The sequence below is a fragment of the Pelobates fuscus genome, chromosome 8, assembly GCF_036172605.1.
Source record: "Pelobates fuscus isolate aPelFus1 chromosome 8, aPelFus1.pri, whole genome shotgun sequence".
NCBI classification, from domain to species: domain Eukaryota; kingdom Metazoa; phylum Chordata; class Amphibia; order Anura; family Pelobatidae; genus Pelobates; species Pelobates fuscus.
In genome coordinates this window covers 35,876,871-35,948,959 of record NC_086324.1, presented here as the reverse complement: position 1 = coordinate 35,948,959, position 72,089 = coordinate 35,876,871, and the positions used below count along the sequence as shown (strand labels likewise).

The 72,089-nt window shown below is 41.3% G+C and overlaps 1 protein-coding gene across 1 annotated transcript; it reads left to right on the top strand.

Annotated features, from left to right (window-relative positions):
- Positions 1 to 12,402: 12,402 nt before the first annotated feature.
- SLC38A11 (solute carrier family 38 member 11) lies at positions 12,403 to 59,962 on the top strand. The gene is made up of 12 exons (XM_063428625.1): positions 12,403 to 12,499; positions 15,643 to 15,763; positions 16,006 to 16,080; positions 20,781 to 20,915; positions 26,501 to 26,566; positions 29,301 to 29,407; positions 31,543 to 31,622; positions 48,675 to 48,745; positions 49,135 to 49,296; positions 56,315 to 56,427; positions 57,716 to 57,847; positions 59,404 to 59,962. The coding sequence occupies exons 1-12, from the start codon at positions 12,461 to 12,463 to the stop codon at positions 59,683 to 59,685; spliced, it is 1,383 nt and encodes a 460-aa protein (XP_063284695.1). The 5' UTR covers positions 12,403 to 12,460; the 3' UTR covers positions 59,686 to 59,962.
- The last annotated feature ends 12,127 nt before the right edge of the window (positions 59,963 to 72,089 follow it).

Below are 72,089 nucleotides of genomic sequence, written 5' to 3'. Positions count from 1 at the left end.
CTCAGCACCCCCCACCACCCTCAGCACCCCCACCACCCTCAGCCTCCCCACCCTCCCCAATACCCTCCCCACCACCCTCAGCACCCCCCACCACCCTAAGCCTCAGCACCCTCACCCTCACCACCCCCCACCACCCTCAGCATCACCCTCCCTCACCACCCTCAGCATCACCCCCTCACCATCCTCACCACCCTCAGCATAACCCCCCCACCCCAACCACCCGCAGCATCACCCCCTCACCATCCTCAGCATCACCCCCACAGCCTCACCATCAACCCCCTCCTTCTCACATCACCCTCCCTCACTCTCACATCAACCCCCCTCACTCTCACATCAACCCCCCTCCTTCTCACATCACCCCCCTCTCCTTCTCACATCACCCCCTCTCACCATCACCCCCCTCTCCCTCTCACCATCACCCCCCTCTCCCTCTCACCATCACCCCCCTCTCCCTCTCACCATCACCCCCTTTCCCTCTCACCATCACCCCCCTTTCCCTCTCACCATCACCCCCTCACACAATCACCCGCCATACACACAACACACAACACACTTCAGTCTCAGACAAAAACGCAAACATGCTCACAGAGACATACATTCTCACACACAAGGATACTCTCTGTCAGACACACTCTCAGGCACATACACAGGTAAACTGTGCATTAATGTGTATATGTGACACTTTTTTGTTAGTGGGGCCTCATGTTTGAGTTTCGCCTAAGGCCTCATAAAGTCTAGAGCCGCCTCTGTTGCACGTTATCAACTGTGTATTTATATCAGCAGCTCCACCACTAGTTATAAATCAAGTGTGAGTCGCCCCATGAGATGAGACTAGTGAATAACATAATACATGAACGGTTAAGGTAAAGGCATGTAAGGAACTACGACAATAAACAAGAGTCGCAGATGAGTATGTCAGCCTGGGCCACTGTGCTCTGTGCGTCCATTAGCTCCAGACAGCCTCTCAGGGGTGGACCGGGATAACTCCCACCGGTTCGAGGGGGGGGGGGTAACGGAGCTCCTGCTGGGAAGTAGCTGCTCTTGGGCATCCCAGGATCGGAGATCGGCCGCCTCTCCCGCCCGGTGAGCACCAGGCCACACTTGCCACGCGGAGGTAAGTAAGACTCTGTCGAGTTGCTGACCGCTATTAAGCATGTCGGGTCGGTCAGGTAGGAGCAACATTGCTGGGTCATCCCCTTCTGGGGTGAAATTTGCTTGTTGATAGCTGCTTAAAGTGAGATATTGAGGGAGCTCACACGAAGTGCGTCTTTCCTCCATGACAGCTAGGACCCGCCCCACCGGAAGCTGCATTCTTAGTGAGAGGAGGGTGTCAGGGACCAGGAACCAGACAGAGACAGAAATAGATGCAAACACACCTTTATTAATAAATAACAAATAATAAACAAAAGCAAAGTCCAGGAATCAAGCAGGGGTCAGTCACCAGAGCGGGTAGTCAGACAAGCCAGGATCAGGAGCACGGAGAGCAGCGGAGTCAGGAACAAGGCCGGAGTCAGGAACCAGGATCAAACAGGAAACACAGGAACAAGGAGACTTCTGGGAAACAGGAAACCACGCAAGGGCAAGGAGGTTCTGGGCTTAGCTGCTTAAATAGGCAGAACTGATTAGCAGCAGGGTTGATTACTACTCACAGGTGAGTAACCGTGGCAACAAGCAGAAGCAGCTCATAGTAATAGCAGCTGCAAACTCAATCACTGAAACAGAAAGGTTTGCTCTTTAAAACAGCAAAGAAACCCTGACAGTACCTCCCCCTCAACGATTCCCCCCATCTCTGTTGGTGGGTACGGGCTTCATGGGGAAGCGGGCGTGATAGGAACGAAGGAGGGATGGTGCATGGACATCAGAGGCTGGAACCCAGGAGCGTTCCTCTGGACCGTATCCTTTCCAGTGCACCAAGTATTGGATCTGTCCTCTGAAGACCCGTGAGTCAATGATGCTGCGTATTTCATATTCCTCATGATTGTCAATCAGAACAGGACGTGGACGTGGCACTGAGTTGGTGTAGCGATTACAAACCAACGGTTTCAAGAGGGAAACATGGAAAACATTTGAGATGCGCATGTTAGCAGGAAGGTCAAGTGCGTAAGCTACAGGGTTAACCCTTCGAAGTATACGAAATGGCCCAACGTATCGGGGTGCCAGTTTTTGTGAGGGAACACGGAGGCGTAGGTTGCGGGAAGACAGCCAGACCCTCTCTCCGACCTGATAGGTAGGTGCAGGAAGGCGTCTGCGGTCGGCCTGGAGTTTGTAGTTCTGCATTGCGCGTTGCAAAGAACTCTGAACCTGCACCCAAGTGGAACGGAGTTCCCTGAGATGTCCCTCCAATGCCGGTATCTCCTGTGGCAAGAACGTATCAGGCAACATGGACGGTTGAAACCCATAGTTTGCCAGGAATGGGGATAGCCGGGAGGAGGCATTAATCGCACTATTGTGGGCAAACTCCGCCCAGGGTAGCAGATCAGACCAGTTGTTCTGGTGGTCAGAAATGTAGCAACGCAGAAACTGTTCCAGTGTTTGGTTAGCTCGTTCCGCTGCACCATTGGATTGCGGGTGGTAGGCCGAGGAGAAGGAAAGCTGAATTCCCATTTGCGTACAAAAAGCTCTCCAAAATCTGGACACGAACTGGCTACCCCTATCTGAGACTATCACTTTGGGTAACCCATGCAAACGAAAGATCTCCCGACCAAAAATTGTTGCAAGTTCCTGGGAAGTTGGTAGTTTTTTCAAGGGAATGCAATGCGACATCTTCGAGAATCGGTCAACAACCATGAGAACGACTGTATTGCCACGAGAGACCGGAAGATCTACGATAAAATCCATGGACAAGTGGGTCCAGGGTCGTTCACCATTAGGTATGGTTTGCAGGAGACCCACTGGAGGGCGTCGTGGGGTTTTGTTTTGAGCGCACCCAGGACAGGCAGCTACAAAAGCGGTGACATCCGAACGGAGACTAGGCCACCAAAATTGCCGGGATACGGACCAGATTAACTGGTTTTTGCCTGGATGTCCAGCTGCTTTGGAGTCGTGGTATGTACTCAATAGTTTCGTACGGAGGTTAATAGGTACAAAACAACGGCCATTAGGTTTCTCTGGAGGAGCATTACTTTGTGCAGCCAGAATCTCCTCGCCTAGGGGTGAGGTGAGGTTAGTACGGATGGTTGCCAGTATATGGTCCGGAGGAATCACAGGAGTAGGGGTTATCTCCTCTCTAGATGGAGGGGAGAACTGTCGAGACAAGGCATCAGCCTGGATGTTTTTTGTACCGGGCAAGTAAGAAACCACATAATTGAATCTTGATAGGAAGAGAGCCCATCTAGCTTGCCGGGGGGAAAGTCGCTTAGCTTCAGAAAGATATGTTAGATTCTTGTGGTCTGTGAGTATGAGGATTGGCACTGAAGTACCCTCAAGAAGGTGCCTCCATTCTTTGAGAGCTAAAATTATGGCTAGAAGTTCTCTATCACCAATCTGGTAGTTGCATTCCGCCGGGTTCAATTTCCTCGAGAAATACCCGCACGGATGCCTGGAACTCTCTGGGTTAGGACGTTGAGACAGGAGGGCGCCCACTCCTGTCTCAGACGCATCGACCTCAAGAATGAATGGTAAGGCAGGGTTAGGGTGTGCCAGTATAGGGGCAGCAGCAAAGGCGACTTTGAGAGACTCAAAGGCAGTAATGGCTTCCTGTGACCAATGCTGTGGATCAGCATCTCTCCTGGTCATGTCCGTGAGAGGTTTAACCAAGGAAGAAAAGTTGCGTATGAACTTCCGATAATAATTGGCGAAGCCCAGAAACCGTTGTATAGAGCGAAGACCCGTAGGTCGAGGCCATTTAAGTACAGCCGAAAGTTTCTCCGGATCCATAGAGAATCCAGTATCTGAGATAACATATCCCAAGAATGTAACCTGTTTGCAGTGAAACTCACATTTCTCCAATTTGCAGAACAGACTATTTTCTCTAAGTCTCTGTAGAACACGAGAAACGTCTGCGTGATGGTTCTCGAGAGATGTGGAATGGATCAGAATATCATCAAGATAAACCACCACACATTGCTGCAGCATATCTCGCAGGACGTCATTTATAAATTCTTGGAAAACCGCCGGAGCATTGCAAAGACCAAAGGGCATTACTAGGTATTCGTAATGGCCGCTCCTGGTGTTAAATGCGGTTTTCCATTCGTGGTCCTCTTTTATCCGGACGAGATTATATGCCCCTCTCAGATCAAGTTTGGTGAAGACCGTTGCTCCCTTGAGGCGGTCAAATAATTCTGTGATTAATGGAATGGGGTAGGCATTCTTAATAGTAATGCGATTGAGACCCCTATAGTCGATACAGGGTCTCAACTCGCCATCTTTTTTCTTTACAAAGAAAAAGCCGGCCCCGGCAGGAGAAGATGACTTCCGAATAAAACCCTTAGACAGTGCATCGGTAACATACTCCTCCATGGCTCGATTTTCTGCTACAGACAGTGGGTAAATCCGGCCCCGGGGAGGATTGGTACCCGGTTGGAGTTCGATACCACAGTCATACGGACGGTGTGGTGGCAGAACGCTGGCTTGACCCTTGTCAAATACATCTTGGAATTCTTGGTACTCAGCGGGTAAGGAAGAGGCAGAACATGCGCCCAAAACTTTGACCGGTTTCTGGAGACAGGACAATGTGCATTGCTGGGACCAAGATAATATCTCAGCTTTGCGCCAATCAATTGTGGGGTTATGCTTCTGTAACCAAGGGTATCCCAAAACAACCTGGTAATATGGAGAGGAAATGACCTGGAATTGGGTCGTCTCATGATGTAGAGCCCCTACAGCCAGAGATATGGGCACGGTTTCTTGGGTCACGTGGGTTGGCTGTATTGGTCTGCCATCGATGGCTTCGAAGGCTAGTGGGGAGTTGCGAGACTGTAAGGGTATAGAGTGCTTTGCTGCAAATGCACAATCTATAAACAAGCCTGCGGCCCCAGAATCAAGTAACGCCCGGGTTTCAATGGATGAATCAGACCAGGAGAGGATAACAGGCACCAAGGGTTTGTGCACACATATCTCTGGGTCTGCAGAAAGACCACCCAAGATCTGCCCCTGACAGTATCTTGGGTACGGACCCTTTGCCGGACGGATCGGGCAAAACTTTAACATGTGACCGTGGTGTCCGCAGTATAGGCACAGGCCCTCCCTCCTCCTAAAGGCTCTCTCCTCGGCCGAGAGGCGTGAGAAGCCTAACCGCCTTGGCTCCACACAGACAGAGGACTCAGGACCAGGAGGCAAGGGAGGTGAGGGAGGTTCGGGTGGGCAAGAAAAGCTCGGTGTCAAATTTACAAGAGGCCTCCGCAGGCGCTCCTTGGATGAGGATCTCTCTCGGAGTCTGATGTCAATGAGGGTGACAAATGATATCAGTTCCTCGAGATCTTTAGGTAATTCTCTGGCTGCAATCTCATTTTTAAACACATCGGAGAGACCTTGTGCAAAGGCAGCCACAAGAGTCTCGTTCCAGCCACCCTCTGCTGCCATGGTACGGAATTCACTGGCATACTCGACAATAGTTTTTGTGCCCTGAGAATTAGACATGAGTAGTTCGGCAGTAGGGGTGGAGCGAGCTGGAATATCAAAAACCCTATTGAAGGATGCAACAAATTCAGGGTAATTGTAAATAATAGGCTTCTCCGCCTCCCAGAGAGGTTTTGCCCAAGCTAGGGCCTTTTCAGACAGCAAAGAAATCATGAAGTGAACTTTGTCACTGTCTGTAGGAAATGCCTGGGGCAGGGTTTCAAGGTATCCTTTAACCTGATTTATAAATTCTCTGCACTGTGCTGGGTCGCCCCCAAAATGCTGAGGGAGCGGGACAGACCCAGTCATTTCTCTAGCTGCTACAGGTTTGGAGGTTACAACCGGTGCTAGAACAGGAAGTGAGGCAGAGGCGGCCGCAATCGCAGGCTGGCCGGGTACTGGATCCAGATGGGCATACTGGTCCAAATGGTGGTTCTGCTGGTCCCACTGGGTAAGCAGGTTAGGTATAGGTGTCTTGCCTGTACCATCTGTATTCATGGCCCTTGCGTAATGTCAGGGACCAGGAACCAGACAGAGACAGAAATAGATGCAAACACACCTTTATTAATAAATAACAAATAATAAACAAAAGCAAAGTCCAGGAATCAAGCAGGGGTCAGTCACCAGAGCGGGTAGTCAGACAAGCCAGGATCAGGAGCACGGAGAGCAGCGGAGTCAGGAACAAGGCCGGAGTCAGGAACCAGGATCAAACAGGAAACACAGGAACAAGGAGACTTCTGGGAAACAGGAAACCACGCAAGGGCAAGGAGGTTCTGGGCTTAGCTGCTTAAATAGGCAGAACTGATTAGCAGCAGGGTTGATTACTACTCACAGGTGAGTAACCGTGGCAACAAGCAGAAGCAGCTCATAGTAATAGCAGCTGCAAACTCAATCACTGAAACAGAAAGGTTTGCTGTTTAAAACAGCAAAGAAACCCTGACAGAGGGACAGTGTAGCTGCTGCTGAATTAATAGGGAAATCAATAGCTAGGCTAGTGTATTCAGTGTCCACTACAGTCCTGAAGGACTCATCTGATCTCTACTGTAAGGACAGCACCTCAAAAAGCCCTTTTTAGAGCTAGAACATCAGTCTGCTTTTTTTTTCCTGTGTAATCTAATTGCAGTTGCCTGCCTGCCTGCCAGCGTGTGTGTCAGGCTCACAGCGTATACTGTGCCTACTTGCCCAGTGCCACCACTCATACCTGGTGTCACAATAGCGTGCATTTAAAAAAAAACAAAAAAAACTTTTTTGACTGTAATATAATAGCAGTCAGTTTCCTTCACAAGTGTGCGTTTCAGGGCCTGCCAGGGCACAGTGTCACACCAGTGCAACTCATGCCTGGTGTAACAGTAGTGTACATTTAAAAAAAAAAATACAGGAGGCTTGTTGTCACCTTTCGGGGACCCTTGGTGTTGTACGTAGCTGGGTGGAGGAAGAGACCTTCAATGACATCAGTGAGGACAACAGACGGGACATGGCTAGCTTGGTATCCAATCTTGTGCAAATGGGGAGTTTGCGGTTGTGCAAATGGACTGTTTGCGGTGCGTTAAACGGGGAGTTTGGTCGGTCACTGTGAAGCGGGCGTAACCCTTACACTACCTGATCGATACAACATCATACCTGATGTTTGAAAGCAGGTTATTCCAAACAATTTAGGAATGTTAGGTGATTTATGCCCTTTATGGATTAAAACCAGACTCTGCATCAACTATGTAATTTTCCATGGGAGTTTTGCCATGGATCCCCCTCCGGCATGCCACAGTCCAGGTGTTAGTCCCCTTGAAACAACTTTTCCATTACTATTGTGGCCAGAAAGAGTCCCTGTGGGTTTTAAAATTCGCCTGCCTATTTAAGTCAATGGCGGTTCGCCTGTTCGCGAACATTTGCGGAAGTTCGCGTTCGCCATTTGCGAACGGAACATTTTATGTTCGCGACATCACTATTGAACATTAATCAATGTATAAAACTATTTCAGTTAGGTATAAGACTTTACATGTTTATAACAGTATCAAGCTGTCTCAGAAACTATTCTTTAGATAAAGCATTGTAAGATTGTATTAGTTGTGGGCTTGCATATATTTGATTAGCATGCTTGCTACAAATGGTTTAAAGCGACTCTGGCATGTAAATTGTTTATAAAGTGTTACTTATTTCAGCTTAATGTTGTGCTAGAATAGGGGCTATAAAAAGTATATATTTTGAATTATTTAGCATTAAAAATGATCACCTGCCGAGTGAGAACTTTATATGTGAATCTGTCCCATGTCAAAGAACGCTGTAACACTAAAAATACATATTTTGTTTAAATGTTACAACGTTCCTTAACCTCTTCACGCCAGGACTTGCAAATACATAATTCCCAGGGTATACATGATTATAGCAAATACAAAAGAAATGTGTATATTGCAAATTATTGCAATTATCTTCAATTGTTATGCTGACAGCAATTCACTCACCCCCATACTCAAACTGTCAAAGTCACCTTTCCACAATCACCCCCCCACACACACACACATCCTGTGACAGTTTGTCTTACTTGATCCGTGAATAAAAAAAAAATATTTAATGAATGTCCTAGGCATGAATCAACTCTTTCCCCCCTCCCCCCAATAATCTCTCTTTTTTTTTTTTACTTAACGGGTGGAACATAAAATCACGAATCAAATGAACATGCTCATCCACTGCTCAAGTTGTTTGTTTTATAGTCCATATGACTGTTTGGAAATCAGGAATTTCAGACAAATTGTGCCAAATTGCAGTTGGTAGAAAAACCAAGCCTACTGTTAACTTCCTGCCATTTAAGAGTTAAGTAATTTTGTTTATACAGCCCTCGCTGCAACTCCCCTGGCTGTGACCCTACACACTTCCTGAAGAAAATTGCTACATTAGTTTACCTTTCTTTCTTGCACACTGTGCTTAATTTAGAATTTGTATCTCCTGTTCTTTTAACTACCTTCTAGAGCCTGCAGTAGTTTCCTGTTTGTGAGAAAAGTTAAATTAACAAGACAGGAGATGGAAACTTATAAAGTGAACACACTGTGCTGCAAGATCCGATTGAATATATTTTTTCCAAGGGGTAGGACTGCATAAACAAATTGATTTAACTCTTTAATGGCAGATAATTGAACAATGAGACTGTAAGGGCGTGATCTATACACCAAAACGACATAATTAACCTAAAGTTGTTTTGGTGCTTTGAGTATCACTTTTAGGTCCAGAAAATCTAACAACGTTCTTATTTAGCAAACCGAGAACTAGGTGTAGTGAATAAAATGTACACCATAATATTCAGCTTTTTACATTTCTGCTATTTTGGCAGAAGTACTTTGGTAGATAAAATCACGATTTTTTTCAAAATCGCCAACAACTAGCTTTGTGAGTTGAATACAGTAATATTGGCTAACTCACCTTTGTTCAAGAATTTGTACATCTGTATGGGTTTGTTGTTGAATACTTTGAATATTAACTGCTATATTTTCAGAAAACAAATCCTGTGATGGCTTACTGTGAGTACAGTGGAAAAGTTGTGAAATATCACCATCTAGTGCCAAATCTGCAAATTCAATTTAAATGTATGTAGGTAAAGCACTGTGTCTTGTCAGGTCATATTTCACTTCTGAGGAATGGATAAAATGTATTTTATAAGGGGTTTAGTTTTATTCATGTATTTAGTTTATCAAGATTTTTTTTTGTTCACTAATCCTATATAAAAAACAAAATTAGAAGTTGCAAATACATTCTAAGAACAAAATAGTTCATGATTTGTTCCCCACTGAATTCCAAAATATTGTAAATTGTGAAATATAGGGCAAAGAAAAAACAACCAAAAAAACAAAACAAAAAACAAACAAACATTTTTGCTCACCAAATATTTAGTTGCCACACTAAATGAAATAACATTATGTAATATAGTAACTGACCTCTGTGGTCATATATCCCTGTCTCTCTAGAGAGAAGTACCATAATATAACTTATGTGCGGAACTAACTGCGGTGCAACTTGTGTGACCACACCAGGGTCTTAGTAGCTCAGGGAGCCAGATATATTTGCAGGTGCCAAAGCCACACTGGTACAGCCAGTAGTTTTACAAAATGTAAGGAGACAGGGGTGTAGGGATTCTTGTTTGGAGCTAAACTTACAAGGACCTGGGGAAACATTACAAGTGTGCTCTACTGGTGGGCGAGATGTACTCGGAGAGAGGGTAAATGTGTGTGTCAGTGCATGTATGTAAGTCTTTGGTAATGCCAAATAGTGTGTGACAATATATGTCTATATGCGAATATGCTCCTACCCTCCAACATTACACACAAACACACCACTGCATTCAAACACCCAATGCTACAAAAAACACACCCTGCATTGATATTTCAACATTATGGACAAATACATGCACACACTATACACAAACATACCTCTACACTAAAACAGCGATACTACAAACAAATGACCCACTACATGCAAACATTAGAATTATAAGTAAATACACAAATATTCCCACACTCCCACTCCATAAAAAAACACACCTATATTCACACACAGGCATTGCACACAAATTACACCCTGCAAGATTAGCACATGGTAGATCCACAGCTGGCAAAACATTGTGGCAGTTGTACGGTATTTGAAGATCTATTTTCACCCAACCTTGCTCTATAGGGGGGAACAATTGTCTTTTGCACCAGGGCCCTCTCAACATATAATATGTAATTTTAAGAAGGAATCTACACTGGAGTAAGCAATATGAAAGATTCTGTTATTTATTAAAGTATTTTTTTTTTTTTTTACAATGTTTTACCTGCAGTGTAGTTGTATGACAGAAAGTTCAGTACTGTATTATTTTTGGAGTAACCTCCTTAGCATGTCCATAAGTGGGAGTGAGAATGAGAGTTGGCTCATAACCCCTTGAAGCTATTGGGAGGGAGCAGAGAGTGCCTCCCATTGAATCCGTGATTAGAATTACTGATATTCCTAACTGGGACCCTTCACGTAAAAGTTACCCACATAATCTCCTCTAGCGAAAGAAATGGATTAGTCAAATATAAATTCTGTGGAACCGTTTGCAAGCTTTAACAAGTGTAGTGAACAAACATATAGTACGAACCCCAAAGCAGACATAGTCAGAGCTAAACAGGACTCCCCAATCTGGAGAAGAGCTAGTAGACCTGTTCTGTTTTATTCTGCCTCTATGCCAAAATGATCTACCCCACAGTATTCTCCTATAAAGATAATGTTGTAAGTGCATCAGTCCAGTGTCTATGGAAGCTTAGAAGTGATGTCATGACTTTCATGTCTAAACCTGAACAGAGTAAAAGCCATGTGGTCAGTGTTAATGGCAAATTTAAATTTAGTTCTAGCCATAATCTTTTGACTAAAAAGACATTTTACTTTTAGTCATAATTTAGCCTCAATTTAGTTGACTAAATTTCCATTAGGTTTTAGTCTACACGACTAAAATCTAATGGGTTTAGTTAAAACCTCTATCTGTCTATTTTGCCCCTTCCCCAGCCCCTCTGTGTTTCTTTGTGTCCCTCCAGCCCCTCTGGGTGTCTCTCTCCTAAGCCCCAGTCTGTCTCTTTTGCTCCTCCCCCAGCCTCTCTATTTCTCTTTGTGTCCCCCATCTCCCTAAACCACTGTCTGTTTTTTTTGCCTCTTCCCTGTCTGTCTCCTTTTCCTCTTCTCCTGCCCCTCTCTTGCTCGTTGCCCCCCTTCCAGCCTCTCTGCATGTCTCTTTCTCTCCACAGCCCCATTTGTGTGTCCCTTCCTCCAGACCCACATGGTCCTCATTCCCTCAGCCCTCCATGTGTCTCATTCCCCCAGCCCACCCATGTGTCGCATTTCGCCAGCCTTCTCATGTTTCTCATTCTCCCAGCCCTCTCATGTGTCTCATTCTCACAGCCCCCCATGTGTCTCATTCTTCCAGACCCCCATGTGTCTCATTCCCACAGCCCCCCATGTGTCTCATTCCCACAGCCCCCCATGTGTCTCATTCCCACAGCCCCCCATGTGTCTCATTCCCACAGCCCCTCATTTCCTCTCCTCTCTACCCCATACTCTTACCCGCCAGTGTTAATTTTGGCAAAACATTTTAATTTAGTCATAGTCTTTTGACTAGAAAGCCATTTCAGCTTTAGTTATATTTTAGTCATCTGAATTGTTTTTGTTTTAGCTGACTAAATCTCAAAAATGTTAGTCGACGAAATTAGCACTGCATGTGGTGACTCTTGTGGCATCATTTGTATGAGAATAATACTAAGAAATTCAGCAGATATACAAACACAATTTACTTGACTTATGACATAGCTAAAAAATGATAAAGTTGAGTTTTACATATTCCTTTGCAAAAGTCTCTGTAGACCACATACGCACAAAAAAAACAGCAACGTCATTTTTATTATATAACCAGGTGAAAAAAAACAGTCACACACACACACACACACATACACAGAAACCCACACACACACACACACACGCACAATCATATACATTTATATACATTTATCAAGGTAAAATTGTAGTTTACTTTCTTTTCATCTGAACAAACACTATGATTTTATTTCCAGTATAGTTACAAAAATTATCCTTGTTCATTACGTGGCCTCTCCTTTTACTGCCTTTATGTTCCCTGCTTGGGTTATTAGATTATATATTTTATCAGAAAAAAACAGTTACATAATGACCTGGTTTTTATGTCTGGGAAATGCTTTTGTCATTGGATGATGAATTTGCCTGTGCTAAGAATCCCCTTCAAGGCAATGTTATAGATTGAGAAACCAGTCTCTGGCACTGTGCGTCCCAGAGGTCTATCAGTGCCTCAAGTCCAAGGAACTTCACATTAGCCAGAAAAGGATGGAACTAAATTATTGCTTTAATATTTAACATTCTGTTTTAAGAAGAATACATAGAGATGGAATCTACACAATCACAAAGTGACTGGGTGGAGCAGGTATGATTTTAATACAATATTCTTATTTAAATGGTGTGCAAATATTGAAGTAACAAAATGTATTCAAATAGATCTTCTTTGGAAGGGTTACGTAAGTCCAGTGTTTTAGAAGTCAAATTATTTAATTGTTTATTCACTGAAGTAAAAATAACTTTTTTTTATACATAACTATTCTGTCTATGGTTATAGCAGTAAGACCAAACAAAGCACCATGGTTTGTGTGTTATGAACTCTGTGACTGATTTTTCTCATTTGTTCAATAAGATAATCATATACACCACTCCACTCATATTTAATGAAATAGTCTTTGTTTCTTCCAATTGATGGGGGTTCCATGTGGAATTTACCCTTTTTATAAAGTAGAATTTGTTTGATTCCCTTTAATTAATATGTGGCTAGTTTCAAACCCTTCTGTTCTTGTTCTGCTATTTTTGGAATTAAAATGTTTCCTTCTTCAACATTTTAATATCTCAGTACATACAAATACAATATTTTACCAGACTTGGTTCAGTTGGAATATCTAAAATAGTAAAACATAAAACACAGAAACATAGGGTAATATTGTTTAAAAAAAATGTGCAAGTATTATGTGTAACTGGTTAAACTCACATATTGCTGAGTCACTTTAACAAGCTGACTCAGACTTAGGGCTTGTATGGAGATGACATTTCTCGACTTTGGACGTCCTGTATCAATTATGGTGGGTCCGCGCTGGAAGTACTCTTTTAAATCACTCCAGAAGGCAGGATAATTAATAATTAATTAAAAGAAAGGACATTTTAACCTGTATTTTATAAGAGCCTATTTGTATGAAGTTATTTTATAATAAAGCTACATTGTATTGGATCCTGCCTTCTGGAGTGATTTAAAAGAGTACTTCCAGCGCGGACCCATCAAAATTGAAACAGGACGTCCAAAGTCGAGAAATGTCATCTCCATACAAGCCCTAAGTCTGAGTCAGCTTGTTAAAGTGACTCAGCAATATGTGAGTTTAACCAGTTACACATAATACTTGCACATTTTTTAAACAATATTACCCTATGTTTCTGTGTTTTATGTTTTACTATTTTAGATATTCCAACTGAACCAAGTCTGGTAAAATATTGTATTTGTATGTACTGAGTGCTCTCACCACAATTCTATTTTTCACTATATTGATTTTTTGTGTGTTGGAGTGGTTCACACTAGGTGATAGTAGCACCAAAAGTATACCTTGTTTTCCAAATAATTTTTATTTGTATATTTTAATATCTCAATATATTTTAAAATTGGTGCAAACACTGGTTTGACCTAGAAACATTGTATAAAAAAATGAAATGAACAAATATGCAAATGTAAGTGATGGGAGTGGCACCATGTCAAAGTTACTATAAGTGATCAGAGACAATACAATTCTAGTAACTGTCTGGGCCACTAGATAAGTTAATGCATGTATCAACACACCCGTAATTGTCTATAGATGATCATTTTGGACATGTCAGGCATTAAACAGTGAACAATCAACTTGGCATTGGCTCCCTACCGGGACTCAGTAGGTGATCCTGATATCAATGTCACCAAGCCAGGACTATAAACTACTGTGCCTATTAATGTCTGTGTATATCTAGGCCTAGATTTATCAGCAGGCAGGATAGATCCACACTAAATACACCCATGTAATGGAGATCTCTACAACGGCACTTCAAATTGTATTTATTTTTAATATCGCCATCCTCTCCTTACCGAAACCGGCACATCTCCAGGTGCATTACTAGGAAATGAGTGGGTATGGCCTTCTCCACAATATATGACTCCTCCTTAGTGATCTAATGCAGTGGGCAGCATTTGGTCTTTTTGAGACACCTGAGCACTGGGTGAGACTTTTTTTAAAATGCATATTTTTCTGAGGTCACTTGAGAATCTTGTACCCACAGGCACAAAAGCTGAGACCTGAGAGGGTTAGTGGGATTTGGAGTGAAATAAAGAACTAAAAAGTAACAGGGGCAGGGGAGTCATGAAAGAGATTTGGAACTGGGTAAGATGTACTCCAGAATTTAAATTTAGAGAGATAAAGTCCCTCAGTGGTTCTACTTTACTGACAGAACAGTTCTATACCTGAGTGCCAAATCAATGAACAGTAAAAATGCCCAAGTCAATTAGAAACATTGTCTAATTCAGCTTTTCTTTCTGTCTCCTCATATTATAACCCCCTTTCTATATAAGCTATAACAGAGTGCTGGAACGTTTGACTATACCACAGGTTGACCTATGCGGACAAAAAAGTGGCAATATTAGAGCTCCACTAAACTTTCTTAAGCCTATACCCTAGGTTTACAACAAGTAAGAGTGGTCAGATGATATGACAACATATTCAAGTAACCATGATTTCTATCCAAACAGACTCATGATAAGTAAACAGAGTGAGTAATGTAAAACAAGATTTCATTTTTTTTTTTTTTATTCACGGGAGCAGATAAAGAGTTTTAATAGATTATCACATTAGTTATATTTCATAATTATCCTTATAAACATTTAAATTAATGCAAAGAATGGATAAAAACCATACATACCTCTCACGTGAATAGAAAAGCATTGTATATTTCATGAGATCCTATGGAGCAGGAGTGACAAGAGTTCTTGCCTGCCGACGTCTGAGGCACAAAAATGTTTCCAAAAAAGAACAACACTGAACAACACTGAACAACCTCTTGGCTGTGCAAAAATACCAACAGCAGTCATGGTACTTCTGCAGTGATCTGATTATGAGTGGATGTCTGGTTGGCTAGGGAAGAGCATGTCTAAACCTGGTACCCACTGCCCCCTGGTACTCACCACTGCCACGAACATTCCCCCTGCCCTGACCATATCCTCACCCTTCCTTATTCCAAGGTCAAATATGGAAATGTTGCCATTTCCTTACCTACAATAAAGTACTTTGTGCTACAACTGAGGCTTGGCCCAGGTTCTCTAGAAGTTATGTAGATGCTGTCTCCAGAATGTGTGGCACATGTAGGGATATAAATACACAAAACATCTTAATAACATGATTTAAAGTTACAACGTGATCTCAAGAATTCTGTTAACAACTTAGCACTTAGCACTTTCTATATTTTTTTTAGGTTGGATAAAGGGTTTAAATGCCTGTAATGTTTTCTTTTTTGCAGGTCGAAATGGATGATAGAAAATTACTTGTTGACAAAGAGGAGAAAAATAAAAAAACAACAAGTAATGTATTCTGGGCAGGTTTTAATCTAATCAACTCCATACTTGGTACTGGGATGATAGGTAAGAATCAGTATCAATGTGCGTTTCCTTCTATGAGAAATTCAACTTGGCTAATGGATTTATAAAGCATTATTAATTATGTTTTTTATTATTATATAAATAATATATGCATTCATGAGTAAATATGTCCATGAATCAGGTACATTGTATGTGCCTTCTGTGAGTAAGGTTATATATGGGGCGCTTACCTTTTTGCCAATAATGAATGTAATTTTCAGAACTCCTTGTATTTTTGTTTTCAGGTTTACCCTATTCTATGAAACTGGCAGGATTTCCATTTGGACTTCTGCTTTTAGTAGGGGTGGCATATGTAACCGGTAAGTCATCATTTTACAGTATGTACCAGTCAGTGGCAGAACAAATGTAGAGAGGGCCCTGGTGCAAGAAAAAAAATTGGGGCTTCTGTCTAGTGCAAGAGTGGCCAAAAGGTAGATCCCCATCTATGGTACAATTCCAACATTGCTAGGGGATCTACTATTTGCCATCCTTGCAGGGTTGTATTTGTTAGCATTTTTGTGTGTGTTTGAATGTAAGCATGTGTTTGTACAAAGTATACATGTGCATGTAAGGGTGTATTTTTAGGTACTGTTGCAATTGAAATGCAGTGGTGTACTTCTGTGTAGTGTTTGCATTTGAATGCAGGTGTGTGTTTGTATGTAATATTTGTGTTAGATTGCAGGAGTGTGTTTGCATGTTGTATTGGTGTTTGATTGCTTGGATGTATGCATATGCACACAGTATACATACATACTTATACAGATATACATACTGTGATCCTTGTCAGCAGGTAGCACGGTCCTCTATGGCAAAAACATGCACAGTCCTTTAATTCAACTTCATCCTGGCACTTTATTTGCAAATCCACACAGGATCCAGCAGTAAATGAAAACATAAATATAACAGGTTTCTCCTTTAAACAAAAACCTAGCTCGTATGAGCACTGACTCACTTCAGGTTCCCTATCTCTCAGGGGTTAACGTTAAACTAGAACAAAAACATATCTTGGGGTTGCACCAGCCTTATTAGAGAACAACACTGCACTCCAACACTCAGTCACCTTGACTTCTTTCCTTTCTGCACTCCAGTGCGCTCAGCTAGCCTGCTGCTTTCCTTTTGCACTCCCAGTGCTCCAAGACAGCCTTGACTGCTTCCCTTTCTGCACTCCAAGTGCCTAGTCTCCTTGACTCTCTCTCTGGAGAGAACAGCCTCTCTCCTACCTGCTTCCTGGGAGGAAGCCAGCAATCCACATTTACCTGCCTAGCAGGGAGGGGTTTATTCCCACTGCTACAGCTGATTATCTGCAGCTGAGCAGTGGGTTGGAGACAGTCCAAAAAACCCTGGCCTGGATCTATGTCTCCCAAGAAAACCACAATAACTGTGGAGTGAAGCATTGGCCCACCCTTCTCTCCAAATGCTCCACCCCAGGGGTCCATAACTAAACATAGCTTTGTGTTGTACAACACACAAACTACATATACTCCCCCTGGGGCTAAATGGCCTCTCTGCCTTCACTTTATCACAATACACATTAACACACAGATGCATATAAACACACGACATATGAAATTCATATGCACACTGACACATACACACTTAGATACACACAGCAACACACGCACTCCGACACATGCACACACTGACATTTACAGCCTGACACACAGATGCACAGCCGAAGACACAGATGCACAGCACACAAAAAGACACCTAGATACACACACAGATACATACACACACAAAGACACATACATATACACATATACACTGTACACACAATCTGATATCCACACAGACACATATATATTATAATGTTTACATTTGCAGCTACTGTCCTGTTAGCATACCTTTTTTTGTGCAGGAGGTTGGCTTGCCTGAGGTCCTGCTAGCAGAGGCTGACGGAAGCAAGTGTGAGACTCACTCTTGCTTCTCTTCCTCTAAGCTGCAGCCTGTAATCCTCCTCCTTCTGCGTGGCGCTCTCTATTTAAGCTCGGAGGAAGTGTCTGCCTTTCACTTCTTCCCAGCCAGCTGATGCTACAGGGGCCTGGTCCTATTTCTAAAGGGCAGGGCTGAACCCATAAAGAAATAAAACCCATCGGGTGACTCTAAGTACATGGGCTTCCCGATGGGCCCCCAAAGTGTGCGGGCCCCGGTACAACCAGTGTGCAGCAGTAGTTTTGCCACTGGAACCAGTGCTGTATGGAAAAGTATATGAAATTAACTTGATATGTCCATATCCTCTTGGGAACCAAGGAAACAAATTGTCTTTCAATATGCCCATTTTTCATGAAAAGGAAGAGGAAGTTCCCAGCATTCCAGCCTATCACACGACATATCACTGGAAAGCCCAGGATGTTCTCTTTACATTACAGCAGGGATTGATAGAGTAGCTCAAAAGAATAAAAAGGAGATGCATGTGAAGGAAATGCCCAGTACAGAGGACACAAGTTAATGGACTGGGTCTCAGGAGAATATATGGTCCCACCCTAATAAGATTTTGTATTGTGGCATAGTGCCCACTTTGAAGAATCGGAAAAGATCTTTGCCTTACATATGCTTGCTTTATTAATCTTGTGTCTCACCCAAAGTATAAATAAGAATCTGGATTTTGGACTTTTGATCATGATTATTGAGGCAGCAGCTATACTTTACTAGTAGGCCCACGAATACCTTCAAAGTTATGTGTAAGATATTTATATGGTAGTAGGTACCAAATCATATCTTGTTCATCCAGGCTTGTGTCAATGTCTTTTACACTTTATGTATATACATTTTATTATATTAGGTTGCCTACCCTATGTGTAGAGTGAAAATGTACCCCTTCTTATTGCCTAAACCCCTATTGTGTTATTTAGCCACTCACTTCACATATAGTTTAATTCAATGTATTTTATTTACAATTTCTTATCACCCTATGTGTGATTTAAGTTCAATTAGCAGAGCAGGAGATACAAATTGCTATAGTAAACACACTTTGCTGTCACATCTGATTGAAAATGGAACATCAGTGGCTAGGGCTGCATAAACAGAAACAAAAAGAAACAACAACAAAAATGCTCCTACATGGCAGAGAATTAAGCAGTGGCGTGCAGCGGAATGATCTGTACACTAAAATTGCTTTTCATTAATCTAAAGGTGATTCTTAGAGCATTCTTATGAAAATGTTGGCTGTTATGACTCAATTCAGCAAAAAGTCATTTTAACCTAAGTGAATATTTTCAAATGTTCTTCCATACTATCACAATGGATATTTTCATAATGAGATAAACTTTTCTATAATTTCTCTCAAAATTCATTTACCTGCAATAGACAGTGTTACACTTATAAATACAAATACATAAGAATAAGTTGAAGTCATAAACAGATTAAACTTTATATAGTATTTTTTTTTGCTTACATTTATTTACAAATACATTTTTCAATATAAGAACCGCATTTGTTTTTAAATGCATGTATGTTTGGTGGATAAATATCAAATTACTTTTTAAATCCTAAAATGGATATCCGGACAACATCCTCTGCTTATCTGTAAGCTGTTTTGCTTAAGGGAATATTTGGTGTATGTTGTACCATACAAACATTTTTGTAAAGAAATTAGTCTGCTTTTAAATGAATTAACTGAACATAACTAAGCTGTAGTTTTGCCATCTGTGCACCCTGAAGGCACTGGCTTCCAAGACCAGAATACAATAAAAAATGTTTTAGTGTTGAAAGCGTTTTAATTAGTAGCTGGTTAACCTCAGACACTAGGTGTAAAATGTTATCAAAATGTTGACGTTAACTAAAACGTAAGTTGTGTGGATGACCTTGTGGGGAGATCGAAGGGGTAATCCTAAAATTGTGGTTTTTAGGTTTCATTTTGCATGGTGCATCATGGGAACACTAGCATCTAGAGTAATGCATGCATGACAAGATCATTGGTTTTCCAGTCAATATGGCAAGTGCATCCATAGATAAGTATTTTTTTTATATTTTGAATTTTTATTGAAAATAAAGTTGATATAAGATAATTTGCACGTGAATGACATACATTAAGGTTGTATTATATTACAATAGTTTTGTTTACAATGGAACATTGGTTACAATATTGTGTGTGTATATATATATAGATAGATATAATTTAAAAAAAATACCGGCACTCTAGGCTTTGCTGATTTTATTAGCAGTCAATCCAGAACGGTCAACATTTCAGCTCCCGGTCGGAGCTTTCATCAGGACACAAAAAATAAATATATATATATATATATATATATATATATATATATATATATATATAGTCATATCAATAGTAGGTTTACTATGTATGATGTTTTTGTTTGTTTTTTAAGTCAAAATGGTATGCCAATAAATTGTCTGAGTATACGTTTCATTGAATGAATATTAAGATAAAGGAAATACATGTATTTAGATCATTTAGATAAGAGATTATGTTATATAGGTATGTGAAATTGTTAAATATGTTTACAAAAGTAATATAGTTATGTATATGTAGTGTGTATATTCACTATTTATTAAGCTAAAGTAAATCTGTTACTATTTAACATGATAGAGTCTACGATATGTGTCATTATTTGATGTATTGATCGTATTTGTTTTTGTTGGCATGTAAGGTGTAGATAAAGTGGATGTCCGTGTTTTTGGTAGTATGTTGTTAATTAGTATAATATATCTGGTCAGACAGGGTTTTAATCAATATAATGCAATCATAGAGATTATCTAACATAATTATTAAGTTATGTATTGTGGGGTATTTAGATATAATGGGATTTACTAAATATTCTCTATTTTAGGTATAGTGAAATAAGTTTAACCGATATAATTTCTTTCAATTTCATTTTCTTATTTTCATATATAAGTAGTTTGCCATGTTTTTATCAACTCCTCCTGATGTTGGGTTTTCATTCAAATATACTGAAAGGTCCTCGTCCATTACACAATGCCTGGAGAAAAATATAAGTAAAAGTTATTTTTGAAACACAAATAGACATTAGTTTAATAGCATGTGCTCTTCTCTCTTTGTCAGATTACTCTATGATAATGTTGATTAAAGGCGGAGCGATGTCTGGAACCACCACATACCAGTCTCTGGTCAGTAGGACATTTGGACTTCCTGGGTATCTTTTTCTATCGGTTTTACAATTTTTATATCCATTTGCTGGTAAGAATTATGGTTTGAAGTCATTTAATATAAAAATATCTAACAATTTATGATGTTATTGTCATGCGTGACATTTTCAGTTGTATTAATTCAATATCATTTTTTATTGAAAAGAGGAACAGAGCATTACTTGATTTGTTTCTCTGTAATGGCATGCAATGTCGTGCTCAATCATACAGACATCTAGAACATTACTTTTTAACCATTTACAGATAGAGCTTCAGTTTGCTTGTTTTGTACTTACAGACCAAAGCAATTTTGTCAATTTTGGATTTGGGTGTGTTCAACTGCAATTTCCATATTTCTCAGTTATTGCATCAACACATATTAATTCATTTTTTTTAAATTAATTTGTTTAAGGGCAAAAGGGGATTTAATTTGATGTGAAATATACATGTATGAATTCTCATTTATTTTAAACAATCCCCCCAAAAATTATAAAAACATTTGCACTGTTTTGACAATATTAATGTGTACATAATTAGTGTAGCTTAAGAGAACTAATTCGGAAAATATGTATTTATTTTGCCTGATTGGCAGAGTTCGTCATATGTCTAGGATTTCTGTTTATATTTGGTAGGAATGGGTCACAAAATATAAGGAATAAAATACAATGATAATATGGAAAGATTTCAGAATTTGTTTTGTGTCTTCGAAGTTTAATACTAAATAGACATCACATAAAAAAAGATTGTAAACATCAGATATTTACCTAAGGGTATTTTTGCACTTTTTATGTAGTAATTTAACTGCCAATTTCTGTTAAAAATTGTAGTAAAATTAATTCATTAATTCCCCCCCCCCCCCCCCCGTTTTACATGTAAACATACATAACAAGGTTTTTTTTTTGTTTTTTTTGTTTTTTTAAATTCTTTATTTTTGGTTTGTTAGCATGAGGTATAATACATATGTGCTGGTATTGCCACGATAGCAGTGACCGGCTACTTGAAAGTGCCATAGATGTGGCATTGTACAAGATTGTTATACATGTTCAACTTTAGGTAAAACTTTAGCATACAAGGTAAACGCCTAGATTGGCACGTCAGCAGTGTAGGTGTGAAGGGGGGGCCTCTCAGTCAGTTGTCCCTATGTGTCAGGGCCTTGATCCGTCTGGAGTGAATTCCCCTATGTGCGTCCAAGGTTTCGTCGGCATTGTGCTGCTCATGGTGGGTTTCATTGTATGAAGGTTGTGTGGCTGCCTTTTCTAGATTAACGTGGGTTTTGGCGTTTGGGTAGTTTGTTGTGTGTGTCTTGCGCGTGGTGGTGAGGGCCGTTACGTCGGCTTTGTAAGGGCTCCTTTCCGTCCGTCTCCCTCCACGAGTCACTACAGGGTTTCCTGTGCTTAAATGCCTACCTTCTCAGCGCGGATGTATTTGTGCGTGGTATAACGTCAGCGGGCCTGGTTATGGCTCGTCTGATAGCCTGTTAGTGTGTAGTCGTGTGAGTGTTGTAAGGGAGCAGGATTAGGTTTGAAAGCCTTTGGTAAATGTTAAACAAGCAACAGAAAATAAAATAAAAATGAACGTTAGCAAACACTGAAGTTGTGGTTTTTAAGTCCATAGGGATCTCGTGCGGTGTTCTCTCTCGTTCCGACCATTGTAATGGGGTTATTGCTGTCGCGGTTTACTCCGCTTCTTCTCCGCTCCGGTGCTGTTCCCCTGTTCTGCTTCTCCTCCGGTCGCGCCCAGGGCCTCCCTTCTCTCCATCTCAGAGGGCAGTGCCTGTAGTCGCTGCAGGTCTTGTAGGAATTTTGTGGGATCATCCTCCGCTGTCAGGGAGAGGACCGTGTCTTTGAGGGTCACCACCAATGTGCCCATTGTTCCCCAGCGGTATCGGATACCTTGCTCTCTCAGTTGGCTGGTTATGGGTGCGAGCTTTCTTCTCTCCATCAGGGTGGTGAATGGGAGGTCATCGAAGACTCTGATGTTGTGGTTCTTGATGATGGTGGTGGGCGATTTTCTGGAGTGGGCCATAAGTGTCACCTTAACGGAGACATCTCGAGTGATGGAAATAATGTCTCTAGGGGCATCTGCTGGGGCGGTCGGTGCCTTACGGATTCTAAAGGCTTCCGTTATCGGCCGTGCCTCTCCGTCTCTCTTTGCCCCCATGGACTCCGCGACTTCATTAGTGAACTCTAGTAAGGCTTCCGGGCCTACTTCTTCTGGGGCTCACCGGATGCGCACATTCTTTCTTCGGTGGCGTGTTTCCATGGAGGTGACCGTACGGGTAAGGCTTTTAATTTTGTGCGATAGCGTCTCCATCTTTATTCTTGTCTCCGTGAGTAAGGAGTTTCTGTGTTGTTCAGGTTTTTTTTAATGTTTATTTCATAAACTGGATGTGTGCTACTCCTGCATAAAACTCTAAACTGTGTCATCTGAGTACAATACCCCATTGTATGCCTTTGCCAGTAGCCTGTGAAGCTATAATTCCATACAATAAACATAACCAGTTCACGTTTTGCAGTTAGAATTTTGATAGATTGATTTGATAAATCTATGTCTCATTTTTTGGCGCATTATAGCAGTTTGACTGTTCAAATTACCACACAAAGGCCTACCATTTGTCAATGTGGACACTCCATTGTATCTCATATGGTATATGTCTTAATGAGCCTCATTTTTTTCACCACTACATGTAAAAGTTTGTGGTAAAAAGTTTTTTTCACCATGGTTTTGTTACATAAACATTGCATTTTTTTTTTGCTGGGCATTTTGTAAGTCTGATACGGGCCACTATGATCTACACCCCCCCCCCCCCTCCCCCACCGCCCTAAATTATGCTCAGCTAACTCATCTAAGTAAATTTAATACACCAATACGACTTTGCCACTTGTGAAGTTACAATGCCATTTAGGAGACATGACTACTTTAGTTATTATAGTTTGATATATGGATTTGTTGGGCCTATGGCTCATTTAGGGTTATTGTGGTAGTTCACAGTTCTAATTACCCCATAAATACATACCATTTGCACATTTTATACTTAAGGGTATGTACTATGGTATATTCTAAGCCTTATTGCACAGACATGTTTCACCAATTTCTTTCAAAGTTAATGGTATGGTATTTTTTTTACATTGCACATTGCAATTTAGTGGTTTATATTGTAAACAATATGTGCTATTGTAATAGACATCACTGAATTGCTGAATTGTGCTGAACTATTTCTCTATCATTCAGAGTGCCCCCCCTTTGCATATACATTTCTGTTAAAATATGGGGTTGAATTAACAACCTGCCCACTGCAGAGTTATGGGTTTTTTAATGGCAAATTAAAAGTGCATTTTGCATAAAATGTGATTTGAGCTTTATTGTGGTGCCTTATTCCTAACTTTTTATTTTTCAAGATTTTAGTGTTCATTTTTTATTTTATAATTTTTGAATACCTGTAGTTTTGCTGCAAATTTTTTAAATCTAAGGTGTGTCATAAAATTCTTAAACTGTACTCCGCAAAATCTCCTGAGTACAATAATACCCTAAATGTATTTATTTGCAAAGTAGCAATCCCAATCCTAAACATAACCCTAATCCTAAACATAATCCGAATACTTATCCTAGCAATAATGTTAGAAATATTCCCCCCTGCTGATGTCAGCAAAGTATTCCCTTGCTGGCTGAAATCCTAACCCTAATCATTGCACTTAACTTTGAGGCTAACCCTATCCCAAATTAGCATATTAGCACAATCCTAAATTTAATCCTAAAACTAATCCTAGCAATAGTGTTAGAATGATTCCTTCTGCTGATGTCAACATCCAAGTGAATTCCTTACAGTGAAGAGTACTCTGCATTATACACTAGCAGCAAGAGAGGGTCTATTTCCCTCTCTGCTGCTAAATTGTATTGTGTCAAGTTGTAATAAGTTTGTCATACTATGATTTAAATCTCCCCTCCAGCCACGACTATTTGCAGTGATCACGCATGCTGCTCAGCGATGATCATCCTCTGCAGCCGATGATCATGTGACTTGCAGGGAGACTGAATTGTGTTCCCTCAGCCCCACAGGACTGTGGTTGTACTGAGATGTTCAGACATGGTGATCTAAAGGGTTGTGTACAGCATTCACTTTGAGTGCTGCACACAGTTTATCAGTCAGCTTGGAACCCCTAAATTTGACCCTAACTGACTCATTCACTTTGAGTGCTGCATACAGTTTATCAGTCAGCTTAGAGCCCCTAATTCTGACCCTGACTGGTGGAGAGAAGCCTCAGGTATCGATAGTACTTATTTTATGAAGTTTATATTTTATGTTTTCACAAAAATAAAATAACTTCGATGTGTTCTATTACCCCTAGTAATAAATTATATTAAACTATAACAAACAATTGAACTTAAATAACATACAAAGCTACAGAAACCTCAGATAGCCTTCCTTAAAATGAAATGTTACCTAGACAAAAGCTAGTCCAAAAGGAGTAATTATCTTATCATCCCAATTTTTACTGTAATTATATGCGTAAAACCTCCAATAACTCGTCTAAACATAAAATAAATCCACATATTATTTTTGAACTTTTATCTAGTGAAAATGAGCTTAGCACACAAACCAAAATATTAAACTCACAAATCATTGTCTTGGTGTTTACATTTCTTTGTCACCATGATTTTGCCCACACTATGATTAATCTGAATGATATAATTATTACCATCAAACTAGGGTACTGTTAGCTTGGGGCCATTTATGTTTAATGTCCCTGAAACCTTTTCTTGGGTGGATGCAATTGGATTTTGGCTAGAGTACAGCATTTATCAACCAACCAAGGCCTGCAGCTGGTGAACGCTGTACTAGCAATTATATTTTTAAGCTAATATCCTGTTCCATTTTGCATAATTATTCACTTTTTCAAGATTCATGCAGCACCATTCTTTTTCATGAACAGCTAAAGAGCAATTTTCTGCTTTTTAGCCTAAATGATGCAATGTTTGTTATACACTTGAATAACCAAGAAGTTGTCCCTCGGGCACAATTATATATGCATTGGCAGAACTGTTTAAGAGATGTTAGAATCCCTTCACCAAATTATTACAATATTGGTAGCTAGAAGTACGTAATATTTTAAAAAATATATATATATATTTTAATTATAATGTATATGTGTCTCTAATCATATTTTTTTCTTTAAAAAAATAAAAACGTACAAAGCATGTTATAGATTTTATAAAATGAGCCTACGATAAACTCTGTCAAACTGATTTCATTTTTGCAAGATTTTTCACTAAAACATAAACTGTGAATTCACCAGGAAATTGATAACTCTAGGCCCAAATACCTGATATAAAACATGTCTAATTTGGAGACTTTTTCACATATATAAATATTTGAAATTCCATGGTCAGTTCTCCACAATTTCTCATTTATTTCATCCCAATTTATAATTTGTATTATTTATTTTAGTGGTTTTAAAAGTGTAATACCAAGTGAATGTGTAAAAAAAAAAGTGCTTATACCAAGTAAACAAATTAGAATTTAGCAGCTAATACATCTATGTGGATACTAATCCTGTGACCGACACCAACAACACTGTAATTAAAACTGTAATTAAACGTTTTTTAAAGAGTGCTATTGGTTTTTTTTTTTTCTTACAGCAATGGTTAGCTATAACATAATTACAGGAGATATTTTGCCTAAAATATTCCTGCAGATTCCTGGAGGTGAGTAACATTGAACGTTGTATAAATAGAATTTGAATTTTGGTGTGATAAGTGAAGTTTAATTTTCATTTCTTTCCCTTACTCTGTACCATGATGTTAATGTGTAAATGTTATATTTACTAATCAGTCATATATGGTGAATTAAAAAAAAAAACAAAAAAACTAACCATCAAGAAGAATGTAAAAGGCAACCTAGCTATTTTGCCTAGAATTTCCAAGTCAGTTGTGGATTGACCATAACTAATTTTTTTACAAAAGGAAATTATTTTCTAGTTCAGCTGTCTGCATTTTTTTGTTTTTCAGAACTATGACTTTTTTGGTGTTGACAATTAAAAGGACACTATAGGCACCAAAACAACTTTAGCTTAATGAAGTGGTTTTGGTGTATAGATGATGCCCCTGCTGTCTCACTGCTTAATTATCTACCATTAAAAAAGTTATATCACTTTGCTCCTGTTTATTCATCCCTAATCACACCTCTCCTGGCTGTAACTCACAGCTTGCATTGGAAAATATGGTGTATTTTTCAATCAGATGTTAATTTACTCTCAAAAATCAGATCCACATGTGACTTGTTAGTGAATTTGTGCAAATATATAAAAAATTATAATGAAAAAAATATATATAATAAAAACAACTTAACTTCTAGGTACACAGCTTACCAAGGTTATCTTCCCAAATGATAACCAATAGACATATATATATAGCATGTTATAGATTTTATAAAATATATATATTGTGAAATGTTAAGTGATTCTGCTAGTGCACCTAACAAAGATGTTAACTTACTCTTGGTCTAGAAGGCTTTTAACAGATCAGGAGATTAGAAATTCTAAATTAAACAGAATGTGCAATAGAAGAATTACATTAGACATTAGATGACTCTTTACAGGAAGTGTTTAGGAAGACTGTGTAAGTCACATGCAGGGAGGTGTGACTAGGGCTGTACAAATGGAGTGACTTAACTCCTAAATGGCAAAGTATAGAGCAGTGAGACTGTAGGGCTATGATCTATACACCAAAACTGCTTCATTAACTAAATTTGTTTCCGTGCCTATAGTGTCCCTTTAATGTTTATTCACAATATTCGAATGGTTGGTGAATGAACACTCAGGTTTTATTAAAATAGGCATATAATATAAACAAATAAGCAACCTACAATACATCCATTACATTTGAAACCATAAAACATGTTTCCTGTGCAAAAAATAATAATAATTTTGAATGCATCTTACTATAAACAAACATAGCTGCCAACAACAGAAATTTATTTTTCAGAGTTATTTTCTGATTTGCTGATCAATACGTATGCCATTTAATTTAAAACGTGTCAAGTTTTTTTCTAAACAAGAAAAATATTGTGATAATAGGAACTAGTATCATGCTCATTGTTATATAAAACATATCATACATTGCCATGGAGCATTATTACACATAAAAATATCACCTCCTCGAGGAAAGACAGACAGCAGGTTAGGAAATAGGAAAAAACCACATCGAAAAAGGTTGCCCGCTACAGAGAGATTTGTACAAGGTATGGAGAGACATTGCAGCTTCATTTCTTCTACCTGCCCGATACTCCCTGTAACAATAAGAGAGAACATAAGAGTTAAAAATAAACAGACTGAGCAGTTAATTAGGAAGAGATGAGGTGCATGCTTGAAATTAAGTTTCAAGCACAAAAGACAGGATATTAAATTATGTCTGTGTATCGAAATTTTCTTAAAAATATTGATCTAATTAGAAAAACTGACAGTGCAGTATGCAGAAAATTAACTTACAAACTACTGATTCATGTAAACATTTAATGAATGATCTACAAATTCTCACCATTGGCAATATTTGTTCAATTGTTATATTCAGCAATTTTGAATGCATGGTGTATTCTGGCGCCATCCAGTGGCATTTTTTTGGGTTTGCAGTTTTATGAAGTGAGAGCAAATCAAGGAGACAATTCTGACTTCCAGTTGTTTTGTGGGTCTCCTTTGAACCCCTGCTCATTTTTATTTTTTTTATTTTTTGATTTAAAAAATAAATAAATAAAAAAAATCTCTAGAGAATCAACATATCTCGTTGTTCTGTAAAGAGGACCAAAAGAAGACATAAACCACAAAAAAAAAATCAAATAACGACAACAAGGTAAATATAACAAAACTGGAGATGAAAAAAAAGCCCTTTACAAATACGTGTGTGATCAGGAACAATTCATGAGCTCTTTGTAAATACTGTAAGCAGATAATCTAAACAAATCCAATTGCCCCGAATGACATTTTGAATGCTGACTTTTAAGCTGCACATTTTGGAGTTTTGTATAATCCTTTTATTGTACAAAATAGAGAACAAACACAGAATATTTGGTGCTTTGACTGATATGCACTTGCTTTACTGCTTATTAAGACTTTAATATTTATATAAGACACACCAGCACTTGCACTCCTACATTGTTTTAGTAAGCAACATAATAGTTAGGTTTAATATATCACTAAGTATAATAACAAACAAACAAACACGTATTTAAAAAGAATATAAAATAAATAAAAATTAAATAAAATGAAATTAAAAATCTGGTTCAAATCAGCTATTTTCCTATTACAGATTTAGTTGTGATTCTCAAACGTTACCTGACCACATTAACCAATCCAGTGAATAACCCCTATTGAGAATTTTGTTTATGTTTTGTCTTACTTGCTATTGATTCAGATAAATAAAAACAAACCTTTATTGCGTCTTTCAGTTACTCCAGAAAGCATCCTTGCTGATCGTCATTTTGCTATCTTGCTTACTACAGTCATAATAACGTTACCAATTGCCTTATATAGGAATATGGAAAAACTAGGAAAGGTACGGTACAATGTTTTATTTATTATTATTGTTATTTACTATTATCTTAATTTGTATCTTTTTTTTTACTGTAGTATTCAAGCCTCACTTTACTTTTACACAATGAAAAGTTCATATTTGCTATTCATCTTCGAGACAGCCAGCTTGGCTATAGAACTTTAGCAGGATTCAAATGAATTCAGGGCAATACGCTTCCCAGGTAAAGATAAGTGTTAGATTTGAACAGAACATACTACAAAAGAGTCAGAAACTCATAGAGAAACAGGAATAGATGGACTGCACTTCATTCTATCACAAAGTACATTCAAAAGTAAATAAACTTTGACTCTGCTCCAAGTACTGTTCTACCTGCAAAACACAATCATAATTAGACGTGTGCATGGTGAAAGAATCAGTGTTCTGTACAATATATACATAAGATAATATTTGCAGTGTACTGCGAAATAAGTACATTAAATTGTTATGTACATATTTATTAGTATACCACCGTTTGGTTCACAGATCAAGAGAGAAATAGAGAGAAAAAGTGGAGCATTAATAAATCTATAATTTATATATTTATTTATTTATTTATATTTATTGAAGATATATCAATAGATTTTTTTACTCCTCTTGCCCTCTGTTGTTCACTTCTCACTTAATTTATAGATAAAAACATTTAGTGGCTGTCCGCTAGACATCAATCATCATTTTTCCATCAATCGTCTGTTTTTTTTGGCAACACTGGCGTTAATGCCAAATCATGAATCGGAACAAACACGCTCGTCCATTGTGCAAGTTGTTTGTTTCGTGATTAATCCATATGGCTAGAAAAAACAAAGAATCCAGAAATGCATTAGTATTGTCCATGCAACTTAAAGGGACACTCTAGGCACCCAGATAACTTCTGCCCATTGGTGCCAACTCCCATCACCCTTAACCCTGCAAGTGTAATTATTGTAGTTTTTATAAACTACAATAATTACCTTGCAGGGTTAAGTCCTCCTCTATTGGCTATCTATCAGACACCCACTAGAGGGACTTCTGTGTTCTTCGAGCACGAAAAGTGTTTTAAACAACACTGGACGCTATGCATGAGGCCCTCCAGCATCAACGGAATCCCCATAGGAAAGCATTGAATATTGCCGTGCATGCGCATTAGTTCTCTCCCGCTGGCTGACATTGGCGCTGGATTCAGGTAAGTCACTGAAGGGGTTTTAACCCCTTCAGCAACTTGGGATGGGGGGTGGGAGGGAGAGGGCCACTGCAGGGTCCTGCAGTGCCAAGAAATCGAATATGAGTCCCTTTAAGGTTTCCGACCTTAAATATAGCACGTTTATTAAGTATATAATAAAAGTTACATTTTAGAAGTTACAGCTCCACATATATTTTTCCATTTAGTTAAATCCATATGGCGTTTCAGAAAAAGGGAAATTGGGCATTCACCCTACCATCCCTATTTCGGATGAATTGCAGTTCATTCAGAAACAAATCTCAAAGTCGACTTATATTGGTAAACCATTTTGTTATGCAAAATGACAACAACAAAAATATATATAAAGAACTAAAACATTACGAGTTTATTAACTAAAAAATAGTTGTATTGCCTTGGGAAATGATTTGTAAAATGTACACCAAAGTCTCCATTTAAAAAAATCAGCATTGCCAAGTTCAATATATATTTTTTTGTAACACAGCTTTATTTTAGCTTATGTTTTGAAAACAATACCACACAACGTATTTGTGTAACTCACATTCAAGAAGCAGCATTCAATAAAAAGCTTGTATATACATATATGTTGGTGTCTTTTTTTTAGCCTTACTATCTGTGTCCTAAATTCTACAGATGCTAAAAGGTATTACTCAGAGACATTTATTCTGCTGGGGATGTTGTTCAATTAATAGAGAATAAAGAATGATGGATGCATACATCCAATACATAAGATTTAAGTAGATAAGGAAAATCTAAACCTGTTTCCTGTTTAGACACATATTTAAAATTGCTTTTTTCAATACTGTTTAAAAATGGACTTTAAATAATGGATACATATGTTTTAAGAAAATGGTTGACATTCATTAAGAGTAATAAATGATTCATAGCTCTAAAGTCGTTATTATAGAGAAAGCCAGATAAGTAACGTATTGTTTTCCTGTAGGTATCTTTGGTGTCTCTGGTTTTAACAACAATTGTCTTGTTGATTATCATTATTCGAACATCAACGTTGACTTCAATAATGTAAGTAGTTTTAACAATGGTCTATAAGTATTTAATATTGAGAGAACGTTAAAGGGATACGCTAAGCATCAAAACAAATTTAGCTTATTGAAGACGTGCACCTGTATATATGTCCTTGCAGTCTCTCTGCTCAGTTTTCTTTAATTAACTTATGATCTAGTGGTAACATGTATTAACAAAGATACGTGAAAATATCAATCTACAAATAAAAAATGATTTATTTCAAACAAGCAAAAAAGTGCAGGTAGGAACCTAAATGCGGGACAGTGTGAACAATATATATATACAGTCAGGTCCATAAATATTGGGACATCGACACAATTCTAATCTTTTTGGCTCTATACACCAACACATTGGGTTTGAAATGAAACAAACAAGATGTGCTTTAACTGCAGACTTTCAGCTTTAATTTGAGGGTATTTACATACAAATCAGGTGAACAGTGTAGGAGTTACAACAGTTTGTATATGTGCCTCCCACTTTTTAAGGGACCAAAAGTAATGGGACAGATTAACAGTCATAAATCAAACTTTCACTTTTTAATACATGGTTGCAAATCCTTTGCGGTCAATTACAGCCTGAAGTCTGGAATGCATAGACATCACCAGACACTGGGTTTCATCCCTGGTGATGCTCTGCCAGGCTACTGCAACTGTCTTCAGTTCCTGCTTGTTCTTGGGGCATTTTCCCTTCAGTTTTGTCTTCATCAAGTGAAATGCATGCTCAATCAGATTCAGGTCAGGTGATTGACTTGGCCATTGCATAACATTCCACTTCTTTCCCTTAAAAAACGCTTTGGTTGCTTTTGCAGTATGCTTCAGGTCATTGTCCATCTGCACTGTGAAGCGCCGTCCAATGAGATCTGAAGCATTTGGCTGAATATGAGCAGATAATATTGCCCGAAACACTTCAGAAGTGTTCCTGCTGCTTTTGTCAGCAGTCACATCATCAATAAATACAAGAGAACCAGTTCCATTGGCAGCCATACCTGCCCATGCCATGACACTACCACCACCATGCTTCACTGATGAGGTGGTATGCTTTGGATCATGAGCAGGTCCTTTCCTTCTCCATACTCTTCTCTTCCCATCACTCTGGTACAAGTTGATCTTGGTCTCATCTGTCCATAGGATGAAGTCTTCTCTCGATTGTTGACTTTGACACACATACACCTACCTCCTGGAGAGTGTTCTTGATCTGGCCAACTGTTGTAAAGGGTGTTTTCTTCACCAGGGAAAGAATTCTTTGGTCATCCACCCCAGTTGTTTTCCATGGTCTTCCGGGTCTTTTGATGTTGCTGAGCTCACCAGTGTGTTCTTTCTTTTTAAGGATGTTCCAAACAGTTGATTTGGCCACACCTAATGTTTTTGCTATCTCTCTGATGGGTTTGTTTTGTTTTTTCAGCCTAATGATGGCTTGCTTCACTGATAATGACAGCTCTTTGGATCTCATATTGAGAGTTGACAGCAACAGATTCCAAATGCAAATAGCACACTTGAAATGAACTCTGGACCTTTTATCTGCTCCTTGTAAATGCGATAATGAGGGAATAACACACACCTGGCCATGGAACAGCTGAGCAGCCAATTGTCCCATTACATTTGGTCCCTTGAAAAGTGGGAGGCACAAATACAAACTGTTGTAATTCCTACACCGTTCACCTGATTTGGATGTAAATACCCTCAAATTAAAGCTGAAAGTCTGCAGTTAAATCACATCTTGTTCATTTCATTTCAAATCCATTGTGGTGGTGTATAGAGCCAAAAAGATTAGAATTGTGTCGATGTCCCAATATTTATGGACCTGACTGTATAAATAAATGTGTATATATATATATCAGAAATGATGGTTTGCTTTGGCACAGTTCACTTAAAACAACTTTAGCTTAATGAATCAGTTTTGGTGTATAGATCATGCCTCTGGCGTCTTACTGCAGAACTTTATGCCATTTAGGAGTTAAACAATTTTGTTTATACAGCCCTAGTCACACCTCCCTGCATGTGACTTACACAGCCTTCCTAAACACTTCCTGTAAAGGGTCATCTGATGTTTACATTTCCTTTGTTGCAAATTTTGTTTGAGATATAATTTCTTACAACCTGCACTGTTGTTAGCTTGCTAGACATTGCAGGGCCCCTTGTGTGTGATTAAAGTCCAATTAAAAGAGCAAGAGATGAAAACTGCTAAAATAAGTTAACATCTTTTTAAAAAAATATTTGTAATCGTTTTTTCCACACAAACATAAACATATATTGCACATAAATTCCACTTAAAAAACAAAAAACAGATATATTAGATATTTTAAACAATTAAAAGTAATTTCCCAAAGATTTGTTTTTTACTTCATCAAAAAACCACCAAACATGGGGATAAGTTCTGGTATGTTTATTATGTTTGCAACGGCAAAAAATATTGCTTTGTAGTGGGGATATTTTTGCTAGTCTTGATGGTACCCAATTCCAGCGTTTTAACAAAAACTAAGTTTACATTTGATTGTAAATGATTTTTTTTTTTTTGTTTCATGCAGACTGAGTAAGTCACAGTCACGGGAGGTGTGGGTGGGGTTGCATAGACAGAAACATGTGATTTAGCTTCTAAATGGTAAACAATTGAGCAGTGAGACTTCAGAGGCACGAGCTATAGACAAAAATTGTTTCATTAAACCAAAGTTGTTTTGGTGACAATAGTGTCCCTGTAATCCTGCTTATAGATTTTACATTTTAAGGTTAATTTTGTAAAATAAGACATTGGTAAATGCAATATTTGTTTAGGGAAATACTTTCAAACATCCTTGCTATGTTGTATTTGAAGTATGCTCCGAAGTAATAAAATATAGACTTTCTTCACCCTTCATATACATAAAACATTAGATTCAAGCTATAGATGGGTTTTCACAAGGTATAAACCGTCTATTCTGTGCAGCAATCTGCTGATTTGAGGCATCCCAAGCTGCTTGTTAAGTCTACATGTATAGAAATATAATACTAAATATGCAGAAAGAACAGGGCTCAGAAGCTGCTGCTGTGAATATTGTTACTATGGAAATACATTCCAATAAGAATTGCATTCTGAATAATGAACAGGTTTTTTTTTAAAGAAATGTCAAAGATTTATTTACCTATATCTATGAATATCAACCAGGTAATACAGTAGACATCACAGTGTAGTAGAATCAGGGCCGGCCTTAGGCATTTAGATGCCCTCTGCGAAAAATCTTCACAGCGCCCCCCCCCCCCCCGTCATCCATGTATGCTGTTATGTTTGTGTTGTCTGTGTATGTAATAGTACGTGTGATGACTGTGTGTGATATGTATGCTATGTGTGATATTTGTAATGGGTGTATTAACAGTGTGTGATATGCGTGTATTGGTTGTATGTGACACACACACACACACAGAGTCAGACGGCCATACACACACAGGAAGACATCCACACACACACAAGCAGACAGTCATACACACACAGACACACACAGGCAGACAGTCACACACACCCACAGACACACACAAGCAGACAGTCAGTCATACACACAGACACACACAGACAGTAATACACACAGACACACACAGAGGCAGACAGTAATACACACAGACACACACACAGAGGCAGACAGTCATATACACACAGACACACACACACGTAGACAGTCATACACACACACACACAGGCAGATAGTCATACACACAGAGGCAGACAGTCATACACACAGACACACACACAGAGGCAGACAGTAATACACACAGACACAGTGGCAGACAGTCATATACACACACACACACAGTCACACACACACACAGGCAGACAGTCATACATACACACACACACACAGAGACACACACAGGCAGACAGTCATACAGAGGCAGACAGACATACACACAGACATACAGAGGCAGACAGTCATACACACACACACACACACACACAGAGGCAGACAGTCATACACACACACACACACACACACACACAGAGGCAGACAGTCATATACACACAGACACACAGAGGCAGACAGTCATACACACAGGCAGAGAGTCACACTCACCTGACAATCACACAGTTACCTGTGGAGTTCATTGTTGAGGCAGTGCAGCTCCTGGTGACTGTTTGGTGGGGAAGCAGGGACTCCTTCCTGCTTCCGCTGCAGCCGTTTTCCGGCGCTTTTAGCTCCGCCCCCGCCGCACGGTAAGCTCCGCCCCCGCAGCAAATTAAAAAAAAAATTTTTTTTTTTTTTTTTTTAAATCGGCTGTGCGGCCGCACGGCGCCCCCTGCTCCATGGCGCCCTGTGCGGCCGCACAGCTCGCACACCCCTAAGGCCGGCCCTGAGTAGAATTACTGGCCCATATACACATAAGTGAGATAAGGCAGTGCTTCTTAAACCAAAAATGTTTCAGCTGTGCTTGTATCCACATTTCTTTATTTCACCCTATTCCAAGTGAAAAAAAATAAAAACCTAATAGAAACATATATTCTACAAATGTACCTTTTGTTTACCTTAAAGGACCACTATAAGGTCCCTCCACCCTCAGGGCCACCCTCCCGCTGGGCTGAATGGGTTAAAACCCCTTCAGCCACTTACCTTCTCCAGCAAGAGCTGCGCACGCATTCAAACCGCCCATAGGAAAGCATCACTCAATGCTTTCCTATGTACGTCCAGCGTCTTCTCACTGTAATTTTCACAGTGGGAATCGCGGAAGTGCCTCTAGCGGCTGTCAGGGAGACAGCCACTAGAGGCTGGATTAACCCTCAGTGAAACACAGCAGTTTCTCTGGAACTGCTATGCTTTCAGCTGCAGGGTTAAAACTAGAGGGACCTGGGGGGCGGGGCCTGACCGCAGAGCGGAGCGGTCGCATGTCGCTAATGCTCCCGTGTCTCTCCTCATATATTGCCAACTCTCGATGAACAGGGGCTGTGACCCAACCTATGGTGTCTACCAAATGCCAAGGGACACCGAGACCAGCAAGTGGATGCCACACAAGTGGACTGAAGCACCAGTGCTGACTGCCCTGCTGTTGCGGCCTACAAGCATGGTGGTAGTGGGAGAGACGGCCGCTCTCCCGCTGCCCCAACACACTGCAAAGCGAAGCCAGTGCCATCGTTCCCCCCCTATGGACTGGCGGGGGTTATCCCGGTCCCCGCCAATCTGACTGACGCAAACATACGGGCTGCAGCTGCCCACCCAAGCTTGGGCCCCGGACGCACCAGGCCCTGCAAGATGGCGGACGCAACACAAATACTAAAGCCTGATCCCACCCGACCACAACCCACAAGCCTGGACTTGATCTTCCAGCATTTCTGGGACAAACTGGAGCGACTCCTCGCAAGCCCCCGCTCGGCACACAAAGGTACTCCATGGAGGGTGGGAAGGCAGAGACAGAGTGGGCCTGACCCAGGTAACACATGCCCTCCTCCCCAGCTAACAACACTGACCACCCACCAGGGAGATTACCTCCACAGCGGCGATCACACCGCCGGAAGCCCGACGGCCGCAGGCGCCAGCGAACCACCGGGGCTTTCCGCGCCGCCCACACAGGGAAACGCTTGGCCTCTAAGAGCATCCGAGACTTTGGCACACCGCTGCAGATCCCACACAAGGCACGGGGCCAGGAAAATACCTCACCATTCTCGCTGCATGCCGGTGACCGCCGGGCTCCCCAAGCATCAGCCTCCACAAAGCCACTTGTGGGAGTCGGCTGACGAAGAGACCCAAGTACGGCACACAAGCACGTGAGCAACCACCACACCTGGACCGACACCCAGGGAGACTCTCACCGCTCCAGCTGAACATCCCATAACCCATTCAAACTGACACTTTCGATGAACTCTAGATGCTAGCGGGGAGTAAATATGTTGATTTAGCTATGCCTGTATATGTAGATACCCCCAACAATGTGCAGCATGTGTGTCCCAGGGTGGTAATAAGCCAGCTCACTTGAGCTAACCATTACAATTGTATGTTCCTGCTTTTACTATGTGTGCATTTAAATCTCCAATTCTTAGCATGTTAACAGTATTGGCACCCCAGGCTCCACTTTACTGGCCATACAGCTCAACTTAGATTTACGCTTACCTCCATCTGTTTCAAGTCCTGAAACCACTGCTCAGCAAGTAAACTTTGCTGTCTGATCATATCGTCAGTTAGTGAGACACACTCTGCCTAGACTAGCCCATAGGTCAGAGAGGAAACCGTTCTTCCCACTAAACGTGTCAATCTACAGTTATTAAAGTTACAGTTTTCCATTTAGTAACATGAAGCTAGACCCTCTCGCAAGATAGCTAGCTGGTCTCTGCGTAATTACTATTGAGATACCTGAAGAGCAAGTATTAATCTACATTCCTTAAAATAAAAAGTGCAAGGAATCTGTATACCATGACCTTATTATCTCATGTATGATATAATGTTGGTTTGTACCGCTGTCGTGGCGCAACAAACTCATACTCGTTATGCACAATGAAAATAAAGAATTTAAAAAGATAAAAAAAAAAAAAAACTAGAGGGACCTGGCATCCAGACCACTTCATTGAGCTGAAGTGGTCTGGGTGCCTATAGTGGTCCTTTAATTTCCAGCTTTACAACTTTAGGTTCTATCATAGAGTTACATTACTACAGCCCTCCAACTAAATTTACTACAGAAAACCAATGTTTAGTGAAACATAAAAACATGGATGAATTTAATTATTAATTGTTTCATTGTGATTGTTGTATCTAAAACCATCAAAAGCTGCAGATCTGGGGGCGGGGCCTGGCCGCCGAGCTGGCTGGATGTGGGGCACCTCGGCTTCCTGACAAACCCGCAATAACCAGCTTCAAAATGCCCCTACTCGCCTGAAAACCCTCAGCTGCCGTGAGAGGGCAAAGGGGACCCGACCACCAACCTTCGGGGGAAGTAGCAGCCCCAGCTCCGCTGGCGATGCGGTCTGGTGGGCGAGTGGGATTGCGGCCTGCTGTGAGACCCTGGCGGGAGAAGCGGTCGATCTCCCGTACTTGGTCCGGCGGGACCTCCCACCGCCTGCTAAGAGCCCCCTTACCCCCCCACGTGGGCCGGGGGGGTTATCCCGGACCCCACCGGGGACGCAGCGCTCGTTCAGGGCATCCAGGCTGCAGGAGGACTGACTGGGGACCGCATGGTAAAATCCAAGATGGCTGCCGCGCTCATTGTGAGACGGAGAAGTGAGGAGGAAGTACCTAAGCAACGGCAGACAGACTGAGTGCTCCTTCCACCCACAGGATAACTGTATAGGGGATATACTCCACAAGCAAGCCTCAGCATTATAACACTCACACCAACAGAGGCATCACCTCCCATTAACACCAGTGGAGTACAAGGGAACAACGAGAATGGGGAACAAGCTTCACTCCACTCCTGACTGTCAAGCCCCCACACACTGAAACAACCAGCTACAAGCACAGGTTTAGCACAGCTGCAGGAGGGATCAAACGGCTTCTAACCACATATGCCTCAAGTTATGACAGGCTATGATGTACCTCTTAATCTTGCACCTCATTCACAATTTTAATGTGTGTCTTTTGCATCGGACTCTCTTCCTGCAGTTAGAAAATAATCAAAATGTCTGAGCCTGCATGTATATGCTCTGCTGCTCCCTGGTGGTTAAACTTAATTAAGCTTATAGTAATCTGTTCTTGATGATGACCTTAGCTCCTGTTTTCACTGCAAATATAAGCTTACTGTTTTGTATCACACACATATGCCCAGCACAAATGCCGATCTAGACAAGTTGAGCATCAATTATCTTGCTGTATTTTATTTAACTTCCCGCTAAAGATACGACTGTTTAGCCAAGCTTGCTACAAATATAAAAATGTGCAGACTCTCATGACACTGTTTAACCAATGTATATCTTGCAATACGCTGTTGTGGCATCTGTTGATTCTTTATACCGACCTGCACAGCAAAAAAAAAGAATTAAAAAAAAAAGCTGCAGATCTCTTGTCTGAAGCCTTTGCAAGCCATCACCTAACACAGTCAAACACTTCCCAGTACAACTCAGTGAGAAGTTTGCAAGGCAGGAGTTCCACAGAGCTAAACAAACCAGAAAGTAGCAGGACTGGCGGTGTAACACAGTTAATTTATAAAAGTTACAAATTATACTGAAATCTGCACTTTTGGTAAAATGAAAAATAGATTACACATCTTCAAAATCTGATAAAGCAGTTCAGCAAACACTCCGGCAAGCTTTAGGGTCTGGAGTGTCCCTTTACAGGGACATTATGTGCAGCAAAGCAACTTTATCATGCCCCTGCAATCTAACTGCGAAATTCTCCGCCTGTTATGAGTTAAATCACTTTGTTTATACAGCCCTGGCCACAGAACCCTGCACGCAGAGGCGGCTCTAGACTTTATGAGGCCTTAGGCGAAACGCAAACATGAGGCCCCACTAACAAAAAAGTGTCACATATACACATTGATGCACTGTCTACCTGTGTATGTGCCTGAGAGTGTGTCTGACAGAGAGTATCCTTGTGTGTGCGAATGTATGTCTCTGTGAGCATGTTTGCGTTTTTTTCTGAGACCCTATGTGTATGGGGTAGCTGATGGTGAGAGAGAGCGGGGGGTGTGATGGTGAGAGGGAGCGGGGGGGTGTGATGGTGAGAGGGAGCGGGGGGGTGTGATGGTGAGAGGGAGCGGGGGGGTGTGATGGTGAGAGGGAGCGGGGGGGTGTGATGGTGAGAGGGAGCGGGGGGTTGATGGTAATGTGAGAGGGAGCGGGGGGTGATGGTAATGTGAGAGGGAGCGGGGGGTGATGGTAATGTGAGAGGGAGCGGGGGGTGATGGTAATGTGAGAGGGAGCGGGGGGTGATGGTAATGTGAGAGGGAGCGGGGGGTGATGGTAATGTGAGAGGGAGCGGGGGGTGATGGTAATGTGAGAGGGAGCTAGTAATTTGATAGTGAGATAGTAATTTGAGAGTGAGAGGGGGTAATGTGAGAGTGAGAGGGGGGTGATGTGAGAAGGAGGGGGTGATGGTGAGTGGGGGAGGCTGAGGGTGGTGACACTGAGGGTGGTGGGGGGTAATGCTGAGGGTGGTGAGGGGCGATGCTGAGGGTGGTGAGGCGTGATGCTGAGGGTGGTGATGCTGAGGGTGGTGGGGGGTGAGGCTGAGGGGGGTGATGCTGAGGGGGTGATGCTGAGGGGGTGATGCTGAGGGTGGTGATGTTGAGGGTGGTGGTGGGTGGTGAAGCTGAGGGTGGTGAGGGGTGATGCTGAGGGCGGTGGGGGGTTATGGGGGATGGTGAGGCTGAGGGTGGTGGGGGGTGAGGCTGAGGGTGAAGGGGTAATGGTGAGGGTGGTGGGGGTGAGGCTGAAGGTGGGGAGGGGTTATGGGGGATGGTGAGGCTGAGGGTGGTGGGGGGTGAGGCTGAGGGTGGGGAGGGGTTATGGGGATGGTGAGGCTGAGGGTGGGGAGGGGTCATGTTGCTGGGGTGAAGCTGAGGGTGGTGGGGGGTGATGGTGGGGAGGGGTGATGGTGAGGGTGGTGAGGGGTGATGGTGGTGGGGGGTGAAGCTGAGGGTGGTGGGGGGTGAGGCTGAGGGTGGTGGGGGTGATGGTGGTGGGGGGGTGAAGATGAGGGTGATGGTGGTGGGGAGTGAGGCTGAGGGGGGTGATGGTGGTGGTGGGGGGTGATGCTGAGGGTGGTGGGGGTGATGGTGGTGGGGGGTAAAGCTGAGGGTGGTGGGGGTGATGGTGGTGGGGGGTGAGGCTGAGGGTGGTGGGGGTGATGGTTGTGGTGGGGTGAGGCTGAGGGTGGTGGGGGTGATGGTGGTGGGGGGGTGAGGCTGAGGCTGAGGGTGGTGGGGGTGATGGTGGTGATGGTGGTGAGGGTGAGGCTGAGGGTGGTGGGGGGTGATGGTGGTGGTGGGGGGTGAGGCTGAGGGTGGTGGGGGTGATGGTGGTGGGGGTAATGGGGGTGAGGCTGAGGGTGGTGGGGGTGATGGTGGTAGTGGGGTTGAGGCTGGGGGTGATGGTGGTCGTGGGGGGTGAGGCTGAGGGTGGTGGGGGGTGATGGTGGTCGTGGGGGGTGAGGCTGAGGGTGGTGGGGGTGATGGTGGTGGGGGGTGATGGGGAGGGAGAGCCTACCTTTCCCTGGTGGTCCAGTGGGCTCCCTGGTGGTCCGGTGGCCACTGCTCACGGTCTGCAGCTCCTCAGAGCTGCAGACCGTGTAATCTCGCGAGATTTCAGAGCGTTGCCGTGGTAACCCGCGGCAACGCTCTGATTGGCCAATTCTCGCAAGTCACATGGTCTGCAGCTCTGCACACTGCGGAGCTGCAGACCAGTGTCTGCGATGGTGGCCGGGCAGCCAGGAGGGGCCTCGCACCCGGCGGCATACCGGGCAAGCCGCCGGGCCCCCTCCTGGTGTCAGGTCCTCGGTCAGTGACCGAGGACCTGACACACTCTGCCAACAGGCGGTTTAGGCGGCCGCGAGGCCCCAGCCAGCGCGAGGCCTTAGGCGGCCGCCTAAACCGCCTAATTAGAGAGCCGCCTCTGCCTGCACGTGACTTGCACAGCCTTCCTAAATACTTCCTGTAACAAGGCATCTAATGTTTAAACTTCCTTTATTGCACATTCTGTTTAATTTAGATTTTTTTTCTCATTGCTCTGTTAATAGTTTTCTAGACCTTGCAGGAGCCACCTGTGTTTGATTAAAATTCATTGTACAGAGCATGAAATTAAAAAAAAACCTCTAAAGCAAGTTTACATCTATAAATTAAAACCTTGTTTTTCAGTGGAGGTATGTCTAGGAATGTATAAACAGAAACAAAAGTGATTTAACTCCTAAATGGCAGATAATTGAGTAGTGAAACTGCAGGGACATGACTTATATACTAAAACAGCTTCATGAGTGAAGCTAATAATTCTAAAGATTTAAATTAAAGTGATTCTATAGTGCCAGGAAAACAAACTCATTTTCCTGGCACTGTAGATTTCCCCTCTGTCAAAGTCCTCTCCCGCGGCACCCCCTTCAGTCACTTACCTAGGTTCAGCGCCGATGTCCCTCGGCACTGGCTCAGCTCCGCCCACACAATAGCCGCGCTCACATTAGGATCTCTCCATAAGAAAGCATTATTCAATGCTTTACTGTGGGGAAAATCTGATGCTGGAAGTCCTCATGCAGAGTGTGAGGACATCCAGCATCAGATAATGGACCAAAAGTATGTTTCAATTCCGTAAGTCACTCTAGTGGCTGTCTGGTAGACAGCCACTAGAGGAGGAGTTAAATCTCAGAGGTTATTATTGCAGTTTATAAAAACTGCAATAATTACCACTGCAGGGTTAAGGTTAATGGTAGTTTGCACCCAGACCACTTCAATGAACTGAAGTAGTTTGGGTGCCTACATGTCCCTGTAACTGATTTCCCCAGTCTAACTAAAAGAGCCTATAAAATATCCTGTGCAGTGAGGAAAAGTAAAGAAGGTTGGTTTGCGGAGAGTAAAAATGGTCCACCAGTAAGACAACATGGGCGTTCTGGGTATTTGGGTTTGCTCCATATCTACCCAGTCCAAAGTAACTCGATGTTAATTATTCATGTGTGCAAGTGAAACCGCCCTGTGGTACCTTAAAACATTGGGATCCCCCAATACTACTTAATCACACTGGGCACCAAAGCGGCCTAGCATTCCCCTTGTTCAAGATAAAGAATAGAAATAAAGATTGAACCTTGGTGCAATTGGCTTTAGGTAATCTGGTCGGCAACATGTGAAAAATGAGAAGCATCATTTTAACCATATTAATACGCCTGGACCAGGAGAAGTTGACTTCTTTCTTTTTTAACAATCTCCGCTGTCAGGTTCCCCAATATCAGATTGGGTATTATGCTTAGATAAAGCAGCCGTCGTTTTTTGTTATTCATACCTCCAGGTAGACCAAGTATTTCGTCTTCCACTCAAAGGCAAAATGTCCCATGATCTCAATCAACTGTTTTGTGATATATTTATTGGCAAAGCTTGATTGAGGACCTGTTTGCTCTGTGAGGTTTGAATGTACGCTATTTTGGAAGCTAAGCTTTAATAGAGAGGAAAATACTGCTCTTTCTTTATTGCCTTGCTCGAAATAATTTTGTATTAGTTTACAAAGAAGGAGTAGTCTTTGCCAACTCTAATTCTTGTAGTTAGTCTTTTATGGTTATTATATCCATAAGAGTGGTTGTAGATGGATTTTGCTTATTCAGCTGAGTTAGCTCAGTAAGTTGCTTGGTGAGCGAAACATAGGATTTAACCCTCTGTGAGTTTGCATAGCTGGCATGCTTTATAAACACACTGGAAATGAAGGCCTTATGTGCCAGCCACATGCAGGGCCGTCTATAATATGAATAGGACCCTGGGCAAAGCATTTTCTTGGGCCCCCTAGGCCCTGCCCCCCCCCCCCCCCAATTACGCCCAACCCCCAATCACACTGACAGACCTTCTGACACATACACACACACAGACAGATATATTAAAACATTCGCAGATACATACTGACACACATACACTGACACACAAATATATACTTATATACATTCAGACATACTGACACACACATACACATACACTGACAGATATACTGAAACACACACAGACAGATATATTAAAACATTCGCAGATACATACTGACACACAAATATATACTAATATACATTCAGACATACTGACACACACATACACATACACTGACAGATATACTGAAGCACACACAGACAGATATACTGAAACACACACAGACAGATATACTGAAACACACACAGACAGATGTATTGACACACACAGACATTCTGACACACACACACACAGACATTCTGACACACACACACAGGGATACTGACACACACACACAGGGATACTGACACACACAGGGATACTGACACACAAGGCATACTAACATACACACCGACAGGCATGCTGGCACACACACACTGACATACACACACACAAACATAATGACACACATACTGACACACACACACAGACATACTGACATACACACACACACACACACACATACTGACATACACACACTGACACACACACACACACACACACAGACATACACACACTGACACACACACACACACACAGACATACACACACACACAGACATACACACACACACAGACATACTGACATACACACACACATACTGACATACTGACACACACACAGAGATACTGACATACACACACAGACATACTGACACACACACACTCAGACACTGACATACACACACAGATATACTGACATACACACACAGACATACTGACACACACACACACAAACATACTGACACACACACAGACACTGACATACACAGACATACTGACACACACACACACACACAAACATACTGACACACAGACACTGACATACACACACAGACATACTGACACACACAGACATACTACTGACACACACACACACACATTTAGCCACCCTCCAGGTTCTTACCTTTTCCTGGAGGTGGTTTCCCTGGGGTCCAGTGGCAGGCTGAGGCAGATGGGAGTTCTCCTCTGGAACTCCCCTCCTCCTGCCTTTCTCCTCCCGCGCGGCTCTTATCTCCGGTGGGAGGAAGTGACGCGCGGCACTCACTTCCTCCCAGCCGGTACAGGAAGGGGCCCGCTCACGCTGTTTAAGCGTCACAGCGCCCGACCGGGCCCCTGCACACACATGCTTACCGGGTGGCCCGGGTGCATGGTCCACCCAGGGGGGATCTTTAGTTGGCGGGCCGGGTACATGGGGGCTGCTCAAATCGCGGGGCCCACGGGGCAGCTGCTCAGGGGCCCCCCAGGAGCAACTGGGCCCGGGGCAGCTGCCCCGTTTGCCCCGCGCTAAAGACGGCCCTGGCCACATGGACCCATGAGTAAACTCACTGCATTCATTGTTTAAAAAATAGCTGTGTAGTTCAGTCTGTATGTCATTTTGAACCATCTCATCGGTGAGCAAATATTAATTTAAGCACCAGGTCCCCACACCGTAGTCAGAAACTGCTCTGAAAGTGATAAGGTGACCGGCGCAATGTCAGACCACAAAATCAGACCAATCCTAACAGTCTCAATTCTGTAAAGGGAAGTGCCTTGGAGGAGAAACTAGTCTATCCTAGAGTAAGAATTATGCATTTTGGAGTAAAACGTATAGTCCACCTCCAATGGAAGGGGATCTCTCCATAGGTCTACATAATCATTGGCTAGGAGTAGTTGGTTTAGGGCGGTGGTGAAGGATTGGTGTAGGGTCCATGTATTGTTTTCATCTCCATTGAGGCCCAGAAGTTTAAGTATTCACCTAGTATAAAATTCATATCACCTCCCATTACTACTGTTACCAATTTTAAATGGAGTGTCTGGTATAAGCGAGTCAAGAATTGAACTTGGTTAGTATATGGCCCATAATAATTGATTATGTACAATCCATTTTTTAATATATCACTGAAGATTGAGCAATCTCCCATTTTATAACTCATCATGGAAACTAATAAAAAAGAGACCTCGCTGCTAATTAGGATAGATATTCCCCATTTTTTTCTACTTATAACAAGAGGGAAAGTCTGCTGTGTGGTACGTGGAGTTAAACTTCGGCTGATGCCTCTACTTACAGTCGGTTAAACACATTGTCTCTATAACATTTTTCTGTGAAAAAAAAATCTTAATTTTTCTTATACTAAAGGAGTTTTCCCCTTTAAGTCCATTTTTCCATTTGGGAAGGAGGGAGTTGCAATTAGATCATTAACCCCTTAAGGACCAAACTTCTGGAATAAAAGGGAATCATGACATGTCACACATGTCATGTGTCCTTAAGGGGTTAATGCTTGTTATATTATGTGAAACTGGGTCTTTTGTAGATATCTAGATGCACAGGTTTTAACACCGGGTAAACGCCAAATGATACATCTTGAATTCGCATGTTCTACCTGAAAATACAGGAACCCCAATTGTGATTGAATGCTTGCACTTTAGATGTCTCTAACAAAGCAAAACGCTTACAAATTTCCATAAGGTCTACTGAAAAATTAACAATTTAAATTGGTAGTTGCTCCTAATGCCACCAGAGGGCAGCATACACTACATCTTTGAATGTAAACAGAAAAGTAATGGTTCTGTCTATGATTGTTAGTCTTTTAAAACAATGTTTTAACATAATTTATTATACAATTAAGTAGCAATGCCCCAGAAATACTTAAGGGATTAAGCAGATAAAATCATATAAACGTTGTAGTACTTTTTTTGTGGGAGAACATGGGAAAATATGCACCATCTGATTATAATAAAGTACTAATGATGGTTATCAAATATTTATTATCTGTTAATGTTTGTGCCTTACATTTATACATTAAGTGTGTGAAATATAAGATATAAATATATACAATAAATTTAACAAGAATTATGTATTTTTTAAGCGCAGTCCAGTCTGCATTTGGATTTAATTTTTTTGATTTATTAAAACAAATATTTGCCATAAGAGAGATATATTTAACTTTCTGTAACTTATGAAAAAGATTATCGAAAGGCTCTGCTTCATCTGTTTCTTATGATAGTTATGGTGATTGGATTTAGTTGGCTTGTCCGTGCGTGACCTCTTAATCCCTATTGAAATGAATTTGCACCCTGCATATGCATTCTGTTATTTGCAGACCCTGAAATGGAGTTTATTCACTAAACAGCAAATCGTAACAAAAATGAAAAACAAACTGCAAAATTCAGGCTTAAGCAAGCTATTACAATAGCTAAGCTGATTTTTCCAAAAATGTTTAAATTAATTTTAGTTTAGTTTATAAACCCCAAATTAATCTAGTCACTATACAAAAAGCTGTGATGACTTGAGAACTAACTGAAATATACACTGAAAATGGATATTTATTTATACACACGTCACAAAATGATAAAGACATAGGCCATGAGCAATGAAATTTGATATTTTATTTAAAATATTTATTACTATTTTGCTTGAAAGGAACACTCCAGGGACCATAACCACTACAGTGAATGGCAGTGGTTATGATGCCAGGAGTGCTCTAGCACCCCATCAATTTTAAGGAATCACATAATTTGCTAACTGTGTAAAAACATTTAGTACAAGGTGGCTCATGTTCCTTGTTCCATTTAAGCTTTTGTTTTGACAGGGTTAAGAACTAAATCATTTAATTGAAGGGAAAGGAAAATCACTTCCTTGAAATGAAACTTTATTTCATTTTGTAGCCAATTTCTTGCCAACTTAACCAACTATGAGGACCAGCTATGTAAACAAATCTGAATAAAGTCAATAACTAAGTAGCTGTGGGAAAAATTGTCCCTTTAAATGAAAGCTTGGGAATGCAAGCAGGGAATGTTTTTGTTTGTGGGTCGCAATCAGGACATGGGAGACAGTGGATGATAAGGAAAGACTGTAATGTTGTTTTATGTATTTATTTCACGAAACTATTTTTCTCAGCACGCTATGGCTCATTCTAAAACAAATACGTTTCCAGTAGTGACTGCACACATCCTATGAGATCATATATCCAAATCATATACTGGTCCTCCTGGTTCAGGGAATGGCAAACCCCCTAGAATACCTCCAAACAAGTCTGCAGTGTGATGGAATCTGTGTGTCTGGACTCTCGCTGCATTTGGACATTCTAAAAAAAGGACACCATGTTAATTAGCATGATTGTTTATAAAGTATATATAATTATTTTTTTATTCCCTCTAAGGTTTTGGGTTTTTTTCAGGGAGGGGGGGTCAGTTTTTTGGTATTAATTAATTCCGCAATATGTTGTGCTTTCTCATTCTGAAACAAGACATACATGAATTCCAAGCACCATGACCACTTTAAAGCACTAATGTGGCTATGGTGCTTCGAGTAACACACTAACACAAGAGTGCCCAATAGATAGATCTCTAAATGTTGTAGAACTAAAACTCCCATGATGCTTTGCGTGCCTTTAGAATGAGAAAGCATCATGGAAATTGTAGTTTTAAAACATATGGGGATCTACTTTTTGGGTACCCCTGCACTAACCCATTAACTATCAAAAGTACATCTACCAGGACCACTAACCGCTAACATGTACAATTTGTGTTTTCTGTACTCCGTATAGACCACCAACAGCAGATGCATGGGTTTTTGTGAAGTCGAATGCATTTCAAGCAGTTGGTGTTATGTCATTTGGTAAGTACGTGATTTTGTAAATAATTTAAGAACAAAGCTTATGCTCATCATTCCATTATTCTTGGATTGTATTCATAACATTTTCACATAACATTTTCCTCATTAGAGCTGCCTCTTATATGCATACAGCAAATCGCTAGTATTCAAAGGAGGAGCCTTTTAGACAGAGCAACAATGTCTGTTTTTTCAGATTACTCATTTTCCTTGTCTGTGTTCAGTTGATATACCTAATAAAAAATGTTGATTTTTAAATAGAACATTTTTGGAAATTATTTGTAGGTAGGGACCTTTTTCTAGTACTGCTGTGTTTCTGTTTAAGCAAAGTTTTAATATAAACTATGTATCTTATTTTATATAATAAAAATCTTTTTTATCTGTTTGTGTTGCAGTATTTATGTGCCACCATGCTTGTTTCCTGATATATGGATCTCTAGAAGAACCTACAGTTAGTACCTGGTCTCGTATTACCCATGCATCAATGATTCTCTCACTCTGTATCAGTTTGCAATATTCCGTCTTCGGGTATGTGTCTTTTACCGGGTTCACCCAAGGTAACGTATTCAATGCGTCTACAATTTTATTCACTGTTTTAGTACATAAACCCTAGTGTGCTTTGTTGTCATGTTTTCATTGCAATCGGATTGTCACCACCATAAGAAGTACAGTGAGTGAGGTTTATAATTAATAAGTACCAAACATTCCTGAACTAGATCCACTTTTATTAGGCAAACACCCTCCTGGGTCTTTGAGAAGCACCCTCCTGGGTCTTTGAGAAGCACCCTCCTGGGTCTTTGAGAAGCACCCTCCTGGGTCTTTGAGAAGCACCCTCCTGGGTCTTTGCTTAAACTCATTGTACAGCGCTGCAGAATTTGGTGGTGCTATATAAATAAAAACAACAACATAGTATATTTACTTCAATATTTATGGCTCCAAGTCCTTTTTTTAACTTCATTTTAATGGTAAATTTTCAAGCTGGACAGAGGTGGCAAGTGGTGTCCCTCAGGGGTCTGTTCTGGGACCCCTTCTATTTAACATTTTTATAAATGATCTTGAAGACAGCATTGAAAGTCATGTTTCAGTGTTTGCAGATGACACAAAACTTTGTAAAATAATACAATGTGAGCAAGATATTACTTTGCTGCAGAAGGATTTAGATAGACTGGAGGACTGGGCACTCAAATGGCAGATGAAATTTAATGTTGAAAAATGCAAAGTTATGCACTTCGGCGTAAAGAATACACAAGCAACGTATACCCTTAATGGAAGCGAATTAGGGATAACAACACACGAAAAGGACTTGGGAATTGTTATAGACAACAAACTATGCAACAATGTGCAATGTCAATCAGCAGTGGCCAAGGCCAGTAAGGTATTGTCATGCATGAAAAAGGGCATTCATTCTCGGGACGAGAATATCATTTTGCCTCTCTATAAATCACTGGTAAGACCACATATTGAATATGCTGTGCAATTTTGGGCACCTGTTCTAAAGAAGGATATCATGGCACTAGAAAAAGTGCAGAGGCGGGCTACAAAATTAATAAAAGGAATGGAACATATCAGCTATGAAGAAAGGTTAACAAATTTAAACCTATTTAGTTTAGAAAAACGTCGCCTGAGAGGGGATATGATAACATTATACAAATATATTCGGGGCCAATACAAACCATTGTGTGGAAATCTATTCACAAACCGGACTTTACATAGGACACGAGGCCATGCGTTTAGACTGGAAGAAAGAAGATTTCGTCTAAGGCAAAGGAAAGGTTTTTTTACTGTAAGAACAATCAGGATGTGGAATTCTCTGCCTGAAGAAGTGGTTTTATCAGAGTCCATACAGATGTTCAAACAGCTACTAGATGCATACTTGCAAAGACAGAATATTCAAGGATATAATCTTTCAATGTAGGGTAATAACTGCTTGATTCAAGGATAAATCTGACTGCCATTCTGGGGTCAATAAGGAATTTTTTGTCCTAGCTTGTTGCAAAATTGTGCTTCAAACTGGGGTTTTTTTTTTTTCTCTTTTGGATCAACAGCAAAAAACAGGTGTGAGGAAGGCTGAACTTGATGGACGCAAGTCTCTTTTCAGCTATCTAACTATGTAACTATGTAATTTTCATTGTAAATCCTGATACATCCAGACCCGTCAAGTTAAAATTATAATTTTATGTCTTAATTCCATCTAAAGCACATCAATTAATTGAGGACTTTCAAGGTTATTCATTAAAGTCCAAATGGCCCTGTATCAAATGGGGCAAAAACATTAATCGCAGTATGGGGCTATTTGGACGTCAAAATCCAGATATTGTCTAGATATTACAAAGCAAGCTCAGAATGAGCCGGAATTTGTACCAGATTTCAACCTTACTGAAAGCTAGCGGATGGTGAGATCTGTAACCAGATGGTTAAGATACGGTCCCAGAAGCTTAAAATCAGGACCCAGATATTAAATACCTGAAATTATTGCCTACTTGGAGGGCTAGTAGCCAACTAGTAGATAGTTATAAAAAAAAATTAAAAAAACATGGTGGAGTGAGGGTGAAGTACTGTGGCAAAATCCTGGGTTAATCCTCCCTTATGCCCAAACCTGCCATGTTAGAGGTGGGGTATGTCTACTAAACAGTAAACAGCCAGTGGTTACTCACTGTAACTATTAACTAGTGACTGGGAACCTGTAAAATACTAGGCAGGGCCTGTCGCTTCTACCCCCTGTGCTCCTACCACTGGGCATCAGCGGGGACTTAATGTCATTAGATGTCCAGTCGTTAGATTTAATAACAGTGAATGGCCACTGGCATGTTATGGTTTAGTAGATATGGCCCACAGAACAATGTGATATGCAAATCAAACCACCACTGTAAAGAAACACTTTATTATACCAGGCTCATTACTACCCACTACATCTCTGCAGAGCTGAAGAGCAGAGGTTTCCTATTCATACAACCTATGGCCTCTTTGGTAGCCAAATCTTATCTTTTGTAATTTAGTGGCCATGGGGATCAGAATAGTAAGGGGTCTCCGAGCATTCTGTGTACACTATAGGGATTAGTAGCACTATGCAATACACTGTACAGTGCACATTTTTACAGTAACTGTACCTTCTGTATGTGAATTTATGACCATGCATTATTTGTACATAGAGATGTCCCGAACAGTTCGCTGGCGAAAAGTTCCTGGCGTACATTGCTTGTTCGCGTTCGCCACGGCGGGCGAACATATGCGATGTTTGGTCCGCCCCCTATTCCATATTTGACAACCCCCCCAGTCTCTACATTTTTAACTGTCACAGCACTCTGGTTGGTTTGAAATCACCAATCAGAGTGCTCTGTGTCATTTTACACAGCGTGGAAAAGTTCTTTGGAATTTTCCCATGCTGTGTAATTTGACTCATAACTCTCTGATTGGTTACTTAATCCACCAATCAGAGTGTTATGAGTAAAATTACACAGCGTGGGAAAATTCCAAAGAACTTTCCCACGCTGTGTAAAATGACACAGAGCACTCTGATTGGTGGATTTCAAACAAACCAATCAGAGTGCTGTGACAGGTAAATGTAGAGACTTACCTGCCAGTCTCTTCATTTACCTGTCAGAGCACTCTGATTGGATGGCTTAAACCCACCAATCAGAGTGCTCTGAGCCTAATTGCAGGGCGGGGCAAGGCTTTATAAGCCTTCCCCCGCCCTGCAGAGCTCAGTCTGCGCGGATCCCTCGCCGGGTGAACATGGATTATTTTTTTGGCGCTCGTTTTTTTTTTTTCATTGCGGCAGTTATTATGGTTTTTTATTTGGCTTTTTTGGGCTGAAAAAAGAAGATTTTAGAAGAAAGAAAACACATTGAATGGTAAGTTTTTTTTTCTTTTACAGGTACTTAGTTAAAGGTCCCCTCCTCATTATTTTTAGGGTGAGGGGGTAGGTAGGGGGTTATTTTTTTTGGGGGGGTGGAGGGGGTGACTAGGGGTTGGGGACCCCTAGTCACCTGGGGGGGAACATTTTTTTAGGGCCCCCACCCGCCGCTCAGGGGTGGGAGCCAGGGGGGAGGACATTAGGTCCCCCCCCTTTTTAGTATTTAGGACCCCCACCCGCCGCTCAAGGGTGGGGGCCGGGTGGGGAGGACCTTAGGTCCCCCCCTTTTTAGTATTTAGGGCCCCCACCCGCCGCTCAGGGGTAGGGGCCGGGGGGGAGGACATTAGGTTCCCCCCCTTTTTAGTATTTATGGCACCCACCCGCCGCTCAGGGGTGGGGGCAGGGGAGAGGACCTTAGGTCCCCCCCCTTTTTAGTATTTAGGGCCCCCACCCGCCGCTCAGGGGTGGGGGCCGGGTGGGGAGGGCCTTAGGTCCCCCCCTTTTTAGTATTTAGGGCCCCCACCCGCCGCTCAGGGGTAGGGGCCGGGGGGGAGGACCTTAGGTTCCCCCCCTTTTTAGTATTTAGGGCCCCCACCCGCCGCTCAGGGGTGGGGGCCAGGGAGGAGGACCTTAGGTCCCCCCCTTTTTAGTATTTAGGGCCCCCACCCGCCGCTCAGGGGTGGGGGCCAGGGGGAGGACCTTAGGTCCCCCCCCTTTTTAGTTTTTAGGGCCCCCACCCGCCGCTCAGGGGTGGGGGCCGGGGGGAGGACAGTAGGTTCCCCCCCTCATTATTTTTATGGCCCCCACCCACCGTGCAGGGGTGGGGGCAGGGGGAGGACAGTAGGTCGTCCCCCCTCATTATCTTTATGGCCCCCACCTGCCGCCCAGGGGTGGGGGCCGGGGGGAGGACAGTAGGTCCCCCCGCCCTTTTTATCTTTATGGCCCCCACCCGCCGCCCAGGGGTGGGGGCCGGAGGGGAGGACAGTAGGTCCTCCCCCATTGTAATTTATGGCCCCCACCCGCCGCCCAGGGGTGGGGGCCAGGGGAGGGAGGACAGTAGGTCCCCCCTCATTATCTTTATGGCCCCCACTCACCGCTCAAGGGTGGGGGCCGTGGGGAGGGCAGTAGGTCCCCTCCCCCATTGTAATTTATGGCCCCCACCTGTCGCACAGGGGTGGGAGCCAATAGGTTTTTTTGGGGGGGGGGGGTTTACAGTGAGCAGCCACTGGCTGCTGACTGCTTACTAGACATGCCCCTACTCGCGGTATAGCGAATAGGGGCAGAATTTACTAATACTAGGTAATCTTAACTTAGTATTAGTAAATGTGGCTGAAAGACCAATGTAGGTCTTTCAGCCTTTTAGTAGATAACTCCCTAATACCGTGGGAATTAAGGAGTTATATACTAAGCTGCTGCAAGATGCAGCCGTGGATCGGAGTTTGCATGCCACAGTCCAGGTGTTAGTCCCCTTGAAACAACTTGTGGGTTTTAAAATTCGCCTGCCTATTGAAGTCTATGGCGGTTCGCCCGGTTCGCGGGTTCACGAACATTTGCCGAAATTCGCGATTCGCCGTTCGCGAACCGAAAATGTTATGTTCGCGACATCACTATTTGTACATTTTTGGTTGAATATTCAGGAAACCGTTTTCCCAGAAATTACATCATGCTTCATGAAAAAAACAACCATCAGCAGGGATATTTGTCCATTTTTATTTATCTGTTTTTCCTATAATGGATAGTTAGATAACTAATTAAAACTGGATGCAAAATAATGTGAGACACTAATACCACTGGTGATGCTGACATACAGTCCATTGATACTGTTGATATACAATCCATTTCTAGAACATAGTATGTAAAACAGAGAAAGTGCCTGGGTAACATTGGAGAGAAAAGACAAATTGCAAGCCGAAGTGTTGGTATACCAAGAAGTAGGTATTCAATATTTTTTTTATTTTTTTTTAAGAAATAGAATGATCAAAAAATAACACATTTTAAACATACTGAATACCCCACTGACTGTTAAAAAAAATCTAGGTAAAATAGATGTCAAGGCTCACTTTTGTTTTATATAGTTAGTAACTAGACAATAGGCAGATCAAACAGCATTTTCTTTACATTTCACAAGGTCAGTGTATTAGTTGCTTGATTAATAATTTTTCTATGCAAACTTAGACAGGGTTTAAACATGCTCTTATCTCTTATAAATGTTGTAAAACATGCTCTTAGAAATGTTGTAAAACATTTCTAAGAGCATGTTTAAAGCATGCCACACAAAGTGCATCAGGCACACAAGGTCTACTGGAAAATACTGCACAGCGGCTGGACGAGATATTCGCTGAATTCTGGGTGAAATTAGCTGCCAAACAGGCCCTCTATGCGGAAAACAGGCAGACAGAGAGCACACCACTCACCTCCTGTCAACCAGCAACCCCAGTGCGATCAAAACCCACACTACCACGATTGAAGCTAAAGGGATACATCCCCCGTCCTCGGCACACTCCCCTGTACATCAAGGTGATGGCTAATCACTCTGGCACTCCTTTACGGAAACAACCTCGAAATCACACTACAACAGATCCATACTGAAACGTGGTTCAAGGTGCAGTGAGCCACCTGAAAAGCAGGAACGACATGGGGAACCTTGCACCGTCTTGAGACCAGAAGAGTGGACTGCTCCAGATCACTGGGACTTTCTTTAACTGTGGAGGTTGGAGGCTTAATTTGGTCATAGGCTGAATTATTGGCACTAGGCTTCATGTATGTGCGGTTACTCTAGGCTTAAGCTTGCCATCGTTATAAAACATGTTATATTATGCTAGCACAAGCTAGGTGCCACAGATAATTTGGGTTACTGGTACACTCTTTCAAGCTTAACCTGTCTAGAACACTGACATATGATTCTCACTAACCAGGTATGACTATCACAGCGCTGGTGTTCCATTAACCTTGTCTTTGGCCCGTGAGCATAATCTCATCTATAAATACACTTGTCTCTAAACACTGAAATGAATAAGCCATACCAGTTTCATGCCATCTTTTATTTATTTTCTTTCATCTCTTTAGTATTTTAACACATCATAAGGCGAGTTTATAACTTGACACGTAGCATTACTTCCATCGCTTTTTCCTTTCATAGTTCTTACACTATTATGCCACTCAGCCTGCATAACCTTACTTAGAGAGGGGTCTATAAGTTTGTATATATTTTTATTTACATTTTTTCACAAAAAGTGCAGTTTTTACTGACAAGTTTTTGTTTCACCTGCATGCCTATCGTAATATTTTACTTGTGCACCTCCTAACTAGACAAGTATGACTAGCCTTTTTTCCGTTATACCTACAAAATTGTGCCACTTTCTCATGCTCATTTCAAGAATTCAGATATTTGTACATTTTTGAAATGCACCCAGATTGCACCCATAATTTTCACAAGATGACTTTGCCTACCTTTTTAAATTGATGCTTTCCAAAATACTAGATACTTTAGTAAATTTTAAAACAATACTGGATATATGGACATATGCGTCATGACTATATATATATATATATATATATATTTATTTTGCGCTATCTAAGTTACATTTTTTTCCAACTGTGCATTTTTGGTTTCAATTCTTAAGCTCAGTTACGTAACTCCCTGTTTAGTAAAAAACAAATACATGAAAACAAACTGTGTGTGTAAATACAATTTCAGTTATTACGTCAGATTTTCTTTCTAGGGGACCTGTTTGAGAATTATTGCAAACATGACAACCTAGTTACAATCGGAAGATTCTGCTACGCACTCACCATCATTCTGACTTATCCCATGGAATGTTTTGTAGCCAGAGAGGTAAGTTTTAAGATCTTGATGACTTAAAGGGGCACTCCAGACCCCTCGAGCACTTTAGCTTTCTGAAGTGAAGGGTAAGTCTTCTGTGTATTTTACAAAAAGTGCAGATTTCAATTGCAATTGACATATCTATTTATAAATAAATATGTATAAAGCAACCTAGTTACACTACTATGGCTGTCAATCAGACAACTGGTTCTGTTACTTCCTGGTTTGTTTAGTTCAGTGGAGCTAAACTCAAGAGACAGGTAATTGATTAGAGCACCTGCCTTGTCTCATTGAGCTGCATTGGGAAGTCTGTGATTGGACAACCACAGGAAGTCAATACTGGTGGATAAGGGGAGGGCTTGCAAAAGCTGCAGGCAAGATATCTGCAGCTTTTGCAAGTTTTTTTTTAACTATAGCCCAATGGAAAAAAAAAACACATAACTTAATGCATGGATGTTCTTATTGGTGGTATGTCTACCCATTGCAGTGTTTTTTTAATCAACAACGACATGTTTACACTAGATGCTGATTACCTGTTAGTTTCTATAGTGTATGGCTGTTCAAATGCATCAGGAGTAACAAATTTGAGATTGCCTGAAAACTCAAACTAACTACGAATTTGATTTTACCCAACTTCCAATTTTTGTAATAGGAATATATATATTTTTCAATCCCTACATGATTTTGTCTGGGAAGTGCGAGTGATTTGCAAGAGGTGACTAACAGTTTAGATCATTTTTCATCCAACAAAGTGCAAGAGTGTTCCAAAGTCAGTTGAACGTGACACCTATATTGCATGAATTGAAAAGGCTGAAAACAGCTTCAACTTGTTACATATCCTTGTTACTGCTGTTGATTCAAAAGTAGGGAAAAACATATTGAAGAATAATTGAATTTTCATTTATTTTGGCATCCCAAACGGCATGCTGGATGTTTTTGATTTTAATAACATGCAGTTTAATTATTACAATCCTGTATTTTCATTAAAATTACATATATAATAAAGTGCATCTTATTTCATTATAAAGATAAATATTGCATTTCAGAGCCCGATTTCTTTAATATATTTATTAGATCTTTACTAACACTTTTGATTGCTATGGGTGAAATGTAGTTAAAATCTTGTCATAAAATTAACATTATTTTTGTATACATAGCTGCCCGAGGTCACTTTTAAAACCAGACAGCAGATGTCACTGTTGCTCGCTCTTTTTCTCTTCTAATTTATCTAGATAATAGCTCAGCTGATAAGGTGTGCCTATTAATTCACGGGACACATTTGTTCTGTATTTCTTTGCAGGTGATTGCAAATGTGTTTTTTGGTGGAACTCTTACATCAAGTCTTCATTTAGCAGTGACCTTGATGGTTGTTTCACTAACTACAAGTATATCTTTGGCGTGCGAATGTCTAGGAATGGTTTTAGAGCTCAATGTAAGTAGGTTTTTATGTCTGAATATATCTTAAAACTAAATTTGAAGATTCTGCTGTGCAAAATAATGTTACTTCATGTTGCCTTATACAGCATGTTTACATTTTTCCCAAGAAAAAATATGAAGCCATTCTAAAAATGTACTAAAAATACTAAAACTGTTAAAAAAAAAACAAAAAACCTTGAAAATAGGGTAAGATTGTTGATAATATTTGGTCTCCGAGCCTTACCCCTCCAGAAAGGTGTCTGTAACACTGAAAATGTTTTTGTTGTTTGTTTGTTTGTTTCTTTACTTAAAAAAAAACTAAAAACCTTTAGATTGCTACATTTTGATGAAAATTACAAAAAGTATCATAATAGTGAGCGAAGAAACCAAACGTGGAATTGGGACAAACTGGGTCTGAATACAATCTTTTTTCAAACCTTACTTTCAAATAAATAAATAAGATAATTAGTTATATATATACTCTGCTAATTATAACAATTGTTGCTATTTACGAATCTGTTAATTCTGCAGAACTAACAAATGAATTCCAAATTATTATGTATTAAACTTGCTTTGCTTTGATTTTGTTGTTTTGTTTATTTGAATATTTATGTATTTTATGTATATAAGTCAATCTAAACCTGCGATTTCCTGGTAAATGCCCTATACAGTCCAGTGTATTTTACATATTGAAAGAAGAAATTAAATCCTACAGTTACTGTTTGAGGACACAAGATTGAGGGCAGCCATCTCAAGCATCTACTGCTTGATATAAAAATAGGATTTTAGATGGTATGTTTACTTACGTTGTGTGCCAAGGCCAATGAACCTAAACTCCTTGACTTCAAAGACCAACCATGCTCAGATAGGGAAGGTAGCAACTGGTTGGTGACTAGCCAAAATGTTATTCTTCTGAGAAAAAGTTGAGTATTTTTCAAGTATTTTTTTTCAAGTGTTACTTAAGTTTAACCAAGCCTAGCTGTGTGAGATGGTTTCAGCATTTGTCCTCAGTAAACAGCTGATCCTCTTGCATTCAGAATACCTTGTACATACTCTGGGTCTGTTACACAGGATCCTACAATGTACTTGGACCAGATAAGATAACAAGGCGTGTAGTGGTTATGGCACCATTTCTGTTCTCAATATAAATTAAATAGATATTGCTAATGTGAAAGTGTAACTTCCACATTGGCAATATAGTGAGCAAGAGGCCAGGCCACATGTGCCTCAGGGACCTCTGCTTTGTGTCAAACCACTTGAAAATGATTTGACAGAGAACCTGGCGACAGCAGTCACATCCTACAAGCTCCATAACCACTACAATGTCTCAGGGATCTCTGCTTTTTGTCAAACCACTTGAAAATGGTTTGATAAAAAACTGGTGGACAACACACACATCCTACAAACACAATGACCACTACAATGGGCACTAGCGATAATGCCGTTTATTCTACCCTTATAGGTTGCTGAACGCAATATGACATGATACAGCACATTAAGAGATTCTAACATACAAATTAATGTAAACTTAGATGCATGCATTATTAACAACATTTTATCATTTTGTTTCAGGGTATTCTAAGTGCGACGCCCCTGGTTTTCATCATTCCTCCAGTATGCTACCTGAAGTTATCTTCAGACCACTGGTATCACAGAAACAATATCATGCCATGCTTTATACTGCTACTCGGTGTGATAATAATGCCAGTGGGGTTTGTCATGGCCATCATGTATCCACAAGAATGCTCTCACGGAGTTGAAATGTTTTACTGCTTTTTACAAAATTCTACAATTTCCAATGCTAGCAGAGCTGATTCTTACATCAGGAATCCATCTGAAATCAACGTGACATAATGGCCTAATGAATATAAATATATATGGAGGACTTTGTTCATACTTGCACTGCCTTACCAATATCATTTTTTTGCAGTGAAAGAATAAGAGGATGTTGGATCTTAAAAATTTCATATTATTTCTTTGCTCAGCTTATTAGTATTTGAGGCAAACATTTTGTCTTCAATTTACGAGTCTTTAACAATTGGAGAATATTTCATTGGATCACCTAGGGCAGGCATAGGCAACCCACCTAGGGCAGGCATAGGCAACCTTCGGCACTCCAGATGTTTTAGACTACACCTCCCATGATGCTTTGCTAGCATTTTGGGTGTGAGAGCATTATGGGGGATGTAGTCCACAACATCTGGAGTGCAAAGGTTGCCTATCCCTGACCTAGGACCTTTTGGCTAGTTGAGTATCTTCGGAAATATAGGTCCCAAATATTGATGTTGCCAAGTTTAACCAAAACTGTCCTAGGTCCCTGACTATAATATTACATTTTGTAGCAAGAACATTAATGTATTAATGTTCTCTTGTCCAGGGTTCTACATAGACTCTAAAATAAACTCAACTCTTGCATATAAGCATTTGTTCTCGGTATGAGATCTATGTACTAAAAGGAGATGCCAACAATAAAATGGTGTTGCAGTAATATCCCTTCATTACTTCTACGTACTAATAAATAAGAGTTATTCTCCTATCTATGACCTCTATTTGATTGTGTCATGTGTTAATGATAAATTTAGGATCTTCAGGGGAGTTCTTTATTTTTAGTAACTCCAAATAGTTGTTACATGGGGATTCTAAAATGTTTCTTTGTGTCGTTTGTGTGTATTTTGTGTGTATGTGTGTGTGTCTTTTGTTTTTCTTTAGTGCTGCAGTTTAGAGCTGCACTTTGTCTTTCTCAGCTACAGAACTAATATATATGTCACTGCTAGATTGTGAGCTCATGGCTACATAGTTAGAATGTCAGGGCTGCCAGAACTCCTCATTGGTTGCATTTTTGCCATTGAAGAACTTAAAGCATTTTTAGTAATACTGTGCGGAGGTGTTACGATAGCTGCCTTTAATGGCAGTTCGGCTAGAATGGAATGGGATTTTACTTTTCCTATCCTCTAGGTTTTTATGGATGTACAGTTTAACAGCTGTTGGCAGTTTTAATGTGCAATAATGCCATCTATCAAGGTGTTATTGAATGAGGAGTGCAGTTAATGTCGTCTTTGGCAGTTTGTTTCTGATGATGTGTGCTGTTAAATCCTGTAACTGGTTTGATTTCAGCTTTGTGTGTGTGTGTCCATTCAAGAGAACTCTGTAAAAAACAAGGACAGGCCTGCTGAGAGTGGTACACGTCCTAAAGTATCTATTGCAGCAGCTGTTTGTTGGTTGCAAGATAGACTGAGGAGTTTTGAACTCCATGTAATGTAGTGCATACTCAGTGATGCTTAAGGTAGGGCAACCTGCAAGGTGACAATACACATTAATCCCCTCTGGGCCATGCTATGGTGTGAATTGTTTCCTAATTATGGTTCTCCTTAAAAGAAAGAGTCTGTGGTAGTTTAACTCTTTTTTTTTTTTTTTAAATTCTTTATTTTGGTTGTGCAGGTGATCACAAGATATGAACAGACGCCACAACAGCGTGTTACAAGAGTTTCAGATATTAGTCAGTGGCATAGAAATTTGCAAATTTTTTGTTTTTAAACATAGATAACTTGCGTAATTAAACATTTGAGTTGTGAGTAGATGCATTACGTTCAGCAGGTTAGTTAAAGAAGACACTTCACACATAGCTAGTGAGATGCTTAAAATTGCTTAGAATATTCTTAGAAGACACTTAAAATACGCTTACAGTAACCACCCCATGTTAACCCAGTGACAGTCCGGTACGAGTGTATGTCAGCATTCAGAATGACCCCTTAGTGTGCAGTGCAGTATGTTGCAGTGTGGCAAAATGCTTAATGGCTGCCTCTGTGCTTATAGTCCCATTGGGTGACCTGAAAGGGGGGTCGCAGTTCCGTTCCTGGGCCACTGGTAGTCCAGCTGAGCACCAGTCTTGGGCCTGTGGTGAGTCCCGGGTGTAGTGGCTGTGGGTGGGTCAATCCTCTGTTTCAAGCTCCCCACGGGGAACTGGGCTGTGTGCCAGGTTGGTCCGAGGCCTTGTGTTGTGTTCCTCCTGCGAGTTCAAAGTTGCGCTGGTGTGTTAAGCCGCCACGCTGCTCCTCCTCAGCTTGTGCGAGGTAAGTTTCTTTCGTCGGTGCCCTTGTTGGTGCGGTCGTTGTTCCGCCTGTGTGAGAGCAGGAGAGGAGGGTACGTCTGGCGGCCCTCACTTCGGGGGTGCGCGTGGTCTCCGCCCTTTTGGGAGCGGACTCTCGCTGGTGTTGCGGCACTTGTCTGTGTCACAGGGTGGGGACCGGGATCACCCCCGCCGGTCCATAGGGGGTGGGAACAGGGCCAGACCCGCCTAGCCTTGCGTTTCAGCTATACCGCTGTTGGGCAGGATAGCTGGGCGGCGGCCGTCCACCCCACTCACCGCCCGGGCGGTCTCCATCACGGTCGGCTGGGATCGCCCCACCGAGGGACTAGAACCGTGTGGCAAGCCTCACCTCGGGACCAGGGTTGCCTCACGAACTGGGGTACAAGTTCCTGGCTGGTAATAAGCGTTTTGCCGCTCAATAGGGCCATAAATTCAAGCTTTTTTCAGGAGCTCTGTCTCCATGCTTCCACTCAGCATGGCGGTCCGGCCCCGCCCCCGGTAGTTTAACTCTTAAAGAGAAACTCAAATTACTTCAACTTCATATACTTCAACTTCATATACCCAAATTACTTCAACTTGCTGAATTGTTTCTGACTTAAAAGTGTGTCCTTTTATGCACATTGTATAAAAGTACTGATTTAAAGAGAAATCATCTGCTAATTCAATCAACCAGCCAGGAAGGTGCTGTTCCTGATAATGTTTTTCCCCAGCACCATGTGGGAAGCAATGCTTCTCATGGAGAAGCATTTATTTCACTGCTTCTTGCAGAGACGCATGCGTTAGGCTGTGCGTTAGGCCCTTTTATGGCTCCATAGGTTCATCCCATAATTCCGCTTGCAAGCATGCGTGCGTTGTCACATCAACATCGTGCACGCATGTTCCGACGTTACCATTGGCCAATCAGAGCCATTCTCAGGATATTTAAAATCATTTTGACATTTTCTCAGTGCCCTGTTGTGGTTTCCTGTTGGGTTGTCCGGGAGAGCATTGTTTGTATTGATTCTTGTGTATTTTGACTTTGGCTTGTACTTTCACTATTCTGAATTCTGTATCCCTTGATCTTTGGCTTCTCTAACCATTTTCGTACCTTCTATTTCCCTGACATCAGCTTGTCCTGTACTTTTCTATTATTAACGTTAAATCTGGCCATTCTAAGGTCCTGTAATACGTTTTAGAGTTTTTGGTTAATATTATTTTGCTAACTTAAATTCTGAGTGTTGGATATTAGATTCTCCTGACATCTGTAATATGAGGCTGCCCCTTTTTTTATTTGTATAATGGTTAATGACAGTCATTCACTATCCAATGTGGGATTTTTGTAACTTATAATTAATTAAATTCACACAGTCTTTGTCAGAGTTCCACAATTTACAGGAAAGCAGAGAAAAGAGTTGATCTATTGCAACTTTTTTTTATCTACCACCATAGCTGATTATAAAGAATTCAAAGAGTGAATTTTAATTAAAAATCAGTATGGGGCAGTAACTGGCACCAATTGTTGGTGGTGAGTCCGACAAGGAAAATCATAGGAAACCAACAATGGATCTACCGCAGGTTTTGGAAGCAAGGAAATTCCAAGCTGCAGCGAACAGCAATGCAAAGGAAGTGTAACGGGAAAAGGAAAGGAACACAGGTCTCTTAATAGACCTGTGATAATCAACAAGATTTGGCTAGGAACTACAATGAACATCAAAAGTCTATAAACCGTATTGAAATTACAGTCAAGGTCTTCTGCAAAAAATAGAGTAGGATAACATTGCAAATCCAGGTGTTCTAAATTGATTGAAGAATATCCATACAGACAATGCTGCATTTAAAGAAAAGATGCTTCCACAATGTATTAGTTGACGGCTGAACATTTATATTTGCAACCAAAGCATTCAACATTTTATCATTTGTATTTTTTATTAAATTATTCCTTTCACCATCAGTTTGTGTCACATATAACTTCTCTTATTTTTAGCCTTTTTACGTTCACAAAAGTTAAATGGCTACTCCTACCACCATGACCACTTCAGGGATTTGAAGTGGTCATGTTGGTAGGAGTATGCATGTGTAGTGTTTCTGTTTGTGTTATCGGAACTTGGGTGCCGGGGGCTAGTTGCACTTACGGCACATGTGACATTGGCAGCCCAGAACTCTGCCTAATGTAAATTATGTGCATAAAATACGTCTGTTGTCAGTGCGCACTGTATGCTGCCAACAGATGTAAAAATCTTCCCCTTGCAGATGTAAAAATCTCCCCTCCCTCCCACTGTGCGCTCCCTCCTGCATCCCTCTGTTGCGCACAGTATGCAGACCAAGTACAGAATCCAGTGATTGTACCGGGCAAGGCCCCTGTGACATCGGAGAGGGCAGTGATGTCAGAGCTTTGCACGGCCCTGGATTCAAAATAAAACACTTTACAATTTCACTGAGGGTATATAGAGTTACAAAAAAAGTACTGTAAACAATATATATGTTTATGGTACATTTTTAAGTAAAAACATGATTTACATTTTTATTTTCACTTTTGTTGCCTTGTGTCTAAACACTAAAGATACTTTTAGGACATTTTTTATTGTTTGTTATATAATGATTCTGAGGTTTTTAAACTATATAGAGAAATTAAAAGGCTTCTTTATTTGGCTTATTGAATGCAGTCAGGGCCAGCGCGTCCTATAGGTGACTTAGGCAGTCGCCTAGGGCGCACAGGTCCGGGGGGTGCAAGATTCAAGTAACTCGGCAGGAGGGAAGCGCACTGCGCTCCCTCCTGCCAGTCACTCAGTGTAGCATGCCCGGCCACACTACAAAGAGGTAGGAGGCACAACAGGGAAGGGATGGGAGATGGCACTATGAGACACTGGGGGAGGGGGAAAGGAGAGAACACTAAGGGACATGGGGGGGGGGAAACGACTAAGAGACACAGGGGGGTAGAGACCACTAAGAGACATGGGGGGGAGAGACCACTGGGGGGAGGGAGACCACTAAGGGAAAGATGGGGGGAGGAGAGGCCACTAAGGAAAAGGTAGGTAGGTGGGAGGAGAGAACACTGAGGGAAAGGTGGGGGGGAGTAGAGACCACTAAGGAAACGATGGGGGGGGGGAGAACTCTAAGGGACAGGGGGGAGGGAGAGCGCTATGGGAAGGGGGCAGAAGGGGAGAGCCCTATTGGAAGGGGGGACAGGGAGAGCACTATGGGAAAGGGGGGCAGGGGAGAGCACTCTGGGAAGGGAGGGCAGGGAAGAGCACTAAGGGACAGGGGGTCTGAAGAGAGCACTAAGGGACAGGGGGGCAGGACAGAGCACTAAGGCACAGGAGGAGAGATCACTAAGGGACAGGAGGGCAGTGGAGGGCAGTGGGGCTTGTAAGAGATACACTAAAGGGGAGTGTAAGACATAAAACTTAAAGAAAAAATATACAAAAAAAATTATATTAACAAAATAAATATAGTGGCACTAATCTCTAATTTACCTCACATTATAGGGACATTATATGGGGTTTTCATGAGCTGTAAGCCATAATCATCGCACTTATGACAAATCACGGCTTGAACTATCTTGCTTTGCATGTAATGTGTCTATCTCATATATTAGTTTCCCCTTTTACGTTGCATTACTGAAATAAATGAACTTTTGCACGATATTCTAATTTTTCGAGTATCACCTGTATGTTTCATGCAGTATCTTCAATGTGTATCCTCTCAGATCAGGTTCAAATATGTGAAAAAAATAGATATCTCATAGGATAATAAATACTCTGCACTGTTAGCTGAAGTGGTAGAGGTTAACACAGTGAGGGAGTTTAAGCATGCGTGGGATAGGCATAAGGCTATCCTAACTATAAGATAAGGCCAGGCACGAATGAAAGTATTTAGAAAATTGGGCAGACTAGATGGGCTGAATGGTTCTTATCTGCCATCACATTCTATGTTTCTATGTTAGCTAATACTATTGCATCACAAGAGAAATATTTTAAAGGGATATCACCAACTCTCCATAAATGCAGAAATTAGCACTTTTCATGCAATATGTACTGGAGACAGCACTTTTCATGCTTGTTTTTTGTTATATACAAGAAAGGCACTGCCTTCAGTGCATTTGAAGATGGTGATATGCCTCTAAATATATATATTTTTTATTATTATTATAAAAGTGATTCTAGACTACTCTAGTTTATATTTAAATTGTAGTTTGAAACCTTATGTTACCAATCAGAATATATATGGAAAGTATCACAAAACGGATGCAAAGACGGTACATTTATTGTCTAAGAGTATAATCTGCTTCTCACAACTTTAGTGATAATCAGAATGACAAATTTGGGTCAAATCAGTTAATCATTTTCAATTTTTATTATTTAATTTTATATTTATAATCTCACATCAAAATACGGTACACATAGTTTACATGCTATATCGAAACATAGAAACAATGAAATGTCAAGCAAAGACAATATTCATAAGACAGTTTTGCAATGTGAGAGGTTCTGGTAAAGTACAGTAGCTTTGTCAAAGCATATGAAATACCAGATGTGTTACAGCATTAATAGCGACCGGTAATAGAATAGTGTGAGATTGAATACAAAATCTAAAAAAATCAACTTCAACAGGTGCCACAACTGAAGAAAAACAAACAAAATGCCACATAGTCAGTAGACTCTTTTCACATTAGCTCTCAGGTTCATATCACCCAATTCCCAACGTTGCAATACCATTTATCCCCAAACTTAATAACCCCTCCTCCCCTTAAAATTTAATAATTTGTGTTGCTTCAATGTTTACATTTTTTTTGTAATTAGTAACAACAAATAAAATTCTTTTTGAACATTTCAGTTATTTTGATACCGGAGAAACTGACGGAAGCCAAGCACAGAGAGATGGACACAGGTTTCTTCAGGAAGGAAGAGATTCTTTATTGGATCACCGATCGGGACTCAGAGGGACTAATGTCACCAAAATACAGCAAGTTCTGAGCCCCGGACAATAGTGCAGGCTCCTTATATAGGCATATAACTCCTCCCATATTAAGCTCCACCCGCACATTCTCTTAACCAATCAACACAAATAAGAATTAACTTCCTGTTTGACCGCATGGCTTGTCCAGCACAATGGAGGAGGGGGAATACTATATCCTGTATTCTTGCACATGCTCCGTACACTACTGATCGTATCTTGCCTCGTGCAACCAACTGATCGATACGTCAGCATATGCACGTACACATGCCACGTGGTAATCTCGGCCTACTAAATTTATTTTTACCGAGATTCCACCACATTCCCCCCTTTGATGCCTCTTGATATTTTACAATTACTTGAGGCATCACATAACCTTAGTTTTGCTTACACCGCAAGTTACCTTGAACCAGACCAGACTTATCTTATGATGTGAATCTTTTAACACTCATCTTCCTGCATTGGTTCTCCTTGATCTAGAGCCTTATACTTATATATCGCCATTATCTGTGCAGCAGCCTTCCTCTCTGCTATACTTCCTATCAGGCTTTGCACAGACCTAACTACTAAGGGTATAAGACACGGTAGGAGTAGACACAACAGTAAAATCAGTAGGACTCCACCTACCACTGCCTTAAGCCCTCCAAACCACTCATACCAGCTACCAAACCAACTACTTGGATTGTACCCTTTCCATACCTGAGTAGGCACATGCGCTAGTTTAACCATATGGCTAGTAAGCTCAGCTATTGCTTGCCCTTCGTCGTCTATTTGAAGACAGCAATTGCTTAGGTTAAACTTCCCACATACACCTCCCTCTACTGCCAAAAGGTAATCCAAGGCTAATCTATTTTGGTAGACTGCTGTCCTCATCCTGGTGTTATGCTTCGCTAGAAGATTGAGCGCTTGTGATGTTTCGTTAGTGATAATCTCAACCACCGCCTGTAATCTTATAATGCGGTTGAGCATATAAATAGGGGTTCTATAACCAAAGGTACCATCCTCAGCCCACGTGGCTGGCCCATAATAATCTATGATACGCTGGGGAGGCCATTCATTATCTTCCCAGGTGCCTATCTCTATGGGTCCCCTTTTCTTCCTATGATTCACATCATACACTTTAACACCTAAAGTCTCACCTGTTTCAATCGGTAACAAGAAGAAGGATGGTTTGAGCATACCCAACACACATGCCCCTTCCCAGTCCTGTGGCAGCTCCGAATAGGCTTCCTTACCACAGATCCAGTACAAATTTGCTGGGGCTCTCCAGGTAGATGTGATGGATAGATCAAACCACACATCCTTTAAATTGGCGTATCTAGCAAACGGGTTAGATGGTTCTGAGACATTTGAAGCCGACCACCAAGTTGTATTCTTTGTATCATCATCATAAGCTTTTTGCCCTAGACAAGTTAATTCTCCTACAGAAGTATTATACATTATTCCTTTCCTTGCTATGCAAACATAACCTATGATGGAGGTCTTTAATCTCCACTCAGATTTACCTCTAACACTCAAATGATAATCGGCTTGTGTAGATTTTAGTTGGTCAACTGCCTCAGAACCGGACATTACCTCCTTTGCTTCCCAAGGCCATTGGTCTCCCATGTTAGTACCTCCACACACATAGCAGTTGGTAACATTAAGACTACCGGCAATACTTTCAGCTAGGTCAATGAACAGGTTTTTAGCGTTATGGGGGATCTTATTATCTATACTCATCTCTTCATAAAAGGAATGGTATACTTGATGAGTCTGGGAGGATACCGTATCAGTCTCTATTCCTATAAACAATAATGTCCCAGGATCTAAACCCGTCCCGTATATCTGAAACCCAAATAAATTGCCATACTTATCTAGGAACTTGTCGGGGTTATTAATAAGTATATGGACTGGGTTGCATTCCATAGACTTACAATAAGGGCTAGTCGGCAACTTAGTCACTATCATGTCTTTATCTACTGTCTGTCCCCAAGTCGCCCACCCCACACAAGACCAATATGGGCAAAAGTTATAGTCTTTATTTGGGCATCTAGGACTTACATATTTATTTTTACTACTGGGACAAATATATTTATCATTAGACCCATACGTCCTCTCCCATCTAAGATCCCCACATACATTCCACGGCTTTCTACCACTCGATATCGCTTTACACGCATCAAATAGCAGAACACCCGAAGAATGTACGGATTCTAACACCGTCTTATTAATTAGGGTCCCCTGAGGATCTCCATTCCTGAGAGTCAACCAAATTGTACGAGGTTGATACTCCGGACTGAAGCACTTAGGTTCTCCTACTCCTAAATGGCACACACTATAGTCTATATTTAAGTATCTACATCTCGATACATCTCCTTTACACTCGTATTGTGAATGCCAAATTAGGGTTTGGGAAATATGGTTACCTGTTCTCGTAGTCTTAATGCATACCTCACAGCTAGGAGTGTCGGTACCTCTACCTTCCTGAATATAAAAACACATATAAATAAACACAATCAAAAGCACATCTTTCGCCGTCATCCTCAGTCTTCGTCCGTGCGATGGAACCTCAGCTTCCAGGATGTGAGGGCTGCAGGGAATGGAGTTCTGCTCGTCTTCACAGGTGTCCCTTCGAGACTTTCCTGGCTTATACACTATGTGTTGGTAAGCGGACAGGCTTTATTATGGCCTTCTCACTCACACCTGTAACAATAAAATTTGTAATCCACAATAATTCCTCGTTACTCCGACTGAGTAGTGCGTTTCAACCGGATCTTGCAGGGATTCTCTGGATCTGCTGTAACTTGCCAAGAATCGACTGCTGCTGGTTTAACCCTGGAGTGATGTATCCACGGAGTCACTTCTGCTACTTTTATCGCTGTAGGGGTAGACAAAAGAACAACATAAGGACCTCTCCACTTGGGCCCTAACGGTACATTATTCCACTCTTTAATCCACACTTGGTCTCCTGGATGATAACTATGAACAGGGGGATAAATATTCACAGGTAATCTATCTTGTACCCATTTCTGTACCTCCTCCATAGTCTTACCCAACTCTACAACCTGCTGCCGAGTAATTCCTTCTCCCAACTGACTCAAATCCCCCCTTAAGTTACCAAGTACGGGAGGTGGTCGTCCATACATAATTTCAAAAGGAGAGAGGCCCATCCTTCTGGTAGGGGTACTGCGGATTCGCAATAGAGCTATAGGTAAGAGAACGTTCCACTTAAGTTGGGTTTCCTGACACATTTTAGCCAACTGGTTCTTAATAGTTCTATTCATTCTCTCTACCTTACCAGAACTCTGGGGTCTATATGCAGTATGAAGCCTCCACTTTATACCAAGCATATGAGTCAGTTGTTGTAGGCACTGGTGAACAAAAGCTGGACCATTGTCCGATCCTATAGAACAGGGTAGTCCATATCGGGGTATTATTTCTCGTAGCAGGAATCTCACAACTTCTCCTGCTTTCTCTGTACGAGTAGGACATGCTTCTACCCAGCCTGAATAGGTGCACACAATTACCAGCAGGTAACGATGTCCACCCGATTTAGGCATCACTGTAAAGTCTATTTGTAGATCGGACATGGGGAGTCCCCCCATAAACTGGACTCCTGGTGGCTTTACTGGTCCTTGTCTTGCATTATTCTTAGCACACGTTACACATCTGCGTACAATGGCCTGAGTCAAGTTGGACAATCTTGGTATGTAGAAATGTTTCCTGAGAGATTCTTCAGTACTGTCTCTCCCAGAATGTGTCCCGTTGTGATAATTTTGGACAATTTCTACCGCTAGTGATGCTGGTATGACTATTCTTCCATCTTCTAGCTGATACCACTTGTTCTCCAAATACTTTCCCGGTTCAGTCTTTAACCACTCCTCTTCTTGAGTTGTATAAACTGGAGTCCATTGAGACAGTGGGGTTGGTATTAGAGCAGCTATATGCCCCACATACTCCTGTCTTCCTGATTCAGCAGCACGCTTAGCTGCACTATCTGCCATCCGATTTCCTTTGGTTACATCACCATCTCCTCTCAGATGCGCTCGACAATGTATGATACCGACTTCTTTCGGCTCCCACACTGCTTCCAATAGTTGTAGGATTTCAGCTGCGTACTTGATTTCTTTGCCTTCTGAATTCAGTAGTCCTCTTTCTTTATACAAAGCTCCGTGGGCATGAGTGGTTAAAAACGCATACTTAGAGTCCGTATAGATATTCACTCTTAAACCTTCAGCCAATTGTAACGCTCGTGTTAGTGCTATTAATTCTGCCTTTTGTGCTGATGTTCCTTTCGCCAGTGGCCGAGCTTCTATCACCTTGTCTATTGTTGTTACTGCATATCCTGCATAGCGGATCCCTTCTTTCACATAACTACTGCCGTCGGTATAATATTGAACATCGGGGTTCTGGATGGGAAAATCACGAAGATCTGGTCTACTTGAGAATACTTCATCCATTACTTCCAAACAATCATGTTGACTTTCAGTAGGTTGTGGCAAAAGGGTAGCTGGATTTAAGGTGTTTACAGTCTCTAAATGCACTCTTGGGTTTTCACACAACATTGCTTGATACTTGGTCATACGGCTGTTACTAAACCAATGATTTCCTTTGTAATCCAACAACGTCTGTACTGCATGTGGGACTCGTACATAAAGTTCTTGACCCAGAGTGAGTTTATCGGCTTCAGCTACTAGCAGGGCGGCTGCAGCTACGGCTCTTAGACAAGGTGGAAGTCCGCTGGCCACTGCATCCAGTTGCTTAGACATGTAGGCAACAGGTCTTTGCCATGATCCCAAGTACTGTGTCAATACTCCCACAGCCATTCTTCTTTGCTCGTGTACATATAAGTAGAATGGTCGTGTGTGATCAGGTAGACCTAATGCTGGGGCACTCATCAAAGCCTTCTTCACATCTTCAAATGCCGTTTGCTGTTCTTGGGTCCATAAGAAGGGGTCGTGCTCTGTACCTTTGATAGCTGCGTACAGAGGTTTTGCTAGTATCGCATAGCTGGGAATCCATATCCTACAGAAGCCTGCTGCCCCCAAGAATTCTCGCACTTGTCTTCTATTCTTGGGTATTGGTATTTGGCAGACAGCTTCTTTTCTCTCTGGCCCTATAATCCTTTGACCTTCAGAGATATGGAATCCCAGATACTTGACAGTTGGCAAACACAACTGAGCCTTCTTCCTGGACACCTTGTATCCTGCCTTCCAGAGAATGTGCAGTAGATCGTGCGTTGCTTGCTGACAGATTT

Excerpts from the sequence above, each read along its gene's own strand:
- SLC38A11 (XM_063428625.1), top strand. The coding sequence starts at position 12,461 with ATGGAATCTACACAATCACAAAGTGACTGGGTGGAGCAG. Across the intron at positions 15,764-16,005 it reads ACTTGGTACTGGGATGATAG|GTTTACCCTATTCTATGAAA; the intron begins GTAAGAATCAGT and ends TTTTGTTTTCAG. Across the intron at positions 26,567-29,300 it reads ATTCCTGCAGATTCCTGGAG|TTACTCCAGAAAGCATCCTT; the intron begins GTGAGTAACATT and ends TGCGTCTTTCAG.